This window comes from Carex rostrata, chromosome 27, assembly GCF_964058835.1.
Source record: "Carex rostrata chromosome 27, lpCarRost1.2, whole genome shotgun sequence".
In the NCBI taxonomy this organism is placed as follows: Eukaryota; Viridiplantae; Streptophyta; class Magnoliopsida; order Poales; family Cyperaceae; genus Carex; species Carex rostrata.
The window spans coordinates 311,286-383,374 of record NC_135944.1 but is presented as its reverse complement, the minus strand read 5'-3'; the positions used below and the strand labels follow the sequence as shown (position 1 = coordinate 383,374).

Genomic DNA, 72,089 nt, shown 5'->3' with positions numbered 1-72,089 from the left:
GGATCGGATAAACGGATAAAAAAGTGTCATTGATATCTCAATTGCTTTCAATAAAAAATTTTCAAAACAAGAGAAAAAATAAAATAATAATAATGAATATAACTAATTTGTATTATGAAAATTTAGTAAAATACAAAACTTTATTGTATCATGTATTATCTTCATATAAATATACATGGTTATGAAACTCGAAATCAGATACTTGATCATGAAGTCAGAATCGGTTGAATCGGATTAGAAACTCGGATTTTTTTGTTAGAAATTTTCAAAATCAGTGCTTTTCATTAAATAAAAAAATAATAAAAAATTTAGAAAAACACTCATTTTAATTTTTTTTTAATAAAATAGTAAAAAAATTCAAAAGAAAATATAAAATTTGGCCTCCAAGCACATTTCAATATGAAGTACGTGTTGATAAGTTCAGATTAACTATTTGAACTTTGAAATTAGAGATATGAGCGCAAATTAAAACAACAGCTTTAATTTGCAAAGCATGGTAGCATATCTCTCTATGTGTGTGTGTGTGTGTGTGTGTGTGTATGTATATGTATGTGTGTGTGTGTGTGTGTGTATGCACATATATATATATGTGTGTATATATGTGTATATATATGTATATATACATATGTGTGTGTATATATATGTATATATTTGATCTACTTCTTAATTAAATTATAAGAATAATTATACTAATCTCCCCACCCCTGTCCCCTCATTTATCCCCGCACTCTCTCTCTTCCTTAACTGTCATATATCCCCTCACTTATTTCACTAAAAATTTCCATTTATCCCCGCATTAAATTAGACTGTCATTTAATATTAATCCCCGCATTAATTATGCTTTCCTCTAATAACAATTCCCGCATTAATTATTCCTTTAAAAATAATTCCCGCATTAATTATACTGTTATCTAATAACAATCCCCGTTAATAAATGTTTATTTGTTATTTCTGAGAAGTATTTATCCATGTAACATAAAATATTTATCCATATAACATAAAATATTTATCATTATGTCTGAGAGTATTTATCATTGATGTTTACTGTAAGTTGCAATTATGTTTGAGAAGTATTTATCTATGTAACATAAAATATTTATCCATGTAACATAAAGTATTTATCATTATACATGAGAGTATTTATCATTATGTCTAAGAGTATTTATTATTGATGTTTTACTGTAAGTGCAATTATGTTTGAGAAATATTTATCTATGTAACATAAAATATTTATCTTTGTAACATAGAGTATTTATCCATGTAACATAGAGTATTTATCATTATGTCTTAGAGTATTTATCATTGATGTTTTACTGAAAAATTACAATTATGTCTGAGAAGTTTTTATCTATGTAACATAAAATATTTATCTATGTAACATAAAATATTTATCTATGTAACATAAAGTATTTATCATTATGTGTGAGAAGTATTTATCATTGGGTGAGGGAATTGTTTATTTAATGGTCCCCAGTTGTGCGGGGACAATCCAAAAAAAAGGAAATTTTGTGCGGGAATAACTGACAAGTATTTATGAGGGGATTGTTTATTTAATGGTCCCCAGTTGTGCGGGGACAATTAATGGATTGATTTATTCAGTCATAAATAGAGATCATTGCATAAGGATTAATACTTTGCAAATCCACGATAAATACTTTGATGCTTCAAGTTAAATACTAACAGTTTCTGCAGAGTATTAATGATTTGAGCGGCCCCCCCATGACTTTTTTGGCAGTTTGTGCGGGGTTTTTTGCGGGGATAGACCTGCGGAGATTGTTATCATGATCCAAATTATAAATGCTATCAATTGATTGCACAATATATATTTTTTATTTTGTTGTCCTTTATTTTAACGGGTAACAGGTAATGATCAGAGTGGGATATGAGTAAGATTAACTTTAGATGGGTACGTTACGAAAAAGCATGTTTTGTTTATCGATACAGCTGCTTTTTTTAAGGAGCAATACGCCAATACATTATACACCACAATTAGCTGTCAATCCTACAGAAGTATCAATATAAAGTTTTGAATGCTTTTAATAAAAAAAGATGTCATGATTGGACACTATGAATAAAATAGACAAACCTGTTAAATTTGTAAGAGAGAATAGATGAAAGAAAACAATTTTTATTATTGCAATTTAATTTTGAATTTTACATGTATCTCTATCTATGAAAAAAATTTAAAAACTAGCCGTTGTTATTAATTACAATTATCAACTACTAACCACTAACCTCTATCACCTAACTTATTTATTACAATACACTACTCCCTAGTAGCCGTTATTATTCAAAAAATAATAAGCAGCTACTATTTTCAACAAAACCTTAGTAGGTTGGGTTATTTTATTTGGCAAGTTGTTATTGTATTTGGTTTAGTTCAATGTGAAACAATATCAATCAAATCCCTATAACGCGAGAATTGCTAATTTGCAAACGTATTAAAATACAGACCAACCAGATCACGATTACCCAAACCCAAGTGCCAGCGTAATATATAAAAATCGATAATTTGTAATACTAATAGCTATTTAAATACTAAACCTTTATTTCATGAAAAACATTTTAGTTCATTTCCATTTTACAAAAAGTAGTTTTAGAAAATAGTGATATTTGAAAATAACTCAAAGTGGTATAGATTAATGTTCAGTCAAAAATCAAATCAAGGATATAAACAAATAAACAATATATAAACGTTGAATATCACATTTTTTAATAGAGGTCAGGTGCAAATAGGGTAGTTGATGCCATTACATAAGAAACTGATACAATAATGTAGGAACGGTGGTTGTAAACTCTTTAATTAATTCAATCTTGGTAGTTCCTACCCCTACCAAAGTTTTAAAAAAAAGTGTATAACATTTTTATACCTATAGAAATAGATAAGACAAAGTTGCATTGTAAATGTTGAATATAAACAAATAAACAATATTTAAGCATTGAATATCACATTTTCAAATAGAGGTCAGGTGTAGTTGATGCTATTACATAAGAAACTGATACAATAATGTAGGAACGGTAGTTGTAAACTCTTTAATTAATTCAATCTTAGTAGTTCCTACCCCTACCAAACTTTCAAAAAAACAAAAGTATATAACATTTTTATACCTATAGAAATAGATAAGACAAAGTTGCATTGTAAATGTTGAATATAAACAAATAAACAATATTTAAACGTTGAATATCACATTTTTAAATAGAGGTCAGGTGTAATTGATGCTATTATATAAGAAACTGATACAATAATGTAGGAACGGTGGTTGTAAACTCTTTAATTAATTCAATCTTAGTAGTTCCTACCCCTACCAAACTTTCAAAAAAAAAGTATATAAAATTTTTATACCTAAAGAAATAGATAAGACAAAGTTGTATTGTAAACGTTGAATATAAACAAATAAATAATATTTAAACATTGAATATCACATTTTTAAATAGAGGTCAGGTGTAGTTGATGCTATTACATAAGAAACTGATACAATAATGTAGGAATGGTGCATGGTTGTAAATTCTTTAATTAATTCAATCTTAGTAGTTGCTAACCCTGTCAAACTTTGAAAAAAAAAATATATAACATTTTTATACCTATAGAAATAGATAAGAAAAAGTTGCATTGTAAATGTTGAATATAAACAAATAAACAATATTTAAACGTTGAATATCACATTTTTAAATAGAGGTCAGGTGCAATTGATGCTATTATATAAGAAACTGATACAATAATGTAGGAACGGTGGTTGTAAACTCTTTAATTAATTCAATCTTGGTAGTTCCTACCCCTACCAAAGTTTTAAAAAAAAGTGTATAACATTTTTATACCTATAGAAATAGATAAGACAAAGTTGCATTGTAAATGTTGAATATAAACAAATAAACAATATTTAAGCATTGAATATCACATTTTCAAATAGAGGTCAGGTGTAGTTGATGCTATTACATAAGAAACTGATACAATAATGTAGGAACGGTGGTTGTAAACTCTTTAATTAATTCAATCTTAGTAGTTCCTACCCCTACCAAACTTTCAAAAAAACAAAAGTATATAACATTTTTATACCTATAGAAATAGATAAGACAAAGTTGCATTGTAAATGTTGAATATAAACAAATAAACAATATTTAAACGTTGAATATCACATTTTTAAATAGAGGTCAGGTGTAATTGATGCTATTATATAAGAAACTGATACAATAATGTAGGAACGGTGGTTGTAAACTCTTTAATTAATTCAATCTTGGTAGTTCCTACCCCTACCAAAGTTTTAAAAAAAAGTGTATAACATTTTTATACCTATAGAAATAGATAAGACAAAGTTGCATTGTAAATGTTGAATATAAACAAATAAACAATATTTAAGCATTGAATATCACATTTTCAAATAGAGGTCAGGTGTAGTTGATGCTATTACATAAGAAACTGATACAATAATGTAGGAACGGTGGTTGTAAACTCTTTAATTAATTCAATCTTAGTAGTTCCTACCCCTACCAAACTTTCAAAAAAACAAAAGTATATAACATTTTTATACCTATAGAAATAGATAAGACAAAGTTGCATTGTAAATGTTGAATATAAACAAATAAACAATATTTAAACGTTGAATATCACATTTTTAAATAGAGGTCAGGTGTAATTGATGCTATTATATAAGAAACTGATACAATAATGTAGGAACGGTGGTTGTAAACTCTTTAATTAATTCAATCTTAGTAGTTCCTACCCCTACCAAACTTTCAAAAAAAAAGTATATAAAATTTTTATACCTAAAGAAATAGATAAGACAAAGTTGTATTGTAAACGTTGAATATAAACAAATAAATAATATTTAAACATTGAATATCACATTTTTAAATAGAGGTCAGGTGTAGTTGATGCTATTACATAAGAAACTGATACAATAATGTAGGAATGGTGCATGGTTGTAAATTCTTTAATTAATTCAATCTTTGTAGTTGCTAACCCTGTCAAACTTTGAAAAAAAAAATATATAACATTTTTATAATAGATAAGACAAATTAATTAAAGTTACATTGTAACCACTATTCATATGCGTGCCAAAGAAGTAATGTAAATCATTTCTTTTGGTTTTGCATTCTTAATTAAATTTACAGTCATTTTCTATTTTAGTAACATATGAAATAGATTTACTGACATCAACAGGCCAATCCGACCCAATTTCGTCCTACTTAACCCAGCAAAAACATTATTTTCATTATATTTTTCATTTGTAGGTTTATAGCCTCATATGCCCCAAAACACAAAACACGCAATAATAAAAAAAAATGTTGAAATATTCCGAAGAAAATCCCATTTAAAACAAATAAACTTTAGTTTCTGATACAGAGCGAAATTAATTGGCTGGAGGAACAAAACCTAGGACGAAGAGAAAGAAGAAGAAATTTCTGACAGTGGCACCTAGGGCTGCAAACGAACCGAACCGAATCGAACCTGCCCTGATTCGAATTCGAATTCGAAATTATTTCGAACCGAACCCAGTTTGAAATTGAAATAGATTTCAAACCTAACAGATTAGTTCGAATTCGGTTCGGTATAATTCGAACTAGTTCGATTTGATTCGAAATTAATTCGAAATTGAGAGCAAAAATATTCAGATTTAGACCCAATACTGAATCCGAACCCAATAGAGAAGTCCAGAGAATCCGAACCCAATAGCAGAGTCCAGACCCGTTCGAGTAACTCTAACAAACACCTCCAGGCTCCTTTTATAAGCTGGAGAGCGGTTTTGACTGTGATCGGTTAGAACTGTGGGACTAACATTTTTCAAGTATGTATTGACCGGAATTTGAATAAATTGGGCCGTCGGGTAAATTTGGGCCGAAGTAAATTATTGTTAGTTAAAAGCTTCGGAGATGTTCAAATGGAAAAATAGAAGCAGCACCTCCTGTCTCTCATTGAACCCGACTAATGGGTCCCAGTTATCAGACCGATTCTGTCTGAATTTGAATCATGCTCTCCACGTTATTTTCAGTCATGGACATGGTTTATGGGAAACCTTCATGTATTGAGTCTATGGTTTATAGCACCGGGTATAGGCGATATAATGAAGCCTTCTCTCCCAAACCGTTAAGCAAAAGAGAACAAAACGTAAGGACACAGCTGGCGCCAGCAAATTCCTCCTTCAAATTCTAAAACCCTACTCTTTGGCTGCAAACGAATCGAACCAAAAAAAATTTCGAACCAAACTAATTCGAACCTGCCCTGGTTCGAATTCGAATTGAATTAATTTCGAATCGAACTGGTTTGAATTAATTTCGAACCGTATTACATTCGAATCGAATTTTTTTCGAACTTTTTCGAATCGAACTCGAATCGAATCACGAATCTCGAATTTTTTGTGCACCCCTAGTGGCACCAATTGGCTCAATTGGTGTAGAATTTAACCTTTCGATATCACGAGAGTTACTGGCCCAATTGGCTCGAGTCTTGAGAAAATAACCTATTAATTTAAGAGTGATGCTTCTATGGACCAAGGACCTATTTGTAAAATGAATACTCTTTTTATTTTCAAAGTTCAAAAAGTCGATCCGAACCGTTCATCTTGTTCTCCATATTAATATGTGCTTGGAGACCAAATTTTACATTTTTCTGAATTTTTTTACTATTTATCAAGATGGGTACAAAATTCAATGGTCTGAATTTTGTACCCATCTTAATAAATAGTAAAAAAATTCAGAAAAATGTAAAATTTGGTCTCCAAGCACATATTAATATGGAGAACAAGATGAACGGTTCGGATCGACTTTTTGAACTTTGAAAATAAAAAGGGTATTCATTTTACAAATAGGTCCTTGGTCCATAGAAGCCTTTGCCTTAATTTAATCTTTTAACTTTAAGACCAAATATAGTGTGAATTGCTTATACTAAAAAAAATATATATATATTTGACAAGCAAATAATTAATTTGTATATATTAGAAAAGAATCTGAAAGCTGTTTTTTTATACTCAAGAAAATATTAAATATTCCATTTTTATCTATCAAGTATACTTATTTTTATTAGAAAAAATGTTAAGTTTATTCTCAATCGTGTTTATTTTTATCATGCATGTAATATTTATTTATTTTGTGTAAAAATGAAATTTAAAATTTAGCTATATCAAAGTTTTTATTTGATTCCAATTCTTATAAACTTGTATTGTGTTATAAAAATGGGTTATATAAATATTATGACTTTAAATTTTTTCATTCAGCCATAAAATATAATATTGTCATAAATATTGTGCTGACAAGATTTGATATGAAAGTAATATACTAGCTAGAGTACAGCAATCTGAAATGAAAACAATTAAGAAAAATGTTATTTTAAAGATTTATATAATAAATTACAAAGAAGCTAGTCTGGTGCACCAATCTTATAATTGAAAAGAAAATGTATAATTTATTGTATGGATTATTTATGTAATGAATTTTGTTCAAATTAAGCTTGCTCTATGCACTTAATACTAATGTAATTGACATTTGAGTAAGGTAAACGATAGCAGCTAAATATCAAATTCGTTTTTTTTAAAAAAAAAAAAAGCAGCTGAATCGATTGATTCACTGGTACGATCAATAAACCATGCATGGAACCGAACTTTTACTGGATTAATATCTGGTCAAGTTCTGATAATTAGTTTTCGAGGCTTCCTTCTGACAGCCATTAGGTTGCCTGATAAAAACGTACTTGTTAGGAATATCCAGTGCTATATATAACCTATATATATATTAGCTTGTTTTCCCTGGATACAGCTTCAATTATTTTTGATGAATAACAATTTTGGCCAATCTTATAATAAAGAGTGAATTTTGCTGAACAAAGGTAATTCGGAAGGAAGCGTCTAATTGTCCACAGCCTTTTGTCCACCATTTGTCCACAGCTTTGACTTGCGCGAATACTGTAAAATTACTTCTACATGCTGTATAATTATACAATATATCACATAAAATATATCAGTTAATCACAAAACATCCAACAACTATTTGAAGTGGTCCCGTGATAGTTAGAAAAAGATTGCAACTTGCACAACATGACAAAATAAATGTACTTTCAAACTGTACTTTCGGAAATTACAGTTATAGGAAGTTATTGGCAGTTAGAGTTAGTTATTAGCAGTTATTAGCGGTTATTGGCAGTTAGAGTTAATTATTAGCGTCCGCACTGGGTTGAATCTTGTATACTGTAAAATTAAATCTTGTATACTGTAAAATTAAATTAGCAGAACTGTAAAATTGAATCTTGTATACAGTAGAATTTTCAATTGAATCTTGTATACTGTAAAATTTCTAAAACTAAACCATAAAATAATACCATCTATACTGTAAGATAAAATGTAACAAATGCTACATTTCAGTTTAAACTACAACCTACAAAGAATCATGTATACTGTAAAATTGCAAAATATAAACAATAAAATAATACCATGTATACTCTAAAATTGCTAAATCTATACATACATCCATTATCACACAAAAAATCCGTTTACCACAAAACAACATATGTTCATAGGAGTGCCTGTAATATGAAACATTTCAATATGCACCAATACTGTAAAATTCATCATTCAATGCTGTAACATAAATAACAAATCCTACAAAAAACGTACTTCACATTTTCAAACATCCAGAAACTTTCATAACAGTTCGATATCCTGTAAAATGAGACATATATATTGTAATTCATATATATATGTACTGTAAAAGACAGAGAATACAAAACCATACGAAATTACAACATACGACTAATATTCAAATAAAAATTCAGTCAAAATGATAAATCTGTTACTGCATACAATGAAAAAAACAAATTCAATAGAAAAACTGTAAAAATGACAAGATGAATACTGTAAAATTAACGGGGCAATACTGTAAAATTAACAAATCAATACTCCATATCGCCTCTCTATCATCTATTTCCTCAAGATTTCCACAAGATGAATACTGTAAAATAACAAGATGAATACTGTAAAATTAACGGGGCAATACAGTAAAATTAATAGATCAATACTCCATATCGCCTCTCTATCATCTCTTTCCTCCAGATTTCATTTGAAATGCTAGATCTGTTACTGCATACAACGAAAACAATAAATTCAACAGAAATAACTTACTAGATTTGAATTTTGCCGTGCTCTTCAAGAAAAACAACTTCTATTCGATCGCGCTCCACGATTGAAGGTTCCATTGCAATCATGTATAAAAAACGAGATCGAGTCAGTAATCTCAATTAAAATCGATATTGTAAAGGAAAAATGAATCAGAGAAGGTAAATACAAAAAAATAACAATTACGATTTCGTGCTGCTTTTGAGAGGAGAGAAATTTTTAATGAAACTTATTAGGTTTTATAGAAGCTGTGGCTTTGAGAAAGGAGATTTGAGAAATTAATCAGAGTCACAAATCATATAAAAAAAAATTTGATTTCGTAAATGAAAAAGAGACAATGGCTGTCGGAGATTCATTTCTCAACGAATGAACCTTTTTATGAGATTCATTTCTCTTCCCAGACAAAATTTGTTAGTTAACGATGGCTTTTTATCGAAGACAATGCCTTTATTCGAAAATCTCTTCCCTCTTTAACAAAACGATGGCTGTCGAAGAGATCTGGAAGTCAATCGCGAATGGAGAATGAAATGAATCTGGCGTCGCGCGAAAGAGGAAGGCAATAACCAAATGCGGAGAAAATCATATCGGATTTGGAAATATCGGAAATGAAATTCAAAAAAAGGAAGGTTTCGTCGTCCGTCGGTGTATAAATAGGCTGTTATAAAGTGGATAGCGGAGACAGAAGACAGTTAAATCAGAAATGGATAGTGTAGTGGACAGATGGTGGACAAAACTCAGTGGACAAAAACCTTTTCTCAATTCGGAATTGGTAAGAGTCTTGGTATATATATTCATTAATTTCACTGAGTATTTTAACTGCATGCCTTCTGTAATAATTACGAGGCTCATGCAAAACTCTTAATTAGGTCTCTTTGTGCTCATGCTGTTTTCTTCCGTAATGAAAGTGTTAATTTACGGGGTTTCGAACACATGTTCTGACTTCTGACTTGTACATGCTGCAAGTGTTTTGAATGCTTTGAATATAATAAGTATCAAATGCTTTTAATATAATGTTTGTTTTTTCGATACAGCTGGTTTTTTGTAGGTTCAAAAGACCAATAACAGCTGTCAATCTTACTGAAGTATCAATTTAATGTATTGACAGCTTTAAATAAAGGAAAATTTCATGTATATATATCTTTCAAAAACTAAACAAATACGTATTTGTCCTTCTAAAATTAACAATAATATATTTTCCATTCTAAATTATAATAAATCACATATTAATTATGAGTCCGGCTAGTATGCATCGGTGGCATGTGACACACATTTAATTTCAAAACCTTTTGGATAGACTTCAAACGACAAATATAATCCGTTCAAACTGGCCTAATTCATTAGTGATGCGTTTACATGAAAAAAAAATACTTTTAATATTTTAGTATCAAGTCAAATTTTAAAAAACTGATTAAAATTTAATGTATTAAATTTAAATTAATCAAACTCTACATTTGACCAATTGACTTGATATTAACTAAATTAATAATTATTATTTTTGCATGTAAACACGTCATTCATGAAGTAGATCGGTTTGACCGGTCATGAATTCGTCCTTTGAATGACATGAATTAGATTCAATTATCACTGACAGTTATTTACAGATAATACAGATCACGATATGGACAAATTTTAGTCGCTGAATGTCATATTTATTTTCATATATATGAAAACAAATTTGTAATGTAATAACATTTTTTTATGCGTTCCGGTATCAATTTCACAGAACCTCATCCCGACAGTGCAGAATATTCTCTCGTCACCGGCTATGGCACTTCCGATCACATACCTGGGCCTTCCACTTTCAATCAAAAAATTGCGCATATTAGACTTTCAACCAATGGTGCAGGCGGTCCGGAGAAGAATGGAAGGTGTTGGAAATCAAATTTCCTGTCATACGGTGGGAGAGTGACCTTGGTAAAAGTGGTCCTATCAGCTATACCAATTCATTATATGCAAGCTACAAGGTTACCGAAAAGAGTCGTCAGGCAAATTGACAAAATGAGAAGACAATTCTTATGGCGAGGGAATTCACCATGCAAAGGCATAAATTGCTTGATTAACTGGGATACCATGTGCACACCCAAATGCAATGGTGGAATGGGAGTGATATCCCTAGATGGCCAAAATCAGGCACTCTTAACTAAATGGCTATGGAGACTGCAAAGTGATCAAGAAGGACTCTGGGCATCCACGCTCCGACAATTGTACAACATCACTGAATTCACACAGCTGGGTGAATCCACTGAACGAACTAGTTTCCTAAAAGAATTAGCTTTGCTAGTTCCATTCTTTGATTCCTCGGTTAAACTAGATGCTTCCACCCAAACATTTCAATGGAGATGGACGACATCCAAGAATTTCACATGTTCTTCAGCCTATTGGATGATGAATGACTCGGGGGTGCGATCGGTTTACCATCGGGTCCTCTGGAAACTAAGGGTGCCAATGAAAGTTCGTGTTTTCCTTTGGCTGCTAATGAAGGACAAAATCCTAACTCTGGAGGTTCTTGCCATGAGGGGATGCGCGGTAACTCAGGGATGCTCGCTGTGCAACAACGGCCTTAGTGAGACGTCAGAGCACTTAATGAGAACATGTCCGTATGCATGCAAATTCTGGTGGGGTTTATGCGTACAACAAAACCTCCCGATAACAGCAGGTAGCTCCCACATTGATATCTGGTGGGATGGAAGAGTCCAACTGTCGGGGCAGAGCAAAGAAAGATGGGATGTGACATGGGCAGCAGGCTCATGGGCACTATGGAAGGAAAGAAACAGAAGGACCTTCACCCAAAAGAGAAAGTCTGAGGATATTTTGATTAATGATGCATCGACAGACATACATAATTGGCTATTATTTAGTTAAAGGCAAAAGCGAGAGGGGAGGCATGGACATTTTGGGAGCCTTTTTATGTTTTTTGTCCGAGCTGTTTAATAGTTGACAGGATTTTGTAAGTATTTTTAGCGATACATGAATCACTTGATCCGTGGAACAATCATGTACAATCTTTCTAGCATCAATACATCTTAGTGGAAATTCCCACTAACCTTCAAAAAAAAAAAACATTTTTTTATGCGTGCATATCGACTATATATTGTATTGTTTTTTTATATTTGCAATCATTATATATTAAAAAAAAGCGGAGACATACAAATCGATGCAAGAAAAATAAAAAATCATTTCAACTAAGAGTCAGTACTTAAATTATTACAACAAAATTAAAAAAATCGGCTGGATACAAGCTAAAAATCACTTTCTGGAGAAAATTGCCTGCAGTTTGCACCTGTACTTGCATCCGGATGCGGCTAGGAGTGCGAGGTCCGCATCAACACGACATATGTTCGTACTCTCTCCATGTTTATATGGAAATCATGTTGAACAATTTGGACATATTGTTTGAATTTTGTAAATAGATATATATATATCAACCCATAGCACAGACTGTTCCAAGTTTTGCTAATAACTCTAGAGTCACTATAATGATAATACGACACTAATTTTATTAAGTAGTTGTGGTTAGTTTAATTATTTCGTTTTTTATTATCTAAATATATATATATATCTTAAAATAAAAATTAATTTTTGAATTAAATGAAACCAAGTACATCAAACAACCAAACGTTTAATTTACTCAAATTAATTAAATAACACAAATTAACTGAACCATTTTGAAAACCAACATGAAGAATCATAAACTTGGACACAAATTTAAAAATAAATTGCAAATTTGTGTCCATATATAATTAATAGGCAAGAGAAAAAAAATATTCCACGAAGTATATCACTGTTGTCGTCGTTGCTTGCTACTCAATAAGTGATACCAGAATTACGAAATTTCTCTTTAGTGATCTCGTCTAACTTGATAGCCATCTCAGTCGTCATGTGATTTTGCCAATCCCCCACAACAGCCTTTCTGAAGTAGTAATAATTTTTTGCATTACCTGTTCCAGTTTTGTTTACATCGAGATCTTTGAGCTTATTGAAGCTACAAAATTCGACGATCTCTTTAACCTGGCCATGTTTCATCTCCTCCTCAGAGAATGGACATCCAATGAAATTTGCTAATCTCACCACACCATCTACTGGGTCATTCATCAAATCCTCGTACTTAAGGAATAAAATTTTGTCTGGAGAGTACAACCTCATCAGTTTATAATATTCAAGCACATGATCCCAAATAGGTCCAAATTAACATCATTCGACCCTCACAAAATAAATCAAAGGCTCGAGTAAAAGGAAATGATTCCTTCAACCATTCAAATTTTATGACCATGTGCCAAACGGAAACCAGGACATCTTTTGGCTCTCGACAGATATAAACGATTGGACATTTTGATGTCTTGATACTCTCTGGGAGCATTGAGAATGCCAAATGAGTTCCAAGAACTCTAGGAGAAGGAAGGGTTTCAAGATATTGTTCATCTCGCGCGGCATAGTAATATTCAATGAATGGAACACAATCATGAGGATTGAGTTTAAGCAAAGGGTGAGACGAGAAATCATACTTGTTTCGGTGCATTATAGTGAAAGTGAGGGCCTTGAGCCAAGTGGTACTGGACTTTGGAAAACTTGCCACAATTACATCACTTGGACGAGGCTGGAAAGCCTCCTCCATCGCCATAATGCCAGGAAGGACCTCCTCAGATTGCCAAAAACCTTTGTAATTTCGCATCGGAGACTCGTGCCACCGTTCTTCTTTTGGGAGTGTAAGAATTAGCTCTTTGTATTTACTATCCACTTCATCAATATTTGGTAAAGCCTTAAAGGATGGACGAGACCTTAGTATCGATTCTTCTCCATTTTCATCCTTATGCGGATTGGAATTGGAAATGAAAGTGGAATTAGTGTTAAGTGAAGAATCGGCCATGGGGATTAGGGTAGCTGTTGTTTTTTAGCCTAGCTAGTTTCAAATGAATTTTCTTTATGATAGCATCAACCCACTCATACACTTATATACGTACGTACGGTTCTTTTATTAGTAGTTCTGATTTCTGAAGGAAACGACAGATTGGACAAAATTATATTATTAATTGGTGGATCTGTTTCCATTTTCGACTTCCGGATCAAGAAGAACCTTATTTGATAAAATGTTATACGTCCATATGTGGACTTAATTTGATCCATCAGTCTCACAGGCTTCAGTTACAGTTTAATCTCTTACTCCACTTATATATGGATCGACGTTCTTCGATTCTTTCACAACTCTCACATATATCAAATATGTGCTCTTTTAATAAATATCTATATTGTTTTCATGGATATTCAAAATTTAATGTTATAAATTCAATTTTATTGAATGTTATAGATATAAAAATCGTCAACACATGCTTGCTTGCACAGAAATGTTTACAGAACCTTAATTATGTGATAAAATGAATAAAATAGACAAGCCAACAGTAGGTTGAGTTGTTTTATTTAGTATGCTGTTAGTAAATTTGCGGTCGGTGAAGTTGGTTTCAGAACAATGTCAATCAAATCCATATAATGTAAAAAATAACTAGATCTGATGAAATCTGACAAATCTCACCTGATTTTCTATCCGCACAATTCTTTACTTGCTGCTGACCTGTCGTTGATCTAAATCATTATATATTTAATGGCTTCTCTAGGACTCCCGGTATATAATATTAAACGAAGCTGTTTGTATTTGGGCAAATTAGTGAGAGTCCCTCGATTGGCATGTGCAAGAATATTCATTCAATGCAGCAAAGCTAATATGATGTTTAGGCAGCTCATGATCAATGACAGCAAAAATGGCTGTATCAGAATATTGTCTAGTCAGCAATTTTATTTTAAGGATAATTTCTTGGGCACCCATATAAACTTGTTAAATAACCAATTTCTCCATGAAAACACCATAATATCTAAAATCCCCATAAAAATTTGATATTCCTTTTTCTATCCCCATTTTTTATTTGGGAAAAGATTTATTTCCCCCGGTCGTTATCCCCCATTATTCCCCCATGATCCTCAATAACTGTCAAACTCAAATTGTGGTTAACTGATCTAATTTTCTCCATTTGCCTTCCCTCTCCTTCCTCTCCATTTAACCCCATCTCTCTTCCGATATCTCCTTTCTTCTTTGCGAAAACAAAAATCACACCTCTATTTCATCCCTCCCAGTTTCCAAATTCATTCTGTCGCCGTTGATGGCCGGAACCATCCGTACATCCTAGCTCTCTCTCGTGCTGATGCGCCACCTCTTGACCTTCCTTCCAGGCCTCGAAGTCGGTCCCTTGTCAGACGACCAAAACACTTCTCGACTCGTCGAATCCTACTGGTTCGATCTCCTCCAACACCTCATCTCCTCTCCTTTGTTCGTGGTCCCCTCACTAGTGGAGAACGTACAATTAGTGTCGCCTCAAAAAACCGACACTAATACTTTAGTATCGGTTGATTACAAAAAGCCGACACTAATACAATTAGTGTCGGCTGTTTATAAATAGCTGACACTAATAATTAATAATTAGTGTCGGCTTTTTAGAAATAGCCAACACTACTGGAAAAAATAGAATCAGGATCGGTTATATACGCATATTAGTATCGGTTCACAACCGATCCTGATCAGGGCGATACAGATACCAAACAAATCTGTATCGGTTTTACAACCGATCCTAATAGTCACTAGCTGGATCGGTTCTAAGCTCAGAACCGATCCAGATAGGAATTATATCAAGATCGGTTCTTATCTCACAACCGATCTTGATTACTTGTTATCTGCATCGGTTGTTAGATAAGGACCGATCCAGATAATAGGTCATCAAGATCGGTTGTATTGTACAACCGATCTTGATATATATTTTAAATTAGATTTTTTTTAAATACCAAAAAAAATTATCTGGATCGATTTATATGTAAAAACCGATCCAGATTGTTACCTATCAGGATCGGTTCTTATATAACAACCGATCCTGATAGATATTTTGCCTTTTTAAAAAAAAATGATATCTGGATCGGTTTCTTACATAAGAACCGATCCTAATGCTTTATTGAAATTTAAAAAAATATTTTTTATTAAATGACCAACTTTCATATTTATTTAGCTGGCCAAAATGCTAATTTATCACAAATCCTAAATTATCAACAAAACACATTGTAATTTAATTATCAATAAAACACATCCTAAATTAATTATATATCATACACATCCTAACTTATTACAAAAAATTCGGATAACACATCCTAAATTGTTGTATTTCATCTTGACTTTATCTCATTTAGCAAAATTTGTACCCACATTAGGCGAAATTCAGCCAAGCGTTGTGTCGTATGTTTAGTGGGAATATCCTGCATTTTTAGAATTTAGAAGAGCATATACAATTAAATTTTGTATTTTATTGTATTTGAAGCAACAATGCTTATTTTTGGAAAATTTATAAATGTATATATACCTTTAATTGCAGGAAAACATCAAGGAATTCCTTTATTATGTCTTGCATGAGCAACATGGTATAATATGCACATTCCCAGCCGGCTGGTTGTTGTGGGCACTATGTAACAAGTTTCAAAAAAATAGAATCAGGATCATTACGAGCATACAAATGGCTTATATGTATATTCACATATGTGTGCAATAGAAACTATTACCTTGCAATCGGTATGAACCGTTAAAGAAGTACACATTTTCCTCATGAAGACACTGTTGAAATATGAAGACATTAATTGGACAATCAGTACTAACGAGACATATTTAAAATGATAATATAATAATAAGATCATTAGCATTATAAACAGACGTAAATTTTAGGAAGACACTTACTCCTCGACAGCAGCAGTGAACATTAGCATTTTTTTACACTTCTTATCGGAATCGTACACGTACAATGCACGTTCTCTTGGCATAAGCACGGCCAATATCCAATGATTTCTGCATGTTAGGTTTATAGCATGTCATATTCTATAATTTATCTGAATTGAGAGAAATATAATAAAATTACAATATATATAACACTAACATCTGATGATAAGGGATGAATATCAATCTCTTGTCCCGATTTTCTTTGATTGCTTTCCCTATGTATTGAAGAACACGTCCTCGGTCTTCATTCATCAGGGTGGCATTTGTTTGACTGGGATCCATGAAACCAACCTGCTCATCGGGGAATTCCTCCTTGATGAATTTGTGCCAATACCTACAAAATAAAGATACATGTGATCTCAATTTTGTGAAATATGAAGTAAAAGGTCATACATTATGCAATTATTACGAATATTAACTCACAACTGGGTACAGTGAGCCACTCTCTAGGTGTAAGCAAGGCTGCATAATCATCTGCAAAGACGCATATGGAGTCATCTGAGCATAAAAGATTAGCTGGCGGATCGATTCTGATTGGACTGCCATCTAGCTCCAAAAACCGATCACGAATCTGCTTGAATGTCCGTCCCAGCTTGTCAATTTTGTATGAAACTTCAGTCCTGTTCTACGATGTCAATACTGCATGTCGGTCAATTTTTACGATTTTTGAAGGTGTTTTTCTATGTTAAGCAGATATGCAAAGTTGAGCTCAGAATGAAATATTCAGCAGTTCGGGTAATTTTTGAGAGCTGATATCTCACGATCTATTCGGGGATTTTGTATGAAACTTCACAGTCCTGTTCTATGATGTCAAGACTGCATGTCGGTCAATTTTCACGATTTTTGAAGGTGTTTTTCTATGTAAGCAGATGTGCAAAGTTGGGCTCAGAATGAAATATTCAGCAGTTCGGGCAATTTTTGAGAGCCGATATCTCACAATCTATTCGGAGATTTTGTATGAAACTTCACAGTCCTGTTCTACGATGTCAAGACTGTATGTCGGTCAATTTTGACAATTTTTGAAGGTATTTTTCTATGTTAAGCAGATGTGCAAAGTTGGGCTCAGAATGAAATATTCAGCAGTTCGGGTAATTTTTGAGAGCTGATATCTCACGATCTATTCGGAGATTTTCTATGAAACTTCATAGTCCTGTTCTACGATGTCAAGACTACATGTCGGTCAATTTTCACGATTTTTGAAAGTGTTTTGCTATGTTAACCAGATATGCAAATTTGATTTGCAAAAAAAGCAAAAGAAAAAAAAAATTCTCGGACCTCCGATAAATTAGGCGGTTCTGAGGACAAAAAAAAAAAAAAAAAAAAAATCTCGGACCGCCCGGAAAATATGCGGTTTGGAATAAAAATTCCGGACCGCCGAATTTTGAGACGGTTTGGGCATTTTTAAAATTTTTCCAAAAATCTGGTTATTATTAATAATTTGTTTTTCTTTTTGGGTATTTTTAAAAATGTCGGTCCTTACAGCGTTGTTTGCTATTTTTAATATATTATGTATAACCTTTTAAATTTAAAATTTTAATTTCAAATATGTATATTTTATTTTAGAAAATTTATTAGAAAATAAATTTTACAAAAAATCTAATTCTATAACCGTCTAAAAAAAGCAAGGCCATGCAGAATTTTGTGCAGCTTCTGTGCATCTACACGGAGAGCCGCATAAACTCTGTCAGGACCGAATTTTAATTAGAATTTTGCGATTTCAATTGAAATTTTTTAGTAAATTTTAACCAACCTAATAACTGAAAAATAAGCAATTATGGCGGTAAAAATTTAATAGTTTTGTGCTTTTGAAATCAAAATTTTAAGAAAATAATAAAGAAAAATCCAAAAAAAAAATCAACAAAAAAATCATCAATTAATTTCTAATTCTCTAGATACTGAAAGATCTAATCCTTCGACATAGGAAGGCTCTGAATTCATTTGTTGGGTAATCATAAAGGAGAAATAATCACGTCTTTTCAAAAAATCAAACAATTACATCTCATATAGGAATCAAACACTTACATCTCGGGAAAGGAGAGAAACATGCCCCACCTTAACCTATGAACTATCCTATGCCAAAGCCAACTCATAAAACATAATCATAAGTACGGAATTTAATACCAAATTCCATAACATTGGCCATGAAATGCTCAAGTGCAAAGAGCCGTCTCCGTGAGCACGAGACAAGTCTTCAATGGCAAGAAGCCCTTCTCGCCGTTATGTCGTATGGTTATGGATCAAGTCTTCCAGAACAATAAGATGTGGCCCTTGAGAAATCATCTTCAAAATTTCTAATGGATTTATCTTCTTAGTTCTTTAATGGTGGAAGAAATAAGAAGTCACTAAAAATCTGAGTTGTGTTGTTACAACATTGTATCTTGTGTCTTGAAGATTCATCCTTATATAGAGGCACACTACTAGATCATACGTGAGCTGCACGTATTATCTGGATAGACATGCAGTTTCTCGAATTAATTACAAATATCATAATCAGTCCATCAATAATTTGATCCTTGTCTATATTTATGGATCGATCACAACCTATTGAATGCATATATATAGATTGTCTAATATCTTAATTACATTTTAAATCACTTAATTGTGAAAATTATATATAACAATATACAATTCATAATTATATTATATATGCTCAACGTTATATATATATATGATCCAACAGCCAAAACTGCTCCCAAACTGCTCCGTTAAAATCTTTACCCCCAACATCAATCATATATACAGGTCATCTCTCATCATCACACAATGATTTGAATTTGCAAAAATGATTAATTCAAATTAAAAAAGCCAGTCGCAACAGTGCAACACCCGTAAGGTCGTAGTCGTTGGCTACTTGTTTGTATTATCGGATTATGCATGAATATATTTTTTTATGGCTAAAATAACAAGCTGGCTCTATGAAATAGTTATAATCCCTACCATTTGTGTTTAGCAGTTATTCAGTTATTAAAGTTATCTTCGTTATTAATTATAAGGCATGCAGCAAAAGTGTTTTTATTTTTTTATTTTTTTTTTATGATTAGCGGCGAATTGCCGCCATCAGATATATTGATACTAAAAAAAAGTATATTTACAAAATCATATTGACCAAATGACCTCACAAAAACAAGGAAATAAGAAAACCCAAGAACTCATCATGTCCTGTCTTGGTTCCAATTCAACTATAAGAAATTGCCGCCAGCAATGTGTAGCATTGTCCTCCCGTATTAAACGGCTGAGACATTTTCCTCATTTCTCGAGCCTTACCAATCCTGCTGGGACCAAAAAAGAATTTCAAGTGTCGTATCATGGATCAACAATCGTACACACTTGCTTTTATGAGAGAATAATCTTCTATTCCTCTCTCTCCGTAACGTCCATAGTCCCGCCATCCAAATTATATTTCTACGTGCTCTGCCCTTCTTTGATAGGTCCGGGATTGTCCATTCCCAATCCGTATGCGTATTAATTAATCACACTTTGAAAAGGAATGTTGTAATGTCTAATGTGCTAACAAACCTCTCCAATAATGACTGTGCATTAATGCATTCTCACATAATGTGGTCCCTTGTTTCCGTGATATTCATGTTGTAGAGGTGGCAACCATTTTGTACCGAACATCTCAAAAATGAATCATCTCCGGATTCTCATTTTTACAAGGACTCGGTAGTTTCCACATATATATATATATATATATTTGTAATCTATGGAGATGATTCATTTTTGGTGAATTAAGTACCTTGTAGGCAGAGTTGCAAGTGAAAAGATCATTTCTGGACCAATTTTATTGGATCCTGGCCACTATCTCTGTCGGCTGAGCAGGAGTTGGGATCGATCGATAAAGATTTGAGGAAGAAATTAAGTTGGATGCCATCGTGACTCCATGCAACCTATTAATTTATTGTTGAGGCCCATATATAATCCCGTAGATTTGGTTTCCATCTCCCAGCAGTCCAGCACCACTTAACTAGTAACGTCTCATTCTGTACCGTCAAGTCGATGACCCCCATGTAGGGGTGATTAATGAGCGAGCATGAGCGAGTTAGGGTATGCTCATGCTCGCTCATTAAGTAAATGAGCGAGTTGTTAATGAGCGAGTTTAAATGAGCGGATAAATGAGCGAGTTGTAAATGAGCGAGCTTTTAATGAGCGAGTTATGAGCGGCTCACGAATTATGAGCGATTTACTCACCCCTACCCCCATGCCCCCATTTTCCTGATCAAGTGTGCAAATTAATGGTCTCCCATCATAGATCATAGTCGTAAACGAGTCGATCGAGCTAAAAAAATTTATCAGATAATCCAGCTAAATTAATAAAGTTTAAAAACAACGTGTAAATGTAACAACACAAATTATTCGAGATAAATCGAGTCAATTAGGGGCCCAGTTCAGCTAATTCGTTTGTGATGTGCGTCACATATGGACTAAAGATTTTATCAATTTGGTGTTATATATGAGTGTTGTATATTTACTCCGAGCTAATTAAGAAAGAAATTCATAAAAAAAAAATTTAGCAAGATTCATCCTAATTTCATACAGTGTCGAATTCAGTAGGAATTGGAAGGGGGTTAAGAAAATGGGGTTTAAAATATAGCTAGTTAGGTTCAAACACATTAGCTAATTGGGTACTGAAAAAAAAAAACGTTAACAATTAATGCTCTGACTTCTAATTTTCAATATTTTAATTTCTAATTCGAATTACCAATTAGAATTCAAAAATTTATTTATTCTAGATTTAACACTAATTACAAATCAAAATTCTAAGTGGAGGGAGAAGTTAGTCCTCCTATTCCAACCAGTTGAAGGTTTTTTTTTGGGTAAATTTCGTTGGAGTTCACTAAACTTTGTCATTTGTCACAATTAGTCACTCAAATTTTATTTGTCCCAATTATAAGCCATTGAACTTTTTATTTGTTCTAATCAAGTCACTCTATAACTTTTTATGTCCAAATTACCAACATAATATGCCCATTTTGTTCAAAATACTAACGGAATGAGTATATCTTGTTCAAAATACTAACATAATGAGTATATTCCGTCCAAAATACTAACAAAATGAGTATATATATTCCGTTCAAAATACTAACAGAATGAGAATATTCCATTAGCATTTTGGACAAAAAAGTTATAGAGTGACTTAATTGGGGTAAATTAAAAGTTCAATGACTTAGTTCGGACAAATGAAATTTGAGTGACCAATTCGTGACAAAAGACAGAGTTTAGTGACCTTCGGCAGAATTTACCCCTTTCTTTGTTGTGTTGTTTGAATGAGAGTGTGTGATGATGTTGTGATGTTGTAATGTAGAATGATGGATGTAATTTTATTTTTATTAATGAAAAATTATATTTGACAGTCGTTGTCAAATTTAAAAAAAAAGAGAGAGGAGAGAGAGGGTAACACGAGAGAAGAGAGGCACACGAGCGATCATCAGATTAGAAAACTGAATACACAATATTTTTATTTAAGGACACCTCCATTAAAATTGAAAGGGTATTTTTGATAATTTAATTTTATAATTACTAAATAAAAAATTAAATAAATAAAAGGGGATAAAAAAACATATTGAATATTATAGTGTTTTCATGAGAAAATTGGTTGTTTTGAATATTTAAAAAGTTACAATTATTTGTAAAAAAAATTTATATATAAAGGTACAAGTCTAATTCTCTTAATTTCAGTGACTATAAAATATTCTTATTCGAGTTTCAAATATATAAATTTTTACATAAATAATATTGTTAATTTTATTTTGCACACAACATATTGAAATTTCAAGAAGAAATAATACATAGTACTTCAACATTGTACACCAATAAGTTATCATGAGATAGCAAAAGTTGATTCTTCTAATTAATTTTGGAGTTAGTTCAATTTCCATATCAGCCCAACTGTATAGCTCGCTAAATGCCATTTATAGGATTTTTTTTTTTTTAGCTACTCTTACTGTTCGTCGCGCGTGAAGTGCCCACCACAACTACATATCTACACGTTTGTACTGTACTACTGTACTGAGATAAATGATAAATTGGCTATTACTGATACGCCACGGGAACCTGTATTTCCTGTATTGTGCTACTGTACTTGATAAATTGACTATTGATGATGTATACGCCACGCGAAGCTCTATTTCCTGCGGCCATTTTTATTAATATTCCTAAAAAAAATGAAAATTTTAAAAATAACCCTGTGTACCATTTTTTTTTATTTCTGTCCTGACCGCTAGACCCTGGGGCGCCCCATAAGGCTAGTGAGGCGCCAGCCCCCGGGCGCCCCACGGTTCTTCTATTTATTTTTTTATTTTTTTTAGATATCTTAGTATTTTGATTTAAATAATGTTGTGAAGAAAAAATTTTCTTGTTTAGAGTGTATGCCAAAAAATAAGACAATAGTTGTATTTTTTTTTAACAACTTGTTGATCTCTTTTTTTTCAATTTTTATAATATATGTATAATATATACATATATACACATACACATATATACACATACACACACATACACATATACACACACACACATACACGTATATACACATATATACACATACACAGACATACACATATATACACACACATACACATATACATATACACACATACACATATACATATATACATATATACATGAGATATGCTAATGTGCTTTCGGTAGCATATGGGCCGAAATACACACGGTCCAAATTTGAAATTTCAAAATCCAAACGGTCGATCCGAACCGTTCATCTTCTTCTCCATATTAATATCTGCTTGGAGACCAAATTTTACAATTTTCTGAATTTTTTTACTATTTATTAAGCCACTTTGAAAATCGCTAATCCAACGGTTTTACTGTTTTGTGCAGCCACCGTTGGATCAACAATTTTGTAAAATACTTAATAAATAGTAAAAAAAATTCAGAAAAATTTAAAATTTGGTCTCCAAGCAGATATTAATATGGAGAAGAAGATGAACGGTTCGGATTGACTATTTGGATTTTGAAATTTCAAATTTGGACCGTGTGTATTTCGGCCCATATGCTACCGAAAGCACATTAGCATATCTCATGTATATATGTATATATGTATATGTGTATGTGTGTATATGTATATGTATATGTGTATGTGTGTGTATATATGTGTATGTCTGTGTATGTGTATATATGTGTATATACGTGTATGTGTGTGTGTGTATATGTGTATGTGTGTGTATGTGTATATATGTGTATGTGTATATATGTGTATATGTGTATATATTATACATATATTATAAAAATTGAAAAAAAAGAGATCAACAAGTTGTTAAAAAAAAATACAACTATTGTCTTATTTTTTGGCATACACTCTAAACAAGAAAATTTTTTCTTCACAACATTATTTAAATCAAAATACTAAGATATCTAAAAAAAATAAAAAAATAAATAGAAGAACCGTGGGGCGCCCGGGGGCTGGCGCCTCACTAGCCTTATGGGGTGCCCCAGGGTCTAGCGGTCAGGACAGAAATAAAAAAAAATGGTACACTGAGGCTGTTGCACGTGAGGTTGTGCGATACCGGCCACCAGCCACAACGGTACCACACATAGCTGGGGAGGCGTTCCAGCTAACTGACTGGTACACCATCCCAAAGGGTACCATTGTGTTTCCTTCACTATACGACTCATCCTTACAGGGTTTCCCTGAACCGGGCCGGTTTGACCCGGACCGGTTCTCTGAAGACAGGCAGGAGGATCGCATGTACAAGCAATTTTACCTAGCTTTTGGTGCCGGGGCCCACCAGTGTCCGGGACAGAGATATGCAATCAGCCAACTGGTGCTGTTCATCGTGCTGTTTGTGTCATTGATTGATTTCAAGCGTGAAAACACAGACGGCCGTGACGAGCTGATGTACATGCCGACGATTGTGCCAAAGGATGGGTGCACGGTTTATCTGTCCCAGCGGTGTGCCAAGTTCCCTTCATTCTAAGCTTTCGTCTTCTCTGTCTCTGTCTTAAATAATTTTGTTGTCGTTGTTTACTAGTAAGGGGACGTTCTTCTCGTTAAGTGAATGGAAATGCAGATGCCATTTCCTATATATTATGATATGGTGATGCCGAGAAACTCAAATTCATTCATGCAATTTGTTTACGTGTCCATAATTTGTCACTTTTCTGTCAACTTTACCTTTAAAACTATTTTGTACCGTAATTTGAAAGGTAGGATGATTTGTCACTTTCCGTAAATAAAATATTGATTTGAGACATTTCCGGTATCTTAATCTTATTGCTAATGTGGACCATAAATTTACAATTCTGTAATTTTTTAATGTTTGGTACTGTGGATGTACGTGATTGGTATTTATGCATTTTGTTGTTTATTTCATGTGTTTAAGCCATAATTGGAGTAAATCTGCAGATGCTGTAGAGTAATTAATGCACTATATATTATAATGAACTAAGATAGTAGTTCCACGTTTAATAAAAAAGTGAGCACTGTAGAATTACTGTTCAAACTACAGTGTGGGTAGGCATATTGACACCACACACATTTATATTAACACAACATATTTAATAAAATTTAATGTATGGACAATTGTAACCTTCTTTAAATATTTTGCTGATTACCATATTTTTTTCATAATATAATTAATGTAGTGATCATTTATCAAATCATTTGATTTCCATATTTGTTAGATATTGTTTTCCTTTTTTTAATTTATTTTATATTGAGGTAATCTTTTTCTGCTTCATGTTTTCTCATAAAAAAAAATATAACTATAAACTTTACAAGAAAACTATCAATTCAATTGAACTTTAAAGCACTGAGTCGTCCATTAATTTTTTTAATGGAGAAAACTTCATGTTCGTACCATTAATGGAGAAAATAAATAAATGAGCTATCATCAATTTGATTGGACTTTTTTTAATATGATATTAAGAATTTGTGGAATATTTTATCAATTTAAGTTTAATGCAAACAATTTATTAATTTTAGCATGATTGATGTAATTTTTTATTGTATTATTTTGTTATAATTTTAATTTATTATTTTAATCATAAGTTGAATGTTAAAATTAATTATGATAATTTAAATTCAATATGTTTTTCATGTAAGTAATCATGTCATGTTTTAGTGATTTTTGCACAAAGAATGGATAGAACGTCAAGTGACAAAATAATTTTTTTTTAGAGTAGATCATTAAAAATTGTGAAGTTATAAAAAAAAATCAATATATACAGTATGATACATCTTAATAATATAATACAACCACTCATTGTTATAGTTTTCTTAAAAAAATCTTAAAGATTCAATTAATGAAAATGAATATGGAGTATTTATTATGTTAATCTGACTTCTGAGGAAATAAATCATATAATAACATATGACAGAGACATAGATTTTGAACAAAATAACTTACTTTATGAAATATAACTTTTAAGGAAAAAAAAGCTATATATGTGGCAATAGAGAGAGAATTAGTTTTTAATTAATGGAAATATTTAATGAAGGGTAAAAATGTCTATATCGTAATATATTTTAATTATGTTGTGTTAATAAAACTTTTTGTTGTTTTAATATCATCACCCGACCAATTTTGATAAGGCATCATCCGGGGTGATGATATTAAAACTACTATTTTTTTTGTTAACAGAACACTATCAAAATATTTTACTATATAGACAATTTTATCCTTAATTAAGAATTTCTTTGAAAGATTGATTCTCGCATATATTACCACATAACTTTTTTTTCCTAAAAGTTATTTTTTATAAAGTATGTTATTTATTTTTTAAAATCTGTTTCTTTTTCATATATTATTATATGATTTTTTTCCTTAAAAGTTAGATTCACATAATAAGTATTCATTATTTATTTTTATTGGATCTTTAAGATTTTCTAAGGGAATTACAACCATGAATGAGTTTATTATATTTTTACAATCTATTATCATTGTATATATCGATTTAGTTTATCCAACTTCATATTGTTTTAACAATCTACTATATATTTTTTTGCGCACACAAACCACTAAAAAACGACATGATTACTTTTATAAAATTACAACAATCATGCTAAAATTAATAAATTGTTTGCATTGGACTTAAATTGATAAAATATTCCAAACAATTTTAATTAAAATTGACATATAGATTATAAGTATCAAAATTAAGAGAAAAAAAAATATAAAATTAAGCAATATATTTGAGTTCGATCAATTACATATAAAATCAAGTTTAAAAAAAACGTTAAATGCATACCTTGACTTAATCTAGTTTGAGTAGACCTTGATGGTTCGGTGCTTGAAATTTCAATTGAATTGATGTGTTTTATTGTAAATTTTGTAGCTATGTATATTTCTATGGAAAAAAAAATGTCGAAAAGGAATACCTCAATGTAAAATAAAATAAAAAAAGGAAAAAACATATCTAGCAATTAAGGAAATCAAATAATTAATAGATAGTCACTGTACTAATTACATCATGGAAAAATATGGTAGTTAGAAAGATATTTAAAGAGAGTTAAAATTGTCCATATATTAATTTTTTTTAAAGATGTTGTGTAAATATAAACGTGTGTAGTGTCAATATGCATACCCTACAGTGTCGCTTATTTGGTCCAGAGTTTGAGCAGAAAAGGAGAAAAGAGAGAAAAAAGGAAGTAAGGATTAAAAAGGAGAAAAATGAGACAAAGTTGGGCTATAACGAGTGCCATTCTATAACTTTCATGACCCGTAGGCCTTACATCAATCCATTTCTAACAATCTGATTTCCTATACCAGTCCAGCAGTCCTATCCCAACAATGAATTTCTATCCTCATTGGCCAGATTGTGTGCCATTCTAATTCCCTCGTGATCTCTACCGCAATATAGACTCTGTAATGCACCCAGGTTTTCCTTTTCAAGATGCCAAGCTTGCCAAATTTCATTGTATGATTTCCAATCATGAATGACTGAACAGCCATAAGCCAACGAATCAACCGTCTCCTTTGAATCAGAAAAAAAACAGTACCATGTTGTTCAGGCTGACGCATAGAGTTTATATCCTTCAAGAATCGCTATGGCTTCTGCATGTGCTGCATTCACCATCTGTACCGACCTTGATACCCACTGTTTCGGTACCCCTTGCTCGAATAAGTAGATCCCTATTCTCGCTTGCCCCGTAGTCGACCAAGATCCGTCTACGTAGCAGCAAACATTTTCATTGTATTGTGCAGGGGTAGGAGAGGCCTCATGGTTATTTTGGATCTCATTAGCCTTTTTTAACCTGGTACCAGCCCACGCGAACAGAGGGACTTCAATCGGCATGCTTCTTCCTCTTTCCTGTAGTATCCCTGACAGGTTTCTATGGCATGCACCTTACCAGCATATACCGCACCATTTCTGCTTCTCCAAACTGCCCAAATCATGCTCACAATTTTGTCAAATTCCTGGTGTGGTACTGATTTTGAAAGCTCAGCTATTGTTGTCTTGAGGTCCCCTTGAAGTAGATCAGTTAGCAGACCCAGAGGAGAGTCTAGCCATACCGCTCTGGCAAAATTACTGTGAAACATGGTGTGCATGACCGATTCGTTACCAACACCACATAATTGGCATGCAAGGGAGATTGAACTAATGTGTACCGATAACACCTCTCTAACCGGTATAGCATTTCTTATCACTCTCCACAAGAATATCTTTAGTTTAGGAAATAGTCCCTCCTGCCCCCATAGCCATGCCCATAATTTCCTGTCATCTCCCCCTTGTAAGTCTCCCCTAAACAGCTGATATGCCTTCCCAACATAAAAATTCCCATTTTTTTTAAATGTAAACATCAGTCTATCTTGTGCAGGAGTATGTACTAATTTGATCGAGTCCAGTAGCAAAATTGACGAGGCAGCAAATAAACCAAACTGCTGATGCAGGGCCCGGAAGCAGGCCCGGAAGCAGGATCGGACCCGGAAGCAGGAACTCCACCGGATTGCAAAACCTTAAATGTTCGCACAATCAACTATACTAAGTAATTGCGAAATATGCTTGCATAATTGCTGATTTCCAAATTACCATGACTAACTACAAGTGAGCAAAGTCGTATCAGAGAAGCAGAGAGGAGACATAGAAAGAGAGGTATTGTACCTATAATCGAATCGATATGAGAGATTCCCTTTGAAGAATTCGATGGAAACTGGAGGGAAAATTTTTGGAGGAAAATTTCTATTGAATTTTAGATGGAAATTAGAGAAATGATGAACTGTAATTTTATTGAAAGGTTCTAATCTTTACATAGTCTGTACATGGATTTTTATAGCCTAAAATTCCTATGTATTCCTACTAGCCGTTGGGCTCATTCCTATTTTACAATGGCTGGATCTGTTGCCTAATTACACCCTAATCATATCATAATTACAGAAATCAAGCTAGGTACCATATTTGGATGCTAGCTGATTTGTTGCCTAACTATGCCTATAATGAATATTCTGAGGCTAACATTCTAATTTCTCAACAATTTCCTTCCAATTCGCGTCAAAAGAAATCATTTCTAGTTGTTCACAGTGTTCCAATCTGAAAATTTCAAAATATGTCAATTCTATTTCTCATATAACGAAAAAGTGTTGGTTCCGATCACAGTGTAACACTGCAGGGTGAAATCGATAGCTAATCTGGGAATCCGTATAACACATTCTCAGTTTGATCAAAACCAGAAAGAATAACCGCCGGATTTTTAGGAGCAATTTTTCCTTATTTCGTCTAACCTTTTTAAATGTTTCTATTTTTTAAGAGGTTCTTATTCTGAGGGTTTTGCATTATAATATTCAGATTTAGAATTTTTTTTTTTTAGTTTTGTTTCTAATTAAGATTCTTCATATATTTGCTAAGATTAGTGAAAACTTGATGCATTATCGGTGAATTTTTTTAAAGAATAGTAAATATTTCATTTTTGTCTATTTAATGAGATCCTTTAGAATCGGTCTTTATGTTGTATTATTCGGCCTTATTTTAATGCTTTAGTATAGATTTTGGTGTATTATGATTCAGTTTAAATGCTTTAGTATTTATCTGTGTCCTTCAGTTTAAACATTTTCTGAACCAACTTTTAAAAAAAAAAAAAAACTGTATGAATTAAGTTTGTTTTCTGAATTGGTTCATATATTTCCTACAATATCTTGAAATTTTTTACTGAATTAGTTCAACTGACTAAAAAATTATTATATTGTTTATATTTCTAATCGTTGAATTTTGCATTGCCTTTTCATCATGTTAACGAATTTTGGTTAATCATCTCAATATACTCATAAAAATCTCACAAAAATTAAATAATTGATTAGTTTGCTATCTCTACTAGTACTAAATACACAGATAGCATTGTGCAATTTTTATCTACTAGACCAAGAGGTTGCAAGCACAAGAGGCACAGATACACTAATACAATAAAACCAGCAAAACAAACATGTTGCATGCACAGAGGCACTAATGCAACAAAACCAGTGAATACTTCGTAATTATAGTTACAAGTGCAGGGTGCTTGGCTTCTGCTCAGCAGCTTCTCAATGAACACTCCATTGTTATCCAAAACTGGAGGGACTGGTGCCTCTCTGTTCAGGCGCCAGTGGATTCTTCTTCCGGATGTTCTGTCCCTCTCAACGGGCCACTCGTCAGAGAAAGCTCTCTTAGAAATGTCTCTCAGACTGAAGAACAATCATCCAAACAGATATATACAATGTTCAGAAAGGCAAAAAAAAGGTAAAAAAATAAAATAAAAAGAGAGATGTCAGTATTTGTTGAATAGCAAATAAGCATCTCATTCTCAGCTGAGGAATTGGTATCCGATGGCATCCGATGTCTCTTGACAAAGAGAGACAACAAACATAGAGTACCCATTTGTTTTGTCACCGACCAGGGGTTGCAGCATCGGCTTCAACTTGCTTGCACACCACCTGCGTATTACTTTCTCCCCAAGTGTGAACGATACAGACAGGTGGACCTACAAATAATTTAAAAAAAATAACAAATAAAATTCCAGACAAATTCTAATATCAACAATCTATAGAATTTTATACTGTTGTGATTCATAATTTTCTTATTTTCACCCACACTAACAAAATGATCACACCATGCATGTTACCAAAACAAACCAGCAATACTAAAAGAAAGAAACTTGTACCATTCTCTCTCTTCGGACGCTCCAGAGGATTTAAGACATGAGCTCTTCATAGATCTCTTCAATCTCACTCTCCTTAAATGACAGCTGTCATTATCTTCTCCATGAAATGGAAAAAATTCTAGGGGCGTTGCAGGCTATTAAAAAGAAATAAAACTGAATTAGACTAATTAAATAGGGGTCCAAAGATTTGGCAACCCCAGCAACGGATTTCCTATTTTTTTAAATATCAACTATATAACATTGACTTATTGTGTGCAAAATGCAAATTATCTGCATATGAAAGTCGTTGTATAACATTGACCTATGATTTTGAGGTTTAATGGTTGAGTTATTGTATGACAAAGACAAAAATGTTAAACATTGGTTCATTTTGCACTATTTCAACTAGATGCTTCCTCCTAATTTCTCGTTATCCTTTCATTGGAAAGAAGTGAAGCTTTATTCCACCAGTTTTATACATGAAACCACCACCACAAAATGGATTTCAGGTTTTGGGATTAGGGTTTTGGTTTATCTTAAGGTCGTCATATTTTATAAGATTTCCAGATTTCTCCTAGATTATAAGAACAAGCATATTTATTTTATGGCTGGTATAATACAGAACATATAGCTATATTAGTACTGGGAATTCTATGCTCATTATACATACCCTAAACATAAATCCCTTCCAATAAGTGTCATTACACAAGATATACAACTACATTATTACATATCTCTAATTTCTTTCAAATTATACTAATACAACTTGTGCAATTTTATATAATGTCCTATGCTTATAAAATAAAAAAATAAAAAAAATAAAAACATTTTGATGTGTCCCGTAGGTCAAGTAAACTATAGAACAAATCAATACATAGAAAAACAAAAGATGGATAATTTAATTGCAATCAAGTGCATATAGCATTAGAAGGCAGTTTTGGGAAGAATCTTCTACAGGCAGATCAAACAGTTAACATCGTGTATCACTTACCAAAACTCAAAAAGGAAAAAAAAAATTGAAAAGGAGAAATGCTTACATCTAGATGAAAAAGAAGCTCCTCAACCGACGGTGGAGAACTGAAGCTTGCCTCCAATCTCTCGGATTGCTTTTATCCTCCATTGTGTCCTCAGATCTGATGAAGAAATGATAAATGAAAAAGAGACTTGAGTTTATATTAGCGACGATAGTAGGAATTAAGGTTTTTTTTAATGCATTAAAGAGCTTCCCTAGAAAAAAGAGGCTTTATTGGTCTCTATCTCTATCGGCATAGTTGGATCACATCATAATTTTACAATTAGGAGTAGCTATAGTCAGTTTATAGATAGCATCATCCAAATTTACCAGAATGTCACAAATATAAGATCATAGTTTATTTTATAAAGAGTCAATCAACTATTTCTACATACTGAGAGGAAATAAACTGTGATCATTCTCTAAAAGAAAAAGAAAATATAGATAATTTGATTGCTTACATATTGATAACGAATCTGCCAAAACTCCCATTGCTTTTATAAGATACAAACAGATATCAGCCATTTCCCTTGATTTGTGCTGCATTTCATCCGCCGACTTTTCTTTGGGTAACAGGTTTGAAAACCCTAGCACGAATTTATTGCATATTTATAGGAAAAAAGCTCTCAGCACAACCATTGAATTGACCTATCATTGACTGCCATGTGTACTAACCAAAAGGCGCTAAGTTACAGCAAATTGTTTTACAAAATTGCCTTTCTAGTTTCTACTTTATTTTCTTACTTGCGCTTGGTCTATGCTTTCATCCTTCCATGTATATACGACCCCACATTCAACCATTAGGTTCATAACTTAGTAGGAAAATTAAATCGAGTCAGATATATAATAATATCCCAGACTTCATCTCAAGTCTCCACAATTTGTTATGAAATTCCACCAAATTAATAACAAGATATATATCTACTGGAATCAAGCTCTCTCTAGCAAGAACACAAACTAATCCAATTGTACTCCTTCCACATTGCATAGCTTGATCAACATGCATGTAAGGTGTTTTGGCCTTTTGTAGATTAATTTTGTAAATTTTGTAAAATTAACCAATTTTGATTTATAAAATCTTTCATAGCCTATATTGCACCATCACTTTCATTTACCTCTTCGAAGAAAAAAAAAAAAGTTGACAAAACAAAGAAAAGGCTAAAAGAAATAAAAGAAAAAAAAAATGACAGAGAATGATGCTTCGTAGGTATGTGTGATTGTGAGTAGTTTGTGTTGTTATTTAGGCTTAGATTCTAAGTATTATATGCTTAATTTGTAATAACTAAATAGGTTTTACTGGGTACTGATACAGTGATGTCCCTTTCGAATTTTGATCAATTAGTAACCAATACAGGCTTGTGCATTGATTACATTCCAAATTTAACAAAGGAATCGAAAAGAATCGAATGATCAGATAAAAAGATTACCATTTCTCCACCATCGGTTGGCCAGGATTCCCAGAATCGGATATAAAGCTCTTTCTTGGAGGCATAGTTACAGGCTGTCAGGCTTACAGCCTCAACAGCCCAAGATAGGAACTAGGAATGATCGACGGAAGGAAGCGCTGCCAAGGAAAAGCGGATGCGTTTAATCAAAAGTAAAAGTAAAACCGTTCGATTTGAGGGGAGAGGAATCAATTTCAGAAATATAAACGGTTTATAGGAAAGCCATAAAGAATTTCGGTCTTTACCCATGGATCAACTGTGCCTCGGGCCACTCACATTGGACCCACGGGCGACTCTCACATCCCCGCAATTTTTATTCATGGGAAAAAGAAAATTAAAAATATTTAAAATAAGAAGCGTCGTAGAGAAATTTTAAAAATAAGAAGGTAGTATCGTGTCATGGTTTTCCGCAGGGACGTCATGCCAAACTTCGGTTCTACGGAAAAAAAAAAAAAACAATTAATATGTACGGGATGCCATGTCAATCTTTGGTTTGATGGAAAAAAAAAATTAATTGGGACGCCATGCCAATCTTTGGTTCGACAGAGTGGGATCAGCCATCAACGCGTCTTTTTTTTTCCCCACTGTTGTCGCTGTTTTAGGCAGCAAAAATGAATTGAGTTCAATTTTAGAGGTAGGGACGGGAAAGACTAACCTTTCTTTTTTTATATATATATTTTTTTTGTTGATGTAGGGCATGGCGTCCCACATTAACTTTTTTTTTTTTGGGTTAATGTAGCGCATGGCGTTTCATACCAATTGTTTGGGGTTTTTTATTTTTTCTACAGAACCGAAGTTTGGCATGGCGTCTCACAGGGACACATGGACCGATCTTGTCTTTCTGTTTTTAAAATTTCGCCGCAACCGTTCTTATTTTTTAATATATATTTTTTTTTCCTATGAATAAAAATTACGGCTCACATCCTGACAAAGAAAACTGCTGACCTGTGTGTGTGTGTTTTTTTTTTATTTATTTTGTATACATATTGCATATTTGCATTCTGTTGGCTTCAAACGATAAATGACAAGAAAATCGACGGCCTCACCGGCTCATTATCAAATTACATGTACTTATGTATATATATTTTTTAAATTTATTATATTCTTCTAAAATATTATTAAATAAAAATTTATAATTATTTTTTGTGTTAGTTCAATAATTATCTTTTAATAAATTACAAGAGTAACGCTAATATACACTTAAGTGTACCAAGTGTACCGTATACTTAATCTTAGGGCCATCAGATTTCTTTAAAAGTCGTGCTACCACAACTTTTAAAAAATCTACACGACTTTTAAAGAAATCTGACAGTCATAAAGTTAAGTGTACGGTACATTTAAGTGTATATTAGCTTTACTCGAACTACAAATATATTTCTATTATAGTAAATTACAAATCCAACCCTACTTGACTCATTGCCATCCCAATTTGTAGACCTTTCATGCACAAGCGGTTTGTGACAGTAGGTTAATTTGTGACAAACGTACTGATAAAAATACTCAAAGAGCTAGATTGACTTTATTTAGTGCACTAGTAATAGAATCAAAATAAAAAAAATATATAATTTGTAAGCTGCATAAAATAGAATCAGCTCAGTGAATATCTTTACCCTGGCATACGGACTTATTTAATTTTGTTTTATAAACCTGAACCCCACATAAATAGGTGATAAATAGACTCGTACAACCATCTTTCTTAATTTGTCAGACTCATATATGTTGTTGAGTTACATTTGCTGTCATAGTTTTTTTTATCTATTTCAAATTCATACGGATCTGAAAAACTTCCGAAATTTTTTTAATTACCATTCTAATAAATCAAAATTAAATGATTAAAACCTAATTAACAAGAATATTATTTCTACCACCCTCACAAAACATACACAGATCTCAATCGGTTCGCAGTCCAATCTGCGCACTGAATCGGTTCCCATGAATCTGGCTTCCTGTTACGATCGACTTACACAGAGCTAGAGAGAGAGGGAATAAGTAACCGCACTGACTGCTCCTGGTCCACTAGACCTATTATCTGACAATGGGAGATTTATTTTTGTAGGGACGAACATAAATCAGATGTTACCCGAATTAAAAAATTCTCAAAATTTAAACTAAGAATTACAGAGATCTGATCTGGTCCGTCCGATCAAAAACGAACGAACGAACGAACAGATTAAAATCTCCCACAGCTCCGCAGCTTAGGACTTACGCTTCCCTCAAACACTCGCCTCCACTTAATTGCCCCACGGCCACGGAGCGCCTCAAGCCCTCAGCGCCGCCACTCTCTGACGAATCGCTCTTCCCCTCGCAAGGCCTTTGTTTTTCTCGCGTACGCAAACGCAAAGTATATCTCGTCTCTTTAATCGATTATTTTTTGTTTGTTTTTAATCTTTTAATTTTTACACATTAAAAGTAAGTTCTGTGTGGTAAGTATTGTTTCAAGATTTTGAATTTTCCAGATCCTACTTTTTTTTTTTTTTTTTTTTCCTTTTTTCTATTTTTGCAGTTGGTTATTTGATTTTTCTTTTCTTCCCCCCCTTAGCCTGCTGCGCTCGACACCCTCTAGTGATCAGAGATACCTCTCTTAGAAGAACCCTAGAAGGCGGCCAGTGCCTCTCATGATCAAGATTTTGTGACTCTTTCGGTTCAACATCGATTCACAGATTAAAGTGAGGTTAGTCTTCTTGCCTTCCTCCCCCGCTTAGGTTTCTTTTCTATTCTGAAATTCCGTATTTTTTTTAATTGCGAGAGTGGAGTATTAGATTTTCACACAAATGAGAAGCGTGAGGTTTTTGATGTACCAGTGGGTTGATTATAATTTCCAGGGTTACAATTTGATTTATGACAAAAAATTCTACAAATATTTATGTTTAAATTTTTCAATGATGATTGATTTTAACCTTTTTTATTTTTTAAACGTCTGGTGATTAAAATTGGAAGTCTGCGAGAAACATAAATGAACATATTTTCTATTTATCATAATGAACATGTGTAAAAACTTAATTTATGCTCAAAAGATTCAATCTGGAACCAAATTTGCCCTCCTATGCATAGCGTGATTAAAATTTGAAGTATGTAAGAAATATAATGAACTTGCATTTTTTGTTATAATATATAAAATCAACACGTTTTCTGTTGAATAAAAATTTATCTAATTTCAGTTTATATTTTTCTAGATAAATATATAAATTAGATAACATAAGTTTTCGGTTCATCGATCTTGAAATCTGAAATGCATAGAACCTTAATTGGTTCTTGCATGTCATCTTAAATTTTGCAAAATTGATTTATAAGGACTAAAAGCTACAATCCTTTGAATAATTGTTCATATAATTTGCAATCTGTCAACTTTAGAAGTTACTTGGTGGGTCTAGTAAGATTAAAAATTACTGCCCACTTAATAAGAGCCGCATGATATATGCTGTATCTCTTAATTTATTAAATTCACATTGTGAATGTGACAAGATTATATAGTTGCATTCTACTTAGTTAACTAAAAGTTACAATTTGCTTATCTAAGCTGTGATTTGTATGTAATATTTTGTCATCTTTTTCTGCTCCTGAGATCTCACTAATTCTTTATGATTTCTAGATATGGATTCTTTCAGCATGGTGAATGCTACAGGAAGCTACCAGTTCAAAATCAACCATTCAAAAACTAAAGACATGTGCATTGGTGAGTGGATCACCTCACCAATATTTCGAGTTGGTCAACATGATTGGTCTATTGAGTACTACCCTCAAGGCGATGAGGAGGATAAGAATGGCAAATATGTGGCTGTCTATCTAGAGTTGCAAAGAGAATATGCTGATGTTAGTGCAACATTTCAATTTGCTCTTCTGGACGAGCAAGGAAATATTTCACCCACCACTATGAGTGTGCCAACAACACACACATTTACATCGAGCACAACCAATGTGGGTTATTCGGATTTTTATGAAAGGACCAAATTGAAGGAAACATACGTCAAAGATTGTTATTTTGTACTCTCTGTTAAAATTACATTGAAAGATGAATCATGCACAGGAGCATGTTGGGATCATAGTTCCATAGCCTTTCTACATGAGCATGAGAGCTTTCAAAAGTTCCGAGAGGAGAATAAACGTACCGATGTATCTTTTGATGTCGACGGCGAGATTTTTGTTGCTCATAGATTAATCTTGGCGGCTCATTCACCAGTATTTGAAGCAGAACTTTTTGGCTCGATGTCAGAATTTAATCAGGAATGCATAACTATAAAGGAAATGATGCCTGAAGTTTTCAATGCAATGCTTGATTTTATGTACACTGGTTCATTACCAGTTAATGAGGAACATGTTGATCGTGAGGGGCGGAAGTTGTTTGCTGCCTTCGTTCAACATTTGCTAGCGGCAGCTGACCGTTATGCACTGGAGATTCTAAAACATGCATGCGAGTATGAATTAGGTCAGAGTATCTCTTTGAACACGGTTCTTTCTACCCTAGAAGTAGCTGAGAAGCACGGTTGTAGTGAGCTCAAGAAAGATTGTCTTTGGTTCATTCTTGATAAAAATAATTCACTTTCTTTAATGTTGAGTGCAGAATATATTAAGCTGATGCAGAATTATCCTTCTCTCTTAGATGAGCTTAAGGGCTTGGCACATAAAATGTGATTAGTGCAAACTTCAAAACATAGGACAAATTAATATATATGAAGGGTTTTAGTATGAAATATTAATGTCAGATAGATGTAAGAGATTGTATGGTCTTAAATTTCATCTTTTGCATTGATTTCTTCTTTTTGGATGCATGTTTGTAGCCTTGTTGAAGTGACAGTTATGGATTAATCAATTAGTCAGCTGTTACTGTAATGAGTTTTCATCATTGTTAAGTCTACCTTCATTAATTTTGGAAAAGAATTTTCGTAGTTCAGCAGGAGCAAAAATAAATAATCATTTGAAATTGCATACAAATGTAAGAGATTGTATATTCTTAAATGTCAGAGAATCGTCATATTCGAAAGGTTTTAGTATGAAACATTAGTTCATTGATTAAGATTTGTTTGAATTGAACTTTTTAGGTGCAAAGTCATGTTATAAAATAAAGTCTTGTGATGAGGGCTAAATTCTTCATAATTCGGAGGTGATTCTGGGTAATGAATAATTAATGTTTATTTTTGCAAAAGCTACAATTATATCATCAGAAGACGAGAAAAATAAAATAATCTTAATATAAATTCATACGGATACATGTAGGTCTATTCCAGATTCAAATTTCGAGTTTCTTAACATGGACCATGGGCCGGAAAAAGTTCCAATTTCTCTCAAGACCCAAATTAAAATTAGTCCAGGTGCTCTGTGCATCAGCACGCCCGGCAGGTGTTCGATTCAATGCCTAAAAGAAAGAGACATTTAAATCAGAATTAAAAAAAAAAAAAATTAAAATAAAAGAAGCACCGTTTCAGTGTATTTTACAAAAAAACAACTCCACTGAACCGTTGATTCGGAATTTTTTTCATAAACCATAATTAATAAAAGGTTTTTTAGGGAATCAATATGATTGATTTTTTTTTTCAAAAACCATAAGGACCGTGGGGTTCCCACGGTCTCAAATTGTTGTTGTTGTTTTTTTTTTTTTTTTTTAATAAAAACAGATTTTTTTTTTCAGACCGTGGGGTTCCCACGGTCTCAATTTTTTTTTTTTTTTTATAAAACATAATTTTTTTTAATTTTTTGTATTAAAATATTAAAAATGTTGAATATATTTCTTTGAAAATAGATGAAATACAATATAATTTGATTTATTAGAAATACTGCAATAAATAACCCGGATCAATATTTTTCAGGTCGGGTTTTTCGCGGCTGTAAGAAAAATTAATATATTTCTTTATGTGTTATTAGAAAAAAAATAAAAATGTTTAGATTCTGAGTTATTGATCCCGGTTCAAAAGTCACTTCTAGGTAATCCAGAAAATATTGTGATCTTTCTAGTAAATTTAATTTATGAAAAGTTGTATCTATTTTTGAAAAAAACAATAACTTTTAAGTTATTTAATAATTGTTATTCAAAAAGAATTCTCAAAATAGATATAACTTTTTATAAATTAAATGTCCTAGAAGGATCACAATATTTTCTGGATTACCTAGAAGTGACTTTTGAACCGGGATCAATAACTCAGAATCTAAGCATTTTTATTTTTTTCTAATAACACATAAAGAAATATATTAATTTTTCTTACCGCTGCGAAAAATCCGACCTAAAAAATATTGATCCGGGTTATTTATTGCAGTATTTCTAATAAATCAAATTATATTGTATTTAATCTATTTTCAAAGAAATATATTCAACATTTCTAATATTTTAATACAAAAAATTAAAAAATTAAAAAAAATTCTGTTTTATAAAAAAAAAAAAAAATTGAGACCGTGGGAACCCCACGGTCTGAAAAAAAAAATTTGAGACCGTGGAACCCCACGGTTCTTATGGTTTTTGAAAACAAAAATCAATCATATTGGTTCCCTAAAAAGCGTTTTATTAATTATGGTTTATGAAAAAAATTCGTTGATTCGGTGGAGACAAAATGGTTTCATCCACGAACCGTACGTTGTTTACATGTACAAGAAAGATTTCCTACTTGATTATAAAAATTTCATATATCTTAATAGAGGTAAAATGGAAATTTATAAATGTAAAACCTACTTTAATGAAAATAACAAATTGGATAAATATCAAAAAATTAAAAAAAATATATATGAAGTTACAAAATTTTGACGAAAATATACGCCAGTTTGAAAGTTTTTGAAGAATAAAATATGGTCTTATGCATGTTTTGTAGACTAAGTTTCATAGAAAGTCAACGGGGAATTTACAGATCTGCCCCTCTTCATTTTTGGCCCCTATAAGAGGTCTTCGTTGTCCTGTTTACATATCTTGGCTGAGAAATTTCTCTCTTCTAGGAGACTTGAACCTCTTCATCTCTCCGATTCTCGGTCAAACACTCGCCTCCTCTTGACTTTCCACGCAGCGCATTCGCTCTTCCCCTCTCACAATCAGACGCAAACGCAGGTATACAAATAGCCGGTTCAATATATTCTCCTTCTCTATAGCAAGAAGACAATGGAGACAGTGGTAGATAGAGTGCAGACAGTGGCCCAAAAAGGACTCAATGCCGTTCCGACAGAGTACATCCAGCCAGTGGAGGAGCAAAAGGAGATGGGTGATGCTTTAGAAGTGTTGAAAGCACAAATGAAGGAGGAGACCCCACAGATACCACTCGTGGATCTGCAGGCTTTTGACTCGGGAAACGACGAGATCAAACAAGCCTGTGTGGAGTCTGTCAGAAAGGCGGCTGAGGAGTGGGGAGTGATGTACATTGCCGGGCATGGCATAGCAGCTGAGCTGCTGGAGAAGGTTCAAGAGGTCGGCAAAAAATTCTTCGACCTGCCAATCGAGCAGAAGGAGCAATATGCCAATGATCCAGCAGCTGGGAACCTACAGGGATACGGGTGTCATTTTGCCAATACTGCGTCTTCGACCAGTAAGCTCGAGTGGATGGACTACTACTTCCACCTCATCCACCCGGTGGAGAAAATTGATTTTACCATCTGGCCTAAGGAGCCTGCCGATTACACGTAAGTTCAAATCCTATAAATTAAACATACTTTTTTTTTAATCATGCATGGTTCAGAAATTTGGATTTAGACATTTAGTTGAGCTTTATTGATGTTCACCCCTGTTAACCGCTATAAAAAAATAAAAAAATTTATATCTATTATTGGTATATAATAATATTCTTCTCATCCGGGTTCGGAGGTATAGTTAAAGAAAATAATTTGCGTTGCTTCAGATCCATGTTTACCGCTTGCATCATGGCCACTAGCTAGGTTACAACTCAGAGAAGAACAAATTAGGTGATTCCTAATAGTTAAGAATCATTGTCAATAATGCCTCATCGGTCCTGGTTGTTTCAAAATAAAAAAAAAAAAAATGTTTACGTCTAACAGCTTCAACGTGCCAACCAAAACAATTATATATTTTGAAACAACCAGGACCGATGAGGCATTATTGACAATGTTTTTGAAAATGTTAGACGTAAACATTAATGCATGGTTACCTCATTTTATTGGTATTATAACATTGTTCATTTTTCAAGTTTAACGAAATTTAATTTACTGTGGTCTGTGGGGATCTGTTCCAAGAACATAATTTCAAGGAACAATAAAAAATGACCTATGAGTTGTAAAACATATTCTGTTCCAAATTATTTCGTTGTTAATATACCTTAATTTTTTTTTTATTTGATAAACTGAAATGTACATGTTTTATCAAGGGCGAGCAGAATCTGTGTTTTAACTGCTGAAACACGAACCTTTGATTTCATTTGCTGAAACAGTGAAGTAACAAAGGAGTACGGGAATGAGCTAAGAGTAGTGGCAGCAAAGCTATTCTCTATACTCTCACTTGGTCTCGGACTAGATGAGGACCGGCTCGACAGAGAGCTAGGAGGCCGGGAAGACCTTGCTCTCCAGATGAAAATCAATTATTACCCAAAATGCCCCCAGCCTGACCTGGCACTGGGAGTTGAGGCCCACACCGACGTAAGCTCTCTTACATTCATCCACACCAATGGTGTTCCCGGCCTCCAGGTATTAAATTTTCTTATATTCCTTAATTTTTCTTCGTACTGACCCCTCATTTTCTTCACACACACACTTGTGATAACTATCTCAAATCCTGAATGCATTTATACATAATTACATATACAAAAATTTAGGTGTTGAAGGATAATCGTTGGATCACAGCAGAGTCTATCCCGGATACCATGATTGTCCACATAGGTGACACCCTAGAGATACTAAGCAATGGCAAGTATAAGAGCGTATTGCACCGGGGTCTGGTTAACAAGCAGAAGGTGCGCATCTCGTGGACGGTCTTCTGTGAGCCCCCAAAGGATAAAGTTGTGTTGAGGCCATTAGAGGTGCTGGTCACAGATGAAACGCCTTCCAAGTTTGTGCCCCGAACCTTCATGCAGCACATTGAGCAAAAGATGATCAAGAAAAACCAGATTGCTGCAGGCGAGACGAAATGAAGGGCACTTAATTGAGCAAATTCAAATGGTGATCCAAGGCGTTGCATGGAGGGGTTCTATGCTATGCACAGCATGCTAGCTAGCATGCATGTTCCTATATATATATATATATATATATATATATCCTCTCTTAATTGAGTATGTTTTGTTTATTTTGATTCTTTTAATTTTTACACATTATTTGTAAGTTCATCGAGTGTTTTTAATTGTTTTCAAGTTTATGATCAACTTTCCTACATTTTCTATAAGGGAATTCCGTACTTTTTATTTTAATTGTGATATTCGAGTAGTATGATGTTTTTGATGTACCAGCTGGTTAATTAAAGGGTTACTGTTTGCTTTTTGAAAAAAAAAAAAATATGTAAAATTTTCAAGGTTGATTGAACATGCATTTTCTATTTATCATAATGAAAAAGTGTGAAAACTTAATTTGTGATCAGAAAATGCTATCTGGAACCAAATTTTCTCTCCTTTGCATGCAAAACTGTGATTAAATTTCGAAGTATGCATGAAATTAATAAAATGAAAATAGTTTATTTATAAACATTGCAGAATATTGTGATACATTGGAACATTTTGTCATCTTTTATGCTACGTACTGAGATCTTAATAATTCTTTCTTGTTTTCAAGTAATGGATTCGTTCAGCATCGTGGCATCTACCGGGTGCTATCAATTCAAAATCAACCACTCAAACACTATAGACATGGACTTTGGTCAGCATATCACCTCACCGAAATTCCGAGTTGGTCACCATGATTAATTGGACTACTGCTTACTACCCTCAAGGCAATGGGAAGAGCAACAATGGCACATATTGTTCTGTCTATTTAGTGCTGCGAAGAGAATATGTCGATGTTAGAGCAACATTTGAATTTGCTCTGTTGGACGAGCATGGAAATGGATCACCATCCACTTTGAGAAAGTCATCATCAACAGTGACATTTACTTCGCGTCAAGACTCATGGGGTTATACGAATTTTTTGAAATAACCAAATTGGGGGAAACATACGTCAAAGATTGCTATTTTGTACTCAATGTTACTGTGAAAGATGAATCACGTATAAAAGTACATTGGAATATATACTTGTTCCATTGGCTTTCTGCGTGAGCGTCTTGAAAAGTTTAGAGAGGAGAATAAATGTACCGATCGATGTCTCTTTCAATGTCAACGACAAGATATTTGTTGCGCATAGATTAATCCTGGCAGCTCATTCACCAGTATTGGAAGCAAAAAAATTTGGCCCGATGGCAGAATCTAATATTAATTGTGTAAAGATAAATGAGACAATGCCTTCGGTTTTCAAGGCAATGCTTGATTTTATGTACGATGGTTCGCTATCGGTTATTGAGAAACCCATCGATTGTGAAGAGCCAATGTCGTCTACTGTCTTCCTCCAACATTTGCTAGCTAGCAACAACCGACTTTTATGCAGTGGAGAAGCTTAAAACTATATGTGAGTATGAATTAATTAGAAGTATCTCATTGTACACAGTTCTATCTATTCTGGAATTTGCTGAAATATACAACTCATGTAGCGAGCTCAAGAAACACTGTCTTGAGTTTGTTGTTGATAAAGATAATTTGGTTTGACTAATACTAACGTAGCGAGCTCAAGAAACACTGTCTTGAGTTCTATCTTGAGTCTGTTAACAGAGGAATATATTAAGCTGATGCAAAATTGTCCTTGTCTCTTGACTGAAATTAATTAAGGACCTGGTAGGAAAATGAGATTTAGTGCAAATTTTAAAATAAATGGCAAATATAAGAGATTGTATGTCTCAAAGAAAAAAATTGTATATGGCCTTAAATTTTATATTTTTATGTTGATTAATTGCTTCAATTTGAATGAATGTTTGTAATATTTTTAAATTGGCAACTTTGGTTTAATTAATCAATTATATAGTCAGTTGTTACTGTAATGAGTTTTCACATCATTTATTAAAGTTTGAATTCATTTTGGAAAATAATTTTTATAATTCGGTGTAATCATTAAAAAAAATGAAATATTAACAGCACCTAAAAAAGTAAATGACACGAATAACTACGAATTTTTATTTATTTCATTTTTTACCCAAATTTGAATCAAAAGAGATTGCCCATTTCATCATACTTGTTCGGCTTTTATATATATTGTATAAATTTAGTTTCACTTATAACTTACGCAATATAATTAAATAAAAAATGATGTTACATCCTTTAAATAGAATTGCATGTTTCACAATAAAGAAAAGATATTCCAGCAAAAAAATAAAAAAAAGAAGACCCTAATTAATTTTTAGAATTTGGAAATTTAACTGTTTCATAGAATCTAATTAACTATAATTTAATTCTAACTGAGTTAAACACCAATTAATACTACTACCAGTACCAAAATTAGAATAATTTAAAACACTGAGTTTGTAGCGTACAGCAAAATGAAGGGCACTTTTGAGTTTCCAAGTTAGCCCAAAATTTCCAAACAACACTAAAGCTTCATCAAATAGAAACAACGAAAACAAAAAAAATATCAACTGTTACCACTACCTGTTAAACTTGCAATTCAAGAGGCTAAACGGATTTGTGCAGTAAATAACGACTGAAAGTGTTTCAATAAAATAAAATGATAATATATAATTCATCAAAATTGGCATTTCATATAGATTTGTGCTATGAAATTAAACTAGACCACCAATATTCCTTTACTAAAAATCTCAAGATATAGCTGTGTATGACGTCAAATTTGTAATTTGGTTATCGGAGAACCGACAAATTAATTAAAGCTAGAAAGAGTAAAGAGGAGGCAATATTTCTGGCCTGTATCGATCATTGCAAATAAAGGCCGGATCCAAATTCAAAATTTGAGTTCTCTCACCCAAACGGCAAACCCAATGAAATTTGATGAACAGAGGGAATAATCAGAGTCTTTAATTTTCCAGAGAAAGGGCAAATAAAACTGATATGAAGCCTCTAAAGTATAAACATGGGGCTAGAATAAAAGGATCCTAGATATCTTTTCCTATATAGCATCAAATGGGCCGGATTTTGACATTTTGTCCGTGATAAAAATGTGGTTTATAACTACTAAAATAACCCTCCACCGTACAGAATGAACGGTTTATCACTAATAAACCCTCAAACGTACGGCAATGATTAATATTAAAATAAATCAACGGTTTTGATTCGTCCTGTTTACAGATCTTCCCCTCTTCATTTCTTTCACTCGTCCTATGGGCTTTTAAGCAAAAGAGCAAAATATTTCGCTAAAACCCCCAGCGAGGCAGCGACTTAAACCCTCCCCTCCCCACGCAGCGCACTCGTTCTTGTTCTTCCCCCTCACAACCGAATCGAAGGGCCTTCTTTTGCTCTCGCGGAAGCAAACGCAGGTTTATCTTCTCTCTCTTTAATTTAGATTTAGATTTAGTCTGTTTTCCTTATTTTGAATCTTTTAATTTGTACACACTAAAATAAAAGTGTTTAATTCTTTTCAATTTTTTTAATTTTCGTCTTTTTTCTTATGGAGTTGATATTTTGATGCTTCTTCCTCTTACCCAGTTGAGCGATACCTTCTCGATCAGAAATACCTCTATTAGGCGAACCCCTTTGGTTTAACAGCGATTCACATATTAAGGCGATCATTTCTCCTCCTTGCCACCCCCTCCTCTTCTAAACTGAGGTTAGCTTTCTTGCCTCCCTTACCCGCTACAGTTTTTATTGTATTAGTAAATTTAGTATTTTTTTTGTTTTATTCTGAGAGTATAGCATTTGATTTTCTCTATAAATGACAAGTATGAGTTTTTTGATGTACCAGTATGAGGTTCATTAATTTCATGGGTTATAATTCGATTTCTACTTGTGAAATTTTTCTTACATAAGCAATGCATAATATTTGTGGTATACTTAACATGTCATTTCTTATGCTCCTTATATTTCACTAATTATTTTTGTATTCAAGTCATGGAATCTATAAGCGTGGTGGCCGCAACAGGATGCTATCAGTTCAAAATTAACCACTCAAAAACTAAAGATATGGGCATTGGTAAGTGGATCTACTCACCAAAATTCCGAGTTGGTGAACATGATTGGGTTATTTCTTACTACCCTCAAGGCAATAGGAAAGATTACAATGGCAAATATGTGGCCATCTTTCTGAAGCTTCAAAGAAAATCTGTAGATGTCACAACAGAATTTGGTTTTGAACTGTTGGATAAGCATGGAAATGTTTCAGCAACTACTTCAAAATTGGCACATCACAAATTTACAACCAAGGAAAACAGCTGGGGTTTTCCGGGTTTTTTTGAAAGGACCGAATTAGAACAAACATGTATCAAAGATGATTGTTTTATACTCCGTGTTTCAATCACCGTAGATGGTGCTAGTAATATAATAAGTCCCACGGGCTTTCCTTACGAATGCCTTCAAAAATTCAGAGACGAGAATGAACATACTGATGTCACTTTTGATGTCGACGGCAAGAATTTTGTTGCGCATAAATTAATCCTGGCAGCTCATTCACCGGTATTTAAAGCAGAACTCTTTGGTTCAATGGCAGAATCTAATATGGACTGCATCATAAAGATAAATGAGATGTTACCTTCAGTTTTCAAAGCAATGCTTGATTTTATGTACAATAGTTCGTTCTCGGTTAAAAAGAATCTCGTTGATTGTGAAGTGCCGATGTCGTCTACAGCTTTCCTTCAACATTTGCTAGTGGCAGCAGACCGTTATGCGGTGAAGAAGCTAAAAGCTTTATGTGAGTGTAAATTAGTTGAGAGTATCTCTTTGGAGACTGTTCTTTCTACTCTGGAATTAGCTGAGATGCACAGTTGTAGTGTGCTCAAGAACAAATGTCTCCGATTCGTTGATAAAGGTAATTTGGTTTCCTTATTGCTAACTGAAGGGTATATTAAACTCATGCAAAATTGTCCCTCTCTTTTAGCTGAGTTTAAGGATCGGGCAAAAAAGTTAGATTTAGTGCAAATTTCAAAACAGGGGACAAATTAATATGTTTGAAGGGTTTTGAGTATGAACTATTAGTGTCAAATAATTATCATATATATAGATGTAAGAGATTGTATGGGCTTAAGTTTTATCTTTTTCATTTTCATTGATGCCTTCTGGAATTTGGATGAATGTTTGTACTCTTATTAAATTTGGGCTTCTCTTATTCCTACAGTTAACAAAAGAAAAAGAAACAAGAAGAATAAAATATGTCAACTGTTACCACTACCTGTTAAACCTGCAATTCAATAGACTAAACGAACTTGTATATATGCTCTAAATAACTAGCAAAGTTCCAATGAAAATAGAATGATAATACTTCATCCAAATTGACATTTCGTACATCTTTTGAGTATCACATCTTGGCCATCTGATTTTAAACTAAACGGAACTAATCTTATTACAGATTATAATTTAGAGGGTTGTGGATATAGTCCGCACGGATCTTAAAGCTCATTGAACGGTGGTGATTCATTAACTCAAAATATTCTTTTTTGAGTTAATGCAGAGGATATGAATTCATCAAATCCCACCACCACCTCTTTTAAAAAAATATCAAGGAAAAGTTGTCTGTGGTGTCGGATTATTGATTTGGTTATGGAAGAGCCAACAAATCACGGCTAGAAAGAGGAAACAATTTTTTCCTCCTATTATTGCAAATCAAGGTCAGATCCAAATTCAAAATTTGAGTTGCTTTAGAAAGACCTAGAGTTTGCATGAGCAATTTTTTCCTGTTACTGAGAAACATTTTTATTTTCCTTGCTTATTTTTTAAAGTTTGTTTTAGTTATTTATTTTAGTTTATAGTGGGGTTAAGCGAGATTTGTTACAAATGGGCCGGATCATGTTCGCATCAAATGGGTCGGATAATGTACAATACCGATTAATTTTAATCGAATTAACGGTTTTATCGACAAAAAAGGCCCTCAAACGGACGGCACTGATTAATATTCAAAGAAATCAACGGCGTTGATTTATCCTGTTTACAGATATGTTCCTCTTTATTTCTTTCCCTCAGAAATCTCGTTCGTCGTAGGGGCTTTTAAGCAAAAGAGCAAAATATTTCGGTAAAACCAATGTTATCAAAATCGAATCAGACGTCGAACCGATAAACCTCCGGGTCAACGGTTTACTAATCGGACCAGTGGGTCAACCGGTTGAACCACTGATTTTTTAAATAATTACAATTTATTAATTTATAATATGAAAACCCAACATATTATTTATTGTAATATACTTGATACATTTAACATGGCCATACCATGTTCAAGCTCATCAAAACAGTGAAGGAAAAAATGTTTTCACATGTTGTTAAAAATGGAATTAAACAAACAACAACAAAATAAATAATGAGTATTTTAATTCAGTGCCAATAAATAGAATTCTTTCCAGAATAATATTTTTATCCGACCTTTCGGCCAATCAATAGGACCTCTAAAGCAGTTTTTGTTAAAACATTCTAAGTAATTTGAATATATTGTGCTAATTCACTTCTTTTATTAAGAAGACTAATTTACTCCTTTTTTTTCTAGAAAATTATTTAGTATTTGATCCAGCAAAACATGTAGCTAAATTATTTTTAAAATATTAAAATATAGTTAATTATGATCGTAACTTTTATAGCAACATTTAATAATATTTTAATTAATAAGATTCAAAAATTCACTTGAAAGTCAAATTCGTAACTTTTATGGCAGCATTTAATAATATTTTAATTAATAAGATTCAAAAATTCACTTGGACGTTGGAACTGGATGTTCCATTCATCTAATATAATGAATAAATTTATAACTAAAGCTGCTGTACAAATTTCTTAGATTGGCTAAAAGTTACAAGCTATGGGGAAATGTACAATTTATCATTCTTTTTCAAACCAAGAAACAAAATACCTATCCTCATAAATAATTAATAAAATGCCCTTGTGGGTCTCATTATCTCCTGCCTTTTCCCTCCCTCTCACTTCTTCTTGTTTACTTTTACAACTTTTTATTTGAAATGAAAGATTAATACTTTATGAAAATTTTGTAAACTTAGGAGTGCATATATTTTTATTGTATAATTTTTTTAATATAGATCTTATAAGTTAAAATTAACAACATAATATTAACTAATATACAAAATATTTTTAACAAATGATTTTCTTTAACCGTCATTATAGAATATATATATAAGTCTAAATATTTGTGTCAGCCAAACACGTTTTTAAACTAATTTAATTGAAGTCAAATTTCCAAATATACTAGTTGACATAATAATCTATTAATAGGCCTTGTAAACTATAAATATGTATCATATACAAAATATTTTTTCTTGTGACGCATAAATTTAAGAATTTTTATTTTTGAATCATTTATAATTATTTAAATTGATAGTACTAATTAAGAGATCGATACGAGGTATTAAGATTTTATAATTTACCTTATAAAATGCGTCACCTGATCGATTATGGTTTTCCTTTCCAGGTTTTCTGGTTTTACTATTATGTGGTTTTATCAAAATTTTGCTATCATGGCAGACCTAGCATGCCACACAGCACTTATTTTATTCATGTTTGAAATCTGAATTCATGAAAAACAAAACTCCAAAAACAAAAAAAAAAAAAAACAAAAATTGAACTTAAAACATAAACCTTAGTTGCTTCCAAGCATTTGTACCTCTACCAGAATATACCCTGTCCCTGTAAGAACCAGTAAGAACCATTACTGAACTGGACTCATCCAGCCAGGAAGAACTTTATGGTACCGGATTATGATTATCCTAAAGGCAACTGGTAAAATGCACAATACTCAAACTATTAGTAGAGAATATACTGAACAGAACTGGCAATGTTAGTAATACCTGCATGGTACCAACTTTGCTAGTTTGAACACTTCAGAACCATCTATTTATTAAAACCTCTTGTTTGGTGGAAAAGGCAAAAATCAGAAAAGAGAGATATATTATGAGACTCAGAGATTCTTACAGAAAATAATAATAATAATAATAATAATAATAATAATAGAACATAAAGTGGCTGTTGGCTCCATATTGCCTAAAGCATCTCTCTTTCCTGATTCGTCAGATCCTGGACCCTTGTCGTCACCCTGTTATTGAAAGTTTTGATCGAATGAAATTAGATAATATAAAATTACTACATTGCATGCCTTCTTCAAAGCAAACAAAAGAAAACCAGGCATAAGTGAACAATGTAGAAATGGAATTTATTGAAGCATCATTGAAAAATCTGTCTAGAGTCTCCAATGAATTCATATATTTGCTGGACAAATTTTCAATTTGAACTGATTAATTAGAACTGGACTACAATCCAGTTTGCTTCGTAATTAGGAACAGAAAATGTAGACTATAAACTATGCACATGCTGAAAATGTAGACTCAAATTTGAATCCAATACTGGTCATTGTCAGCCACCATATGTATATGGATATGAAGATGTTAACAATCCTTCATTTTGGTCTACAATGTCTCCTTTTTTAGTTCCTGCCAATAATATCCTTATTTTTATCATAATACAAACGACGATGATGTGATCCATCCAGCACAACATAATTTATCGCAGTGAAAGAGTGTGTTTATAGTTTTAATGCTTGTATTATATTGTATTAGTGGATTATTTGATGGTAATAATTTATCTAAACATAAATTATTGATAAATTATTTTTTTATCAATTTTTTTCCTATTTTTTTAGTGTAAAACAAGCTTTTGGCAAAAAAAAGTCCGAATTTCCTATCCGAATCAGCCGATAAACCGATCCCGATACCAATATTTCCTTCTATGCTCTCAACTGCATATATAAGATGTGCTAATTATTTTTTTAGAATAAAATTAAAAATAAATAACGGTGAGGGAAAGAGTAGACACATGCAATTTGTAGTGAGAGATAATTAAGTGACATAATATATTTGAGGAAAGTTGAACTCATATATGTTAGGTAAAAATATTACAGGACAAATGGTACATACCAAGCACATGTGACATATGATTTTGTGAGCTTCAATCTCATCTGACTTGTTCATGAAACATTCTGTTAGAATATACATTGCGCTATCAGAAAAAAAAAATTGTATTGCTTGTAAATGATCTGAGCATTCAACCCAACTTGGTATTACCTCCCATGGGATTGTAATAAGTTTAAAGTTTAGAAGTTAGATCTTTAATTTCATCCGGTAGATCTTATTATGCTAACATGTCTAACTTACACTCGATCTGGTTCAAACTGCTCAATGTGCATGTTTCAGAAAGACACAAAACTGTTGAACAAATTAAGTATTATAAGTTCAAGCTTTGGCAAATCTAAACAATGTGTTATGATTATTATCCATTTAACAAAAGAGGGATATGATGAAAAACCGTAACTTGGGATGCAAGACGAGTATATGAGATATAGCATGGACAGCAGAAGCATGGGCCCTTTAGAAAAAAGGGAACAGGAGAATCTTCTCAGGATATAGCAAGCACATATCGATTCTACTAGATGAAACCACGACATATATATATTCATATTGGAGCAATTCATTTGTTTTGTTTTTTCCCAATATTTCCCAAATTTATTTCCACTTCCGTTAACCGGAAGTGAAATTTTTTCTTTTTAGGATTTGATGCCTAAAAAGAAGATTACATGGCTAAATAGTGTTATGCTAAAGAAAAGTACATCCTATCTTCAATTCCGTTATGCTAAAGGCTAAAAGGAAAAAAAAAAAATTACATCCTATCCTAAAAAATTTACATGCTATCTTCACTTCCACTCAATTAAGATATAGGATGCCTTTATTATCTTGTTTTGCTTTTTAGGATTGGAAGTCATTAAAATTTCCCTTCTGTTATGCTAAAGGCATCCTATCTTCAGTTCTGTCATTGTCTGCTAGCTGTTGAGGAAAGAAAAAAAAGGAGAGAGGAAAGGGGGTAATTGAGAGGGATGAGAAGGGAGGGAAAAAGAGAATGAAATTAGAGTTCACAAGAGTATTTTATTAAAGAATTTTAAAAGAAAATAGTATTTTGTTTGATAGTTTTTCAATGGAGGATATTTTATAATTTTACGCATTACTTTTTCTAATTTTGAAAATTCAGAATAGCTACTTTATTATTTTTCTCTTTCAAAGAAGAATAATATGAACCATATATATGGTCCAAATAATTTTTTTCTGACCTCAATGCTGCATCAAAGTGAAAATCATAGTAGGAAATATCGGTATCGGCCAACCCCGATCAGATCCTGAGCCGATCTTCACATAGAAAATCATAAAGAAAAAAAAAAACCCCGATCCTGAGCCTATCCTAAGCCGATACTGATAATTCCTACTATGATGAAAATATATAGCATTATTAAAATATGCACTGAAAAACCAAGCTATTATTCATTCTCAGCATCAGATTCTCTTCCATCGGAAACTTAAAAATGAAAAAATGAAAAGAAAAAAGAGCATCTCAAACATAAAAAATAAAAACATTTCTATGGTAAGGAATATCATCTCAAAATCTTCCATGCGCGTGGGAGCTTGGGAATTACACAAAAGGAATCAAACTCGCATTTGATCATGACTAAACACAAGGGAATCTAATTCCCAATTGAGCATGACGACTTACACAAAACAAGGGAATCTCTATATTGCATCATTACAATGACATAAATTAAGCATAAAGATTGTTCTAAATCGATCGAGTCTGGAACCTAAATGGTGGTGCTATTATATATATGGTTCTAATTTGGTCTTAATGTTTGCAAATTATTGCTCACCTGCTTTTTCATTCTTTGAGGTAAATGTTTCATTCTTGTTAAATTGTCTTTTGGCTAGCACTCGATCGAATATACCATCTAATTAGGTAAGGAAAAATAATAATGAACTTAGAAAAGGTTTTTGTGGTTTGGAGGTCATACCGCGTAAAAAAAATATATTCCTTAGTTTATTCTTGGAATATTGTATGTAGAAGTAAGGAACTAAGGATCAAGTTGGCTCGGGGATACATAATTAGATAATATGAATACTGCTTTTTTTAGTTAAGTATGTTTAGATAACTAAATCCCTTTGTTGGAGGTAAATGGAAAGCAATTAATCTTATAGAAGCTAAATATAAAAATAATTATAATAACTTACCCACCATTTTGAAACTTCTACTTATTTTTGGACAGATATATAGATGGTTGATGATTGTGCTCTTTCCAGCACATTTCCTCATATATTTCTCATTTCCTACTGTGGTTGAAGCCTTCTCACAAGGCACTTCGCATTTATCTTGTAATAGACAACTAAGAGGAGTATATAGGTGAATGTATAAAATTACCTAATAAGCTTTTATCTTCTTTTCATTTGGTAAATTCTCAATTAGAATGGTTAAATCACCCAACTATTTAATATCAACAAAGGATTACCTCCTTTCGGATTTTAAACCTGCGACCTTTCACACCGAGAGTATTGCCTTTGCCACTAAATTAAAGACTAATTTTCCTAATGGGTATTTTTCTTTTTACTCAATGTACAAATGGTTAGATTTCGGTGATGTTCCCAATTATGAATATACACTATATAGGGTACATTTGGATGCACTCTAGGATAGCTAGAATAACTATTATTTGAGAATAGTAGATGAGAATAGTGATTTTTGGAAGAGTGTGAGAATAGTGTTGATGTGGTGCTATTCGGAATAGTGAAAATGTTGTTTGGATTGAACATTTAGAATAGCGATTGAGGGATTGAACATTTGAGAGAGCACCAATTACTATTCCAACTTTTTGTAGGAATAGCGGAACAGCACTATTCTCGCTGTTTCGAATAGCAATTGAGTATGTTTGGATGGATCGGAGTAGCGCTATTATCGCTATTCTCGCTATTGTCAGTACATCCAAACATAGCTTATATGGGCAGCCAAAATACCTCTTACAATCAAAGTTTTTTATGTGACTAGTTAAAAGGAACAAAATTCTAACTAGAGTCAAATAATCTCACAAAAAGAGGTTGGACATGTTCAGTAGATGGAACGGACTCTGCTTTTCTCATAGAAAAGTAGGGTCCTGCTTTTTCGATCCCAACCATTCAAATTTGTTAAGATTTGCATATAAAAAAATTTCTTTACAAAGATACGTGAATGAAAAATTTTAAATAGTTGGAATCGGAAAAGCAGAGCCCTGCTTTTCTGATACCAAAATTGTCACGACCCCGCCGCCGGGCTAGAGATCGCGACAAGAGAAGCATCCTCGCATTCCCGGCAACCTACGTCGCAACAAAAATAACAAAGAGAAACAATACAGAATCAGCTACAAAACTCAGTAACCGGTTATTTAACAACGCGCTTCTCTATAACTGGCTTAATCAAACAACTATTCAAACAGACTGGATTAATCCACACAAATTCAAGACAAATTATGAATACATATTTAACCGGTGATAGCACCTGGGTCTGGGTTATCAATAAAACAAGTCACACAATATCCATATCATTTCCTTTTACACAATGATATCATTTCTCAAATTCTCAGAACAGACGATCATATCATTTCACAAATCAAATTCGAACCCCAGACCCGCTATCCCGTTAAATATACATCATAATTCAATAACCAATTCAAAATTCAATTCAACCAAATAAAACGAAGACACATATTATAGAGAAGTCCGATTACCTGATAGTAATCAATTCAGAATCCAATTCGAGTTGCAATGATAATTCACAATTAATACGACGTAGTCGGAACACCAATCAGACAAGACTCAATATCATATCACGATACTAATCAAAATCTTAATTTCCTCTCATTTTTCTCTATGTTTCTTCGGTTTACTCCTTTCACTTTTATTTCACTATATTTTTTTTTTATCCTAATTCAATTGAAGAGATAATGACTACTATAAAGGAAACTTTTTAACGGTGGTAAAAAAAAATTGTGGCAACATATGCAAAGGCCTCGTGCATGGTGACACGTTGGTCCTTCTCCATTTTTTTTCTTTAAGTTTTACAATTTACATTTAAACCTACATTTTTTAAATATTGCAAATAAGTCCAAAATAATAATAAAAAAAAAAACAAAAAGCAGTAGAGTCGGATCCTCAGTAGATCCATTCTGTGGTCTTCTTGAGACCATTCTTCATCTTTTTGTCACATGCTCTCAAGTTATGCAGATAAGCAGATTTCGGCATGGATATAGCATCTTACAAAAAAAATTCAGTACCATCTCTTGTATTTTTCTGGTATTATAAAAAAAAAGATTGTTTTTTTTTATTTCGAAAATAATATCTATTACAAATGTTAATTAAAATAAATTATTATTGTATTTAAAATTAAAAAATATACATATATATATATATTTTCTTCGAAACATTGTAAACATAAATAATGGTAAAAAATTTTATTATAATTAATCTCGTGATAATTCAGTAGAGGTGCAAAGTTTTGCTGTATTGTTAAAAATTGTATTGCACCTAGCCTTAACCTTATAAAAAAAAAATTTAATATTTTTGAAATGAGAAGAGAGAAAAATAGTATAACTGTATAAGTAACATTAAAAGACCTAACTAAAAATAACGTAATATAACTAAAAAAAAAGCTCTTAAGACTTAACCCTCTAATTCCTCCTCTTCAACTTGGGGTTCTTCTTTAGATTTATCCTCCTTCTGTTTGCCTGCTAATTCGTGTTTGGCCTTTCTCTTTGCCTCTTCTTTTGCTGCCTCTATCACTCTGATCAGATTCTCAAGATATGTGCCGGCATCCTTATTTCTTGATTTTTTTAGCATCAACCCCTCAGCCACATCGGCTGGAGTAATGTTCACCTCACAGAGAAGGGTTTGTATGGTGGCGAACAAGTCGTTTTTTTCGACCCCAAGATAGTTCTTGGCCAACACCTTGAATGCCTCGAAGGTGCAGTACGACAACTCTATGTGCATATCCATTCTGCCCCTCCTTATCAGTGCTGGGTCGAGCTTCTCTAAATGGTTCGTTGTGAATATAACGATCCTCTCCCCTCCACACGCCGACCACAGCCCGTCTATAAAGTTGAGAAGCCCAGAAAGAGTCAGCTTGCTACTTTCATCCTTTTCCTCCTTCTCCGGAAGCTTCTTCTTCTCTTCGTCGTCCTTCTTCTTTTCCTTGCGCTTGCCGGTTAGGTCAAGGGAGCAGTCAATATCCTCGATGACTATGATGGACTTGCCAGTTGTCTCGATGAAGATCTTTCGTAACTCTGTGTTGTTCTTGACCGCTGTCAGCTCAAGGTCGTACACGTCATACTCCATGAAGTTGGCAATCGCAGCTATCATGCTCGACTTGCCGGTGCCGGGTGGGCCGTAAAGGAGATAGCCCCGCTTCCACGCTTTGCCAATCAGCTTGTAGTACTCTTTTCCCTCACGAAATGTGACAAGGTCGTCTATGATCTCGCTCTTCTTTTTGGGGTCCATGGCTACTGTGTCAAAGGTGGCGGGGTGCTCAAAGGCCACATGGCTCCAGACGGAGGTTTCGTAGCCGTCCCAGTTGCTACTAGGGCTGTTTGTGAAGAGCCTTCGTTGCCGTCTACGTAGCATCACATTGCGCCCTTGCTCAAGAATGTATTTCAAATATTCGCCCTTGATCAGATTGCGGTGACGCTTGTGGAAGGCTAAGCGGTAGTACCTGATAATTGTTCAAAAGTTGTTGTTTATTTTATTACTTAAAACTGAATGAACATTGTTAACTAGAAAAATTAATTAGAAAATGCGTATGACTGACATACTTGCGTTTGTTTTCACGGCGGTAGAAGCTGAAAATTTGGGAGTTGGAGGACTCTGCGCGGGCATACCACCATACCTGGACGCCTCTGAAGGAGTCAGGGACCCCCTCATTGTTGTCGATGGTGACAAGCGGGGTGTCACTGTCTTCGCCCAGCTCGGCCTTGAGCTTGCTAGCCCGAGAAGAGCAGGTGGAGCTAAGGTATGCCTGGGCTGCAATGTAGAGCTCGTCACGCTTGAAGTACTCGGCTTCCCCATGGTACTCTTGAATTGTGATGTCGACGTAGGGTTTGAAGAAAGAGAATACCTTGTGGAAAACGGTAGCCACGTAGTCACTGACCTGGAAGGGGATGTGATCCTTCACGATGTTATATAAGAAGAACAAGCTTGCTATGGTTGAGCCGAGCCCTGCCCAGCTCTCTGCACCCATTTTCCTAGATCTCTCTCTCTCTTTCTTTATTTTAGAATATATATATTCTAAGTTTTTGTTCAAGAAATGTTTATATAGACAAACCGGAGAGAGAGATGGCGGTGGCACTTTTTTTAAATATTAATTAATACAATCCTTGGCACCCAAGCCGCTGACGATTTAGTTGACTGTTACTTCATTGATAAGAAAAATGACGTCATTTGGTGATGCATGCATTGAGTAATTCTTCTTGCACCGAGATTTTTATTAATACCCTAAAAAGTAAAAAAAAATTATCAAATCTGTCCTCTAAAAGATTTTCAAAATTATCCTAACCTTCCAAATAAGGGGCAGCCAACTATCAGCACCAAACTGCCCCCTAATGGGACGGTCAACTATCCATATCAAACCACCCCTTCCTACTTGGACGGTTTGGTATAAAACCCCTATATATTATATTTTTTTTTTTTTCTTTCCTGCTCACTTAAAATTCATTTTAATTCTATGGAAAAAAGAAAGAAGAGAAAGACGATTTCAAGCAATTTTTTAGACAAGTACAAGTAATTTTTTTAATTCATTTTGTAAAACTAAGGCCTCATAGGAAAAAGACAGGACATTCTCACTTAGTGAGACAAGTGTCATTCACTAGATCTGCATTCTTATCGATGCAATTGAGATGAACAGTTATATGCCACAGTTAAAACAAAAGAACATATATGTTATATCTCCCTTCACTTGACATAAGTCGTAATGTCCTCATCCAGTTTGATATGGATAGTTGACCGTCCAACTAAGAGGCAGTACTAGCTATCCGTTGTTTGAGCGATCAGGGTAATTTTGAAAATCTTTATCTTTCAGTTCAGAGGACAATTTGATATTTTTTTTTATTTTTTAGGATAATAATAAAAATCTCAGCTTCATGCATGACAAATCACATATCACAAAAAGAAATATACATATATATAAATATAACGACCAACTTTGTGTTGACACTTGCAACCATCGACCGTGTTAATTACGTTCGAGTGAATAGTTTAATTAATTAGTTGTTATTTATTAACACAGGGACGCATTAAGCTAGCATTCAATACAAGAGATGCGGGGATAAAACGTACACATGAAATGATTAATCAGAACAAGGCCCAGTTCCAGGCCCATAACCATCAATCTGACTTTTGTTTCTCGTTGGTTGTTGTGAGAAACTCGGATTTGCCAACGTAAAAGCAACGGACGCATCAAGATTTCACCATATTGGCATCGTCATCAACTCCAACAGAAGTTAGTTAGATTAGTTAGGCAGTTAGGCTCTTATGAATCTAGCCCTGCTAATCGGCGTGTTCAAACCCAAAACTCGGCCCGGCTCATTCAATCTTCATTAAAAGTCCGACTCGGCTCAGCTCAAATTTGAAAGAGAAAGTCTGACTCGGTTCAGTCTATTGGATTCTCTCAACTCGGCCCGAACTCGGCTCAAACCCAAAACTCGACTCAAACCCAAAAAGGTCTACTACCTTGGACTATGAACAGAAGATATGTATATATTTTGCTTTTCTTTAGCTCGATCGCCAATTTCAGTCTATTCGATGTTGTTTTAATCTATCTTTAATTTGTACATTTGAAACAACTAATTAATTTTGATTTATTCGCCAGAAAAATTAAATAAATTTAATTTGCAACATTAATTCAAACTTAATTTACAACGGAGCCTTCTCTTTGCTCTTTTATTAAGTACAATTAAACCTTAATAACTAGCTACAAATTAAGAAATTAATCGATTAATAAATTAATCAACAACAATTAAAATTAAACGAGGGCACACTGCAATCATGTATTTTTGCTTCCGCATATATCTGAGTAGTGTTTAAAATATTGCTTCTGATATGAGATATTTAAATCTATTATTTACATTTAAATGTTTCTTCTAATTAACAATAACCGAACTATTATTTGCATTTAAATCTATTTATATATTTCTTAAAGAATATATATATATATATATATATATATATATATATATATATATATATATATATATATAGAGAGAGAGAGAGAGAGAGAGAGAGAGGGTGACTAAGCTCAAATCGTTTGTTTCTGGACTCAGGAACAAACGACTTGGTTCTTCGATTTTTAAAGTTTAAATGGCCGATCCAAACCGTTAGATATTTAATCTATTTTAAAATGTGCTTGGAGACAAAATTTTATATTTTTTGAATTTTTTTTACTATTTATTAAGATGGTTTGAAAGTCGTTGTTTTTATTAAAATTATGCACCATAAAAAAACAGCGATATATATATATATATATATATATATATATATAGAGAGAGAGAGAGAGAGAGAGAGAGAGAGAGAGAGGGGTTAGCTAATATCAAATCAATTGTTTCTGAGGTTCCGTGCAACTAAGTCGTTTTTCAATTTTCAAATTTTAAAAAGTCGATCCAAACCGTTAGATGTGAACTCTACATTAAAATGTGCTTGGAGACCAAATTTTATATTTTTCTGAATTATTTTATTATTTATTATGCCACTTTGAAAATCGCTGATCCAACGGTGGCTTCTGGTTTTACTGTTTTGTTAAGCCACCGTTGGATTAGCGATTTTCAAAGTGGCCTAATAAATAATAAAATAATTCAGAAAAATATAAAATTTGGTCTCCAAGCACATTTTAATATAGAGTTCACATCTAACGGTTTGGATCGACTTTTTGAAATTTGAAAATAAAAAAAGGACTTAGTTGCACGAGATTTCAGGAACAATTGATTTGATATTAACCAACATATATATATATATATACTAGTATCATACCCGTGCGTTGCAACGGGGACATATTATAAGAAACAAATATATCAATGAAAATAATAATTATCTAAAAATTAAAACACATGTTAATAGAAAATTTATATGATTTTGTATTTTTAATTAACTTTAATCGTGATCTCTGATAACAATTTGATGATGTGATGATTTTTTTATTTTTAAGTACCAATGATATCAAATAATAGCTCGATTCGAATACAATATCAAATATCATACAACAATTCAATATCAACATATAATATGATATCAAAAAACATAAATAAAAAGTGTTTATCGTGTGTATGTATAGGATATATATACACACACATATTATAAGAAAAATATATGTTCACACGCACGTTCCAATTTATATTCTTCTTTGTTTCCAATTTAGAACACACACACACACATTGATATATTCTATATCGGAAATATATTCTAAATTGCCCACACCAATATGTATAGAAACAAAGAAAGAGAAATAAGGAAATAAAAAAATGATTTCCATTGTGATCCGTATAGAAACGAAGAAGTAAGGAAACAATAAATAAGAAAATGAAAGGTAGAGTCTTCTCAATTGAAGAGGAGAAATATGGAAACAAAAAAAATAAGGAAACGGATAAATATATTGCTAAATTTCAGAATTTATTCAATTTTAATTGTAACATATCGTGTGGCAGCATATGTGGTGGGTATGTTTTTAACTAAATTTAGACTTCTATACATAAAACAGATACATATCGGACACCCAACGTGCTTAATAATATAATAGAGATATATGATGAAGATAAATATTACGAGTAGAACTATGGTGTTCTTAAGCTAATCCGAACCGTTGAAACCCACCTACCTTACGAGTGATGAATCTACATGTAAAAATTTTAAACATTTGAATTAATTTAGTATAAAGTTAAGCGGTCAAAACACGTTTAAAAAATGAATGCACTAAAATTAATTTATTAACCTTCTAATTTTGACCGATTGACTTTATACTAAACTAATTCAAATGTTTAAAAATTTCACATGTAGATACATCACACGTAAGATAGGCGGATTCCAACAGTTCGAATTCGTCATTTGAATGTTTTAAATGCTCTCTTTTTCTTAAAAAGATAGAAGATAGGGTGATTAACGGGCCACACTATGCTCATGCCATCTTTTAATAAGCTCTACATTTATAGAATTGGTTAGACCCACCTTGTAGCCTTATATCATGGATTCTTGGGCTGCTAAATGTTCATGTCGTATGATTTTCAAAATGTTTCCTTTCCCAGTTTTTTGTAGTATCTTGAAACCTTTTTCAAGAATAAGGAGGGAGATTGATGTCTATTGTGATTACATAATGTTATGCTATAGTACTTAGTCATCTAGGGTTTAACCCAAAAAAATATATATATATCTCTAGGCATTTTAATTGCGTGACTCATTGAACGAAGTGCGCAACATGAATATATAACATATCATATGGACAACATGAATATACATTTTTCTGGCAGCAACTTGCACAGCATTTATTAGTGCTCCTAGAAATGATGGAAGGGGGACATGAGGCCATTATAAAATCCAACCAATACTCTTGCATAGTTGCATCCAGTGTTTTAAAATGCAACTGTATGGACCACATATGTGGCCACATATGCTTATGCAGTGATTTTCCGCATACATAATCTCAAGCTAGCATTACATGAATCACTTTTCAATCACATATACATAGTAAAGTGATTTGTCCACTATAGTAACTCTGATCAAATGAGGGAAATACTGTTCACAACCTTAGCACCTCTCCCTTTTGCCATGTATAGTCCCATATGATGCATCAGCTCCTACAAGTAACAGAAGCACAAAATTATACTTGCCTGGCCAATAGTTTATCAGTTCCCTTGTGTACCTTTAGTTAGCTCTCTATAAAGTTTGAGAAAGCCAGAACAGTATGCATTCACCATTCCAATTTAAAAATGAATGGCACCATACCATGGGTTGTCAGGCATTTGCCTATCCAACTTAAAAATGAATGGTAACAGGCTGAGCAGGTATCCAAATGACCGCAGCAAGTAAAATTTACTATATTTGGTGCCTCACTAATAGGGGTGTTTAAACGATAGATCGGTTAAAACTGAAATAAAATAATCAAACCAAAATGTTATTCGGTTTCCATAAATCTAACCAAACCAACCGAATTAAACTTGTCAACAGAATAACAACCCAACCAAAAAAAACAAAGTAAATTTTGGTTTGTTTAATTGAACCCAAAATAAGAGAAATTAAATTTTAAAAGTTCAAAATTCAATACATCCACGAATACATTTAATAATCATAGAAATAAATATCACGATATATCACTCGAACCGAAATAAGAGCGTTTAAACCGAAATATATCACTCGAACCGAAATAAGAGCATATAAACCGAACTAAATATAAAAAACCAAAATAATTCAAGTAAATATCATGTACATTTCAGTTTGTTTGGTTGAATCAAAATAAGAGAGATTATACTGAACCAAATATAAAAGACCAAAGTAATTAAAAAATTCAACCAGACCGAACCATTTAACTGAAAAACCAAACCATTTAATCCAAAATTTGACGGTTCAGTTGAAAACCAAATAAACCAGATCCAATGAACACCCCTAATCACTGGTCTTGTACGACCTGGGGATGGGACGTAAATGCATAGAGAAGAAAAAGGAAATCAAAGTGTCAAGACCTGGGGATGGGACAGAGCCCCTTTGATATTACGAGCAACAGGAGTTGGCAGATCATATGTGGCACATCCTTCAGAATAAATCACAACATCTTCTAGTGGTGGGACCCGGTCTATGTTCCGAGCTGATAAAACAGAAGAAGCAAAATCTAACACACAGATGTCGGTGCATATTCCAAGCACCAAAGCCTACACATACAATACAAGGTTGGATAATAAAAGCTCCATTACCATTTACCACACCTGCTATTTTTGGTCTGTTGCAAACAATACACTCCATTTTCAAAGAAAAATAACCCCAAATCAAGTACATTGAAACATTCTACATAGCAACCAACCTTATAATATGGTAATGATGTAGTATTTTGCTAAAAGTTGAAAACTTGCGTGTTTTACATTATAACTCTTACCAATGTATTCAAAAGCTCAAACTGTACGCAGCACCAGCCAAGAAAACTTAAATATTGGTTTGCAAATTCATGTGAAATACATAACCGAGACTAAATCTTATCAATTTAGTAATTTGCAGCTAGAATTAATCTTGGTTTTGGCATTATATGTAGTGACTCCAAAATTTAGGACTGAATTGCAATTAAGAGAATTGTGGATGCAAATTATTAAGATGGTAAATATCATGCTTAATTTGCAAAAAACCTCTCACCTAGAGATAAGATTCTTATTCTCAAAATTAGTGCAATGGATATGAAATGTCAATGCTTACTGTTTTGATTTGAAATTTGCTGATCCAATCAGCAAAGGCATTAGATCCGTCTTTCTCAGTACAGAAAAGGAATCCATCGATACAATGTTTTCTTTTTAGCGTTGCATTTGGATCCTTCTCCAACCACTCTAGAGCTGCATATGTGAAGATAATCCAATTTAAAATATGAAAAAATTTACTTATATGTTGGCATAAGTACCCATATTTTAATCTTAAACAGTTTTTGATGAGTAATGCTGCCATGTATTTTGTTTAATGTACAGGATATCGCAGAAATTGGGTATCCAGACCAAAGCAGGTTTAAAGTTTAAACTCAACTGTACCACACTTGAAACCAGTGCCTCCTCTTCTTAAAACATTATTATTTTTTTCTTTTGACTTTCATAATGTGTACACACAAAGGAAAGCATAATACCAAACCCACTATTTTCAAACTAAGTAATTGGTACATATTATTTGTGAACCTAGATCTGCAATCCTCTGTGAAACTTTATGTTGATAACAAAGAAAGAAGAACCAAAACGAGGTTTTGCAAACAATGTCTACTAAATTCATACTTTCTTAATGTTGGAACTTAAGGTTCCTTTTCATCACTTTTGCTCTTCAGATTACTAAACAAAGATGGTGTATTCTTAATTAAATAAAGTTCATTAAAGTCTTGCAGTAATCTATATATCAAACTTGATTCGGTGCCAAATACAATTTTTCTACTTTGTTTGCTTGCTGTTGGTGGGGGCAGTAGTGTGTGTGTGGTGATAGAAAGAGAGAAACAGACAATGGCAGCAAGAGTTCATACCGGGAACCAGGTTTTCCTCACCCGACCCGATAATACAGTGAGGTGGGTATGGGGCTTCAGGTTTGTCGGGAAAATGTGCATCCAGAAAAACAAAAATTGGCCATCCGTTGTCGGTGAAAAACTTGGCAAGCTTATCAGACTCTTGTACCATTTTATCTATCTGTTTGTTAGGCTGAGTTGGAGCCTAAAAATCAACCACACGAAAACTAAAAATTAAGCAGTCAATTTCTTAACAAGTATTTACTAGCACTTAAGTTTCTAAGTTAGAATTTGAAGAAACCTTTTCCTCTAATTGGAAAAACAAATTCTCTATACACCATCGACAAAAAAAACACATGGCCATCAGTGATCATAAATCAAATTAAATGGATGAAGAGAAGAAAATAATTTAAGAGCAAGTAAAAAATTTCGGAAGAATTACGAGATTGCCAGCGCCAACGGTGCAGAAGCCGTTGACCTCGTCAATGAGTACAAGGCCGACGGGTCGACCCGCCTCGACCTCGCGAGTCAATACCAGCTCTGGATCCCACTCGAGCGGTATCTCCGATTTGAGCAGATTCACAGACTCATTTCTATTCTCCGATTCCATTTTCACACTCTCTCTCTCTCTCTCTCTCTCTCTCTCTCTCTCTATGTATACTGTATGTAAAGAAGGCGAGAAAGTCGACAAAAGGAGGTCGTCCTATAAGAATAAATATCAAACAACTTTTCACTTGCGGTAACTCACACCAGCTGCCATTAGAGTAATAGCAGCGGGGTGCAATAGTTTACAGTATACCGTTGATCAAAGATCAGACGGTTCATATCAGATTGAATTGTAAAGTGAAAACCCATTTATTTATTACTAGTATCGTGTCCGTGCGTTGCAACGGAGATATATTATGAGATTGAATAAAATATGAAGAGATTCTTAGTGACCCGACATTGCCGAGTGGAAGGGTCATCGCTCAACAACAACAACAACAACAACAACAACAATAATAATAATAATAATAATAAACGGTTCATAAGAGATTTCATTTGAATTTATGCTATTAAATTAAGAATATTGATTTTTATTTTTTTTTCTATTTTTTGTTTTATTTGTCAATTTCATAGTTTGGGGCTTTGGGCCGTATGATTTTCATTTTATTTTTGTTTTCTATTTTTGTGTTTTATTTGTCAATTTCATAGTTTGATTCGTATGGATATTAATAAATATTTATTGATTGCTTAAATCATAGCAAAAATTGTATGAACAATATGTTTCCAATTCTATTTTGTTGTATTGATTATTATTTGGAGATCTAATAAATATTGGCGGGTCCCACAAGGCCACAATGATTACTTATCTGATTATTCTAATTGATTTGGCACAATAGTTTCTTTAACGATGAGAGGAATATAGCCTAAAAAAAAATCTCTCACCACTGCTTTGCACTAATTGAAAAAAAAAAAAAAAATCCTTGTTAGAATCGGCACTTAGGACGTGAAAATTTGTATAGAAATAAATAAGGAGATATAAGAAAAAGAAATATCAATTTTCATTATGTTTAATTGAAGGAGTAAGGAAATATATATATGCAGAATTTACTCAATTAAAGAAGAAGAAATAAGGAAACATATTTCATATAAATTTTTTTCCTAAAAGACTTAGTTGGCTCAAATTTAATTGCAACATAGTATGTGGTTATACGTGTGGCGAGTTTTATTTTAACTAAATTTAAACTTCTACACATAAAAAATATGCATTTAATTAATAGAAGACCAATTATGTGATTAGATGGATGAGATTAAATTCAAAATTTCATCTATCAATCGTAACCGTTGGCGGATCGGACACCCAACGTGCTTAATAATGGAATGGAGATATATCTATCTAAGACTTTCTGTTGGTTTTGATCGAACGGTTTACAGAACTAAGCAGTAGATGCCACGAATTCGTACCTTCTTCGTTAACTCAAAAGGAAATCTTTTGAGTTAATGAATCTTCGCTATCCAATCTGCTTTAAAATTTATCAAAATTAGATCCACACTAATATTAAAGAACTCCTATATTATAAGCAGAATTTAGATTATCTCCTTTAAAATCAAATGGTTGAGATTCATTAACTCAAAAAATTCACTTTTGAGTTGATGAAGAAGATAGGCATTCAGATGCCACCAGGATGCACATCCCAATCGAATTTTTACTAATCCAAACCAATTTTTTTTTCTTTCTTCAAATATAATTCTTCTTAGAAAAATAGATAGAGTTTTTCTAATAGATCTAAATTTTAAGATACTTTATTTATTTATTGAAAAACTTATTATATTTTAATAAAAAAAATTTAGAAAAATGAAAAAAATTGTTTTAGATCGGTAAGAATTTTACCAATTCAAAAATTTAGATGGGTAAAAATTCCTACTAATCTTTCTACTCATGAAATTTACACGTACTCTTTCTCTTTCTCTTTCTTTTTCTTTTTTCTTTTTTTCTTTTTTCTTTTTTCTTTTTTCTTTTTTCTTTTTTCTTTTTTTCTTTTTTCTTTTTTCTTTTTTCTTTGTTTTTTTGATATTTTCAATAGACAAAAAATTATCCTTTGCCGGAATTCATATCACCTAACTAACTTTGATATGACAAGTTTCATTTAATTTACAAAAGAATTGTACAGCAATTACTGAATTTGAAAACTAACTTTGTTTTGCAAAGCTGTAAAAAGGTGGTACAAGGATGTAAAAAAACCCATATTAAAATATTCAATAATTTATACAAGCTAATTTAAAATTAATTGTAAATAAAAAAATGATATAAAATTAATTGAGAATAAATTTCTGAAGTTACTAACGTGCAAAAATCATGTTGAACAGTTAATAATTTAATAATAATAATTATTATTATTTATCGGGCTAAATCAAGATCCGACCCGACTAAACCCAGTTGTGTTATTGGATCTTCTCTTGGACCCCGAGCCCGAAAAACCCATGTATACACTATTACACTTGGTCTTAAAATCACTCTGTTTTTAGTCCTCAACTTTCCTCTATATTGACCTGCACTCGGGACCAAGTTTATCCAACTGTTCGTGGATCAGGTGTACCTAAAAAATAATCTGGATTCTAATAAATTGGCCGATTATTATAGGTTGTTGATGATTCTGATCTTTGTTTGTTTATAATTACTCCGCAGATAAGATTCCAACTTTCATTTAACTTATTTATCCATGTACACTAATTACTAATTAGGCGGTGGGTTGTCGGCCACGTGGCAGGTCTTGAGTTGACGGACGGCTTGAGCTTTGTCTGTTGTCTTTGGTTAGAATCTTTTCATTTAAAATTACTTAATTATTGACTAGTTCAAGGATTAATTAATCTTTTGGCTGTTGCCTGTTGGTCTTGGTTTGGTCAACACTGGAGAGTGCAGTGTGTTACAGTGTATTGATTAAATTTATACTTGTATATAATAATCCATGCTGTTCAGCTGCTTAAAGTATGAAAGATGAAAATCAAGCAAGTATTTTTCTTCTGTTATTATATGCTAAGAATCTTTTTAAGTAAATTAATATCATTAAATAAACTAAACTCTTCTTCTCTCTCTGGCAGACAAAAACCTAACACCACTCTTCGTCTCTTCCCCACAGTATTTCATTTTCATATCACCACAAGAGGAGAAGAGAATGCAATTTTAGATAGATGGGTCTGGGACCTCTGGGTGGAGTGATTGCTAACGTTCTTTCTGTGCAAGCTCCGTCTTCTTCCTCGTCGCCTGTAGTAGATCAAAACCACCAAATTCAGGCAGAATTATTCTAGAAATTGATGATCATCTCAAATTCTGCCTCGTTGCATCAATTTCTACAATTCTGCCTCAATTTCCTGGTTTTCATCGAACGGTTTACAGAACTAAGCAGTAGATGCCGCCAGGATGCACATCCCAATCGAATTTTTACTAATCCAAACCAATTGTTTTTTTGTCTTTTTTTCTTTCTTCAAATATAATTCTTTTTTTAGAAAAATAGATTGATTTTTTCTAATAGATCTAAATTTTAAGATACTTTATTTATTTATTGAAAAACTTATTATATTTTAATAAATAAAATTTACAAAAATGAAAACAATTGTTTTAGATCGGTAAGAATTTTACCGATTCAAAAATTCTTACCTATCTTTCTACTCCTGAAATTTACGCACTCTTTCTATTTTTTTATACAAAAAATAGACAAAAAATTCTCCTTTGCCGGAGTTCATATCACCTAACTTAGATATGACCATAGTCACAAGATTCGCGAATTAAATCTAAGTAATTCGTTTTTTCATGATGTCGAACCGAACGTCGAATTATTCGGTTGACCAAACTTTGACCGAATCAAATCCGAATAATTTACAAAATTTACGAATTGTTTCCGAAATTTACGAATTATTTGCGAATTTTTTTCGAATTTTTCCTAGAATATTTTTTTTTGGGTTTTGATTTTTTTGCTCTCTTGCAGGATTGAGATCTCTGGTCCGAATAATTCCGAATTATACCCGAATTATTCCCGAATCACAAATTTTTTATCACGCCGAACCTAACCCGAATAATTCATTTGTCACTGTAGATATGATTATCCACAAGTTTCATTTAATTTAGAAAAGAACTGTAGAGCAATTACTGAGTTTGCAACCTAACTTTGCTTTGCAAAGTCTTGCAAAGTTGAGGTTTCTAATTGCCCCGGATTAAGAGAGTGGTACTTGCAACATGGAATAAACTACAAGGTACGTACTTCCTAATTCCTTTTATATCTCTGGAATTAAAAAAAATTTGTTGTCATGCCATACAAATTGTTTATTCCCCCAAATTATAATGGGTTGTGCAAATGACAGTGCATGCACCTATATGATGAAATTTGTATGATATGGTGCCAACCATAGTGGCCTTTGTTGTCTTTAATCCAAATTTAAAAAGTTCCAAGTCCTAATTTTAGGAGGAAGACGTGTTTGAAACCGAAGAAGATGAAAGATGAAGAGGAAGCAACATGACAATTAATGTCAGAATAAAAATGATTGATAATTTTTTTGAGTAAAGGTTGGTTAAGTCATCCAATTATTTAATATATTTGCTATTATAATAAAAAATTTCCTCCATTTTAGTTTCGAACCCATGAGTGACTTTGCAGATCAAAGGCTGGTTCTTAAAATAATTGATGATATATAGAGCTCATGAACTACATGGTACTTTCTATTATTGAATTTGCTATCTTGGCATTATGTATTTGAGGAATGCATCGAATTCGGATTATGCTTGATTCGTGTATGTATCCATGATTGATCAGGAAATCAACCGATGCTGCGTAAATCCAATCCTAGCTGTCCGTTGTCTTCCCAAATTGCGCACGATTCAAGAACTATGAGCAAGCTGACCATGTCGTAGCAGGGAATTTAGGATTAACGGCTACTTTTAGAATAATTTTTTGAGTGTGATATTTACGGTTCAAATGTCTTCATTTTATATGCCTCCATTATATCTTTATTTTTAAAATGTTAGTAACTCAAAATTTAAAACATAAATATCAAAACAAAACCTTAAATGTGATCTATGTTACTTTATATATAATATTTTTTATACATATATAGATTAAATGTTGTAAATCATATCTAACGGTTTTGAGTAGAGTAATTATTTTATATATAAAGAAATTGTCTGTCTATTAACCAAATAAAATGACTGACACTTTCCAAAAATATAACAGTCTATGCTCAATCAATATTATATTCGAAGAATCTCATGTCGGTTCCAATTTACTATTAAGTCTTTAGGCTTTATATGTTTTACAAAAAAATTAGAGAAATTCGTTTCTACTTTTATATTTATGAACGGACAGAAAATTAAATTTTATTAATCATAAGATTATAAATTAATTTTCTGCAAACAGAAAATCTTAAAACATATAATTAATTAAACCGCCAATAAATGAAAAATATTTGTCGGTTATATAGAAGCAACACTTTGATTTGCAGTTGTTAAAAGAATGATGAATAAAATACTGGATAGACAAATCGATTTGTTTAAACTGGACATTTACAGCTTATATAGAATATTTTTTGTTTGCGGTATTGAAAATTTGAGTTTATGATTAAGCTATTCATGAGTTTCACTAAAAATATATTAAATTTGTGAAAGAATATTCAGTTTGGATCAGACCGTTTATTTGGAATGCCGACCAAATTTGGCTCAAGTTAAAAATTCACGGCATCCTTGAACATTTGTGCCAAAGCTGATTGGACGATCCAGATCCAATTTCAAACTTTGAATTGCAGTAGGGAATCACAACTCAAAGATATCTCATCAAGCTATATATGCATCAACTTTACATTCAGATCCCCACTAGTCAGGTTGAGTCCGTAGGTCCTATCTTCAGTTTTTCAACTTTGTTTTTCAGGTTGAGTCCGTAGGTCCTATCTGCAGTACGTAAACACTAAATATGAACAATTTGTTTGATTCCGTGTCTAATGAAAACTAAGTTCTCAACACTTTGATATTACACAAAACTAGATGGTGCAAAATCATTTGGAAAAAGGGGAGACTCATATTTGACCATAGATATTTTCATTGACGTGAAAACATGCATGTTTGTGCCACCATCCTTTACCCTTTACCCTCCCGAGTGCATTAGCGATACAACCTGAATAACAACCTGCGGTGGAGCTTCAAAGAGCTAAATTTATAGACACGCTGATTACTGATACATGCAGAGATCTCTTTCATAAAAGCATCCTTTGATGTTCTCCGAAAATACTAAATGAGTACTTTTGAACTTTAATTCCTCTTTGATATCAGAAATGATGTCAAAGTAAACTTTCCTAATAGGCTAATACACCAAAACTCATCATATATTCAAGGTCTACAACTTATAATATAACAGGTACTTTCTGAGATTTTACAAAGGCTAATGGCAAATATTGGAATTACACAAAATAATTTGTTTTAGTTCCTATACCTTTAAAAGATCCAATCATTGTTCATGCTGCCATGTATTTCTCTAAATGATCTTGCCTCTTGATGTAAAAAAACAACAACTATTCTCTCTTAATTTTCACTACACATATCATCAAAACAAAACAACTTTTAGACTAATTACTTACCGTTATTTTGTTAAATAAATATATAAGTTTATCAAAGACCTCATAAATACCAATTGCTTGACAACAAAAAGTAAAGGAATTAAAATCAAGGTTTTATAAAATTTGACACTAATACAGCTAAAAAAAAGCAGAACAAAGATAATTCACCTAGAATGTTAAGTTTATAGATGATTAAAAATTAATCCTCTTCTAAATTAATTGCATCCTTGAACTTTCCATACAAGATCTTCTTGAGCTCAGTCATTTGTGCGAGAATAGATTCCTTCTCTTCCTCCAGCCTCTCTAATTTTTTGTCAGCCTCTTCCTTCATGGTCTCTAGCCGACTTTCAACTTCATCTTTCGGCATGTGTGTAAAGATCTCACCAACTTGAAATCTGACAACATCCTCATCTGATAATATCAGTTCGTTACCAGCATCCTCTAGGCTTTCATTTGCTTCCTGAAATTAGGCAAAAAGGAAGAAAATCCTT

The 72,089-nt window shown here is 32.8% G+C and overlaps 5 protein-coding genes, 1 long non-coding RNA gene and 2 pseudogenes across 9 annotated transcripts in view; 3 read left to right on the top strand and 5 right to left on the bottom strand.

Annotated features, from left to right (window-relative positions):
• Positions 1-12,875: 12,875 nt before the first annotated feature.
• On the bottom strand, positions 12,876-13,839 carry LOC144545289 (cytosolic sulfotransferase 5 pseudogene; annotated as a pseudogene).
• Positions 13,840-30,191: 16,352 nt separating this feature from the next.
• On the bottom strand, positions 30,192-33,534 carry LOC144545260 (uncharacterized). 2 transcript variants are annotated; one of them, XR_013508452.1, is made up of 5 exons: positions 33,398-33,534; positions 32,432-32,557; positions 31,996-32,091; positions 30,980-31,113; positions 30,192-30,799 (listed from the first exon to the last, which is right to left on the bottom strand). It is a non-coding gene; the product is annotated as an uncharacterized LOC144545260 (long non-coding RNA). The 2 variants fall into 2 exon arrangements; XR_013508451.1 differs by lacking the exon at positions 33,398-33,534 and having other exon boundaries at positions 32,432-33,328.
• A 2,093-nt stretch (positions 33,535-35,627) lies between these two features.
• On the top strand, positions 35,628-38,252 carry LOC144545157 (BTB/POZ and MATH domain-containing protein 2-like). 3 transcript variants are annotated; one of them, XM_078293743.1, is made up of 3 exons: positions 35,628-35,756; positions 35,955-36,086; positions 37,005-38,252. In XM_078293743.1, exon 3 carries the CDS (start codon positions 37,007-37,009, stop codon positions 38,042-38,044), a length of 1,038 nt encoding a protein of 345 aa, XP_078149869.1. In that variant the 5' UTR covers positions 35,628-35,756; positions 35,955-36,086; positions 37,005-37,006; the 3' UTR covers positions 38,045-38,252. The 3 variants fall into 3 exon arrangements, with proteins under 3 accessions (XP_078149869.1, XP_078149870.1, XP_078149871.1); XM_078293744.1 differs by having other exon boundaries at positions 35,919-36,086; XM_078293745.1 differs by having other exon boundaries at positions 35,672-35,741.
• Positions 38,253-40,487: 2,235 nt separating this feature from the next.
• On the top strand, positions 40,488-42,462 carry LOC144544786 (leucoanthocyanidin dioxygenase pseudogene; annotated as a pseudogene).
• Positions 42,463-45,787: 3,325 nt separating this feature from the next.
• Positions 45,788-47,535, top strand: LOC144545189 (BTB/POZ and MATH domain-containing protein 2-like). Its single transcript, XM_078293779.1, has 2 exons — positions 45,788-45,824; positions 46,394-47,535. Exon 2 carries the CDS (start codon positions 46,396-46,398, stop codon positions 47,440-47,442), a length of 1,047 nt encoding a protein of 348 aa, XP_078149905.1. The 5' UTR covers positions 45,788-45,824; positions 46,394-46,395; the 3' UTR covers positions 47,443-47,535.
• Positions 47,536-55,759: 8,224 nt separating this feature from the next.
• On the bottom strand, positions 55,760-57,579 carry LOC144545243 (AAA-ATPase ASD, mitochondrial-like). The gene is made up of 2 exons (XM_078293834.1): positions 57,128-57,579; positions 55,760-57,027 (listed from the first exon to the last, which is right to left on the bottom strand). The coding sequence occupies exons 1-2, from the start codon at positions 57,550-57,552 to the stop codon at positions 55,983-55,985; spliced, it is 1,470 nt and encodes a 489-aa protein (XP_078149960.1). The 5' UTR covers positions 57,553-57,579; the 3' UTR covers positions 55,760-55,982.
• Positions 57,580-61,871: 4,292 nt separating this feature from the next.
• Positions 61,872-65,200, bottom strand: LOC144545322 (nicotinamidase 1-like). The gene is made up of 5 exons (XM_078293913.1): positions 64,964-65,200; positions 64,543-64,726; positions 63,747-63,880; positions 63,029-63,214; positions 61,872-62,146 (listed from the first exon to the last, which is right to left on the bottom strand). Exons 1-5 carry the CDS (start codon positions 65,129-65,131, stop codon positions 62,069-62,071), a joined length of 750 nt encoding a protein of 249 aa, XP_078150039.1. The 5' UTR covers positions 65,132-65,200; the 3' UTR covers positions 61,872-62,068.
• A 6,424-nt stretch (positions 65,201-71,624) lies between these two features.
• The window catches only part of LOC144545214 (putative prefoldin subunit 4), a 1,761-nt gene continuing 1,296 nt past the window's right edge, over positions 71,625-72,089 (bottom strand). Inside the window, exon 3 of the mRNA XM_078293801.1 lies at positions 71,625-72,058. Within this exon, the coding sequence (XP_078149927.1) occupies positions 71,798-72,058 (261 nt within the window). The 3' untranslated portion in view covers positions 71,625-71,797. The remainder of the gene's footprint in view (positions 72,059-72,089) is intronic.

What these genes read in the sequence shown, in the direction of transcription:
- LOC144545157 (XM_078293743.1), top strand. Translation starts at nt 37,007, where the DNA reads ATGGATTCTTTCAGCATGGTGAATGCTACAGGAAGCTACCAGTTCAAA.
- LOC144545189 (XM_078293779.1), top strand. Translation starts at nt 46,396, where the DNA reads ATGGAATCTATAAGCGTGGTGGCCGCAACAGGATGCTATCAGTTCAAA.
- LOC144545243 (XM_078293834.1), bottom strand. Translation starts at nt 57,552, where the DNA reads ATGGGTGCAGAGAGCTGGGCAGGGCTCGGCTCAACCATAGCAAGCTTG. An exon ending in CGCCGTGAAAACAAACGCAA is followed by an intron (nt 57,028 to 57,127) that starts GTATGTCAGTCA and finishes AACAATTATCAG; the next exon opens with GTACTACCGCTTAGCCTTCC.
- LOC144545322 (XM_078293913.1), bottom strand. Translation starts at nt 65,131, where the DNA reads ATGGAATCGGAGAATAGAAATGAGTCTGTGAATCTGCTCAAATCGGAG. An exon ending in GCAAATTTCAAATCAAAACA is followed by an intron (nt 63,215 to 63,746) that starts GTAAGCATTGAC and finishes TTGTATGTGTAG; the next exon opens with GCTTTGGTGCTTGGAATATG. An exon ending in GGGCTCTGTCCCATCCCCAG is followed by an intron (nt 62,147 to 63,028) that starts GTCTTGACACTT and finishes TGTTACTTGTAG; the next exon opens with GAGCTGATGCATCATATGGG.